We start from the raw sequence: 72089 nt of genomic DNA, 5'->3' as shown, positions 1-72089 counted from the left end.
CACCTTTCTTTCTTCTGCTGTGCAGAGGCCAATATCTCTGCCCCTTAACAACCTACAGCCACTCAGCTCCTCACTCCATTGCTTTATCTCAGATTTTGCCACTGAAGGATCCCCAACTTGGGGCTGATAATATGGTGTGCATATTATCTAAGGAGGTATTATTAAGCACATACCAAGGTCTGTGACACTTCTTCTGTGCATTTGCTCTCCAGAGACAGACTGTGAGGCAGTGAATATGCTTAGAGATTATTGATGTTAATGGTGTGATGTGTATGCATGAACCAGCAACCCCAACGTATACACTTCCTGCAATGAAGGCAATATGTTCCAGAATGCTTCATTACATAGTCAAGGTGTCTTGCTCCAAGTCTAGCACTCCCAGTGCTGCTCTGCCGCAAACACTTGCCACTTGAAGTTCTTGGTTAGGTTGGATGGGTATCATTCCTGATGTTGCCATAATACTGCATCCTGGGCTTGGGTTTTACTTGGACCTGCTCCACCTTCAACAATGCCTTCAGGGGGTGGTTCTTCCAAATAGTTCAGATTTCCTTCATCCTTGTCACACAGCATAGAACCACAATCTATTCCCCCATGAAGTATTTCAGATGCACGGGGTCAAATCCCAGGTTATTTTTCTAACATAATTGCTTTCCGAAGAAACCAGAACAAACATTTATGTACACTTATCAGTGGACACCAAGTGCATTTTGATGTCAGAAAGAGTGTCATGTGAACAATCTATGTTAAATTGATTGGGTATTTAGGGATTGTTTGCCACTGCATTCCAAGTGGGTTGTTCTACCATTCCCGCATGTCCTGCTTTCCCCAACACATGCTCCCTTACAGATCTATCCCAGAAGAATCACATCTGAGTGGGTGAGGGGCGAACATACCCACCTTCCTCAGGTGGAATATTTTGTCAGGGGTCCATGAGCATCCCACTGAACCCGATGATCTGTGGTATCAGCACAGAAAGACTGAGCATCCATTCAGTGAAGGTCATGCCCTCCTTGCAAAGGTTATGGGCTACAGCAGTAGCACGTAGTGTTGGTGGCACAGACACCCCTGCCCTCCCCCCCCATTTAGCAGCACCAGGACCTGGGGGAGCAGATGCAGAGTAAAGCCGTATATTGTTGTCACCAGGGTGGGGTAAAGCATTTATAGTGAGATGCCTTCACGGGGCATGTCCTGAGTGCAGGAAATGTCATCTGCCGCATCATATGCTGCACTCATTACCATTATAAGTATAACAATAGGTTCTCCTTGGCCTGAGGTGAACACCACACTTTCTCAAATAACAAAGTGGCTGAACATAACAATAGCATGCATCCTACAATATTGCAAGTTTCTTCAGTCTAAGACCTGTCCTGAACTTTCCCACTCTTCACTAATGTACTCAGCATTCTTCTTTATACATTACATTACACACATCAGATACCACTGAGATAAAAATGATTGCTACTTTGCAGGAGAGCAGGGATGAGCAGTGTCTTAACCACCAACTCAGCCCAACACACACTGATCTCATTCATAAAGGTGAACCAGGCACATCCCAAAACGTATAACTCCTTTGAATTGTGTGGTAGTGCAGGCTGAGGTCATGTTGAATTTTTTTGAGGAGGGGTGTGAGCTGATAACAGCAACAAACCAAACACCTCAAGTGCAATGCCTACACAATGTCCTGTCATGGTTCTATACAAATGTAGACTTTTAATCAAACATTACAATACAATCCGTTTGAGAAGATTGGAAATACTCATCCTTGTAAAGAAAGATAGATAATGCAGACGTTCTAAAGGGGATTCTCGTTAGAACAGCAGGGGTCTTCAGGTAATCAGGTAATTAGATCAGGCAACAATGACAATGCTCAAAGTTAGGTTTTTGCAGAAAACGGTACAGGAGGGGTGCTTAAATGTGACCATGGTCGCAGAAGTGCACCAGAGGAACAGGACCTCTTCCCAGTACCTGTATACTTTTCCTTGGTGCTTCTAGGCACGTTTGCTGTGGTCCAGCCAGTGTCAAGATTCATGAATCGATGCAATCCCATTGTTGGTTAGTGTCGAGTTTGCTCAACGCTGACTGGCCCCTACAGGGGATCCTTCACCTCCAGGGTACAGCATCCTCATTTCAGTGCCGCCACCAGAGAGGCTTTGGTCATCAGTAGTTCACCCCGCTGTTCCCTGAGGTTTGTCACGTGTTAGAGAGCTCCTCTTCCTCGGATGCCCTCTCTCTTAACCTCACTGGTGGAGGTCTGTGGAATGGACTTCCCTCCCGAAAGAAGACCAATGAATTCTTCCCGTCTTTCAAATTGCCAAAATGCTTGAATTGCTGCTCTAAAAGACCACGTTACATAGATGCATTCTGTACACTCAGAATTTCCGTGTATCTTTTTGTTCTGATGGATTTGTTGATAATGCTCTCTGTAAGACTGAAAGGCTAAAGATGGACCATTAAAACCAATGTCATATTCTATAGCTGTTTTCCTGTTATGTTTTTGCACTTTTTAAAAACAATTGAAAAATGTTCATTGCCAGACCACTGTCTGATCATCAAATTAATCTTCTTACCTATCCATGTTTTGCAACACTTCGTGTTAAATATTTCATTGAAATATTCCGGCAAGTTTTTTTTTTCTTTTCTTTTTTTTTTTTAATGAAAACATATTCTAATTGACTTTATTAATCTTCAGAGGAAAGAGCACAACGCACATTGGTCTCGATTTCAAGCGCGCTGAAAGCGTCCTTAAAGCCAGACCTTCCTCTGCTTAATGTACGCTAATTATTCCAAACTGTCACTTTAAAACCCAAGCTTTTAAAAGGCATACAATGCCCGACACCAAAATATGGGCACACATCACATTTTAGAATCCCGTTACAGCAAGTTCTAGCTTGTTAAAAACATTTATGCGTCTACAAAAACAATTTACAATGAAAAATTAGATGGTGAGCTGGAGCGATTAAGGCGGAACTGTATAATTTTCTCCACATTGCCAATCAATGCTTACACTTCAGCCTATTTGCGCTGGCTGCTGAGTGCTATAAAATATGACAGACTCGTTAGAAGAATGGCGCTTAAAACGGTGTTGCCTGAGGTAAACATTGTTATATATTTCGGTGGAGCACTATAAAATGTCATGCTTCGTATATTCGACGTGTCACCTTTGAGGGCCGTCGAGCAGCACCTATGTGGAGATAACTGTCTGGTAAGCACGCCTCTGTTTTTCTTTTTCTTTGTAAATAACTTTAACTGTATTTGTACCCGTGTTAATAAGCTATACGTATTGACGAGCTGTTTGTTAATGCTCTATGTCCTCCCCATATCTGTTTGCCTGTTTTCAGTGAACTCAAAATGAGATTCTACCTCTGCTAACGACTGCATGTTTATGAGGTCACGTGTGTCAGCACAATCGTGTTCTCCCTTCCCTTGTGCAATTTTATGACGGTATTTTCGGTGTACCAAGGGGCGTCGCTCCTACCCCTTGGGTCTCTGCTTGATACTCCGGGGACACTGCTTAGCAATGTATGGTGCCCAGCTGGGCTGTTGCTACGTCTAAAATGATCCGGGGCTATGCTAATGTCGTGACTATGGGGACTCGAGGCTAGCTAGCCTTTTGGTTGTAGCCCCTGAGTTTCTATCCGGGGCTGTAACCAAAATGCCCTGGGCTATAGCCCCCCTCAGTCCGCAGCTAGCGACGCCTCTGCGTGAATGCCCAGTCATTGCGAGGCAGTACAGCGAGCAAACACAAATAATCTTTCGTTTATATGATGAGAACACATTAGGCAAAGCACACTAATGCTGCCTTCACGTGCCACTTTTATGTAATTTATGTGAACCCAATTCATCAAAGTTGTACATTTCATCACACAACACACTCATGTGTCCTTCCCTTAAATGTTCGATGTGTTTTTTACAGCGTGGGTAAACACTGTACACTGTTTCCTTTACATCCTTTCATTGCCTTGAAAATGTGACCTGTTCAGAGTAAAATGGGCAAAGAAAGCTCTTCAGTAAAACAAAAAAAAATCATACACTATCTCTAGATGCTGAAAGTGTTAAGCCTAATATTTGGCTGTTGAATGAGATGCCGTTGGGTGTTTCCGGTGTCAATGTGTCACACATCTCTATTGGATGTACTTGATGAGGTCTGCAGGACCAACTAGCCACACGTGTGACACTAGTTCACATTTTACATCTGGACTTTTATGTTAGAACATGGCAAGCACGTTCCAAGTTCGATAATAAAAATCCAAAGAGACAAAACATAATGCAGAAGATGTGAGAAAAACAACACAGACTAGGCATGGGAATGTTCAAACAGACATTCAACATGGTGAAAGAAAATGGCTGCTTTTATAGTACACAAACAGTGGTAAAATGACAACAAATGTTACAGGTTATTCACATTTTCCCAGCCTCTGATTGGGCACTGATCATTTGCACTATAGGTGAATCCATACAACACCTAGCTCTATTGGCGTATTCTACCCTTGTGACCAAAGTAAGATGTTAGTTGATTATTTAATTAGCATTGAGATCATCTCCGTTTCCATGGAGCCTGAATGGACGCTACTCTTTTTATTTTGTATCGGCTGGGCTCGGCACTTGATTGGCTGTACCAGGAGGAAGAGTATGTGTGGAGTGAGTGGAGTATGTGTGGAGTGAGTGACTTGATATGTTTCAACCAACCATTGTATGAGATGTGACAGTGTGAGAAACAAAATGATAACTTTTACATCCTCTTCCTAAAATACCTCATTGGTTGGCACTGTTTTACCATTCCCATAACTGTGTATTGTTCATCGGCAGTTCAACTTTGCAATTCATCCTTGGAAACATTACTTGCTTCTCCCTTTCTTTCTCATGGTTCAATCTGCCCTGCTGCTGACCTTATGAGGGCTTAGATGCTTGCAAACTGTGATATGGGTATATATATTTTCAATGAAAAATCGTTGTTAAAGGGACGTTATGGTTAAGTTGCACTAATAAAAACCTATACAATTCAATGAAAAAAACTTTGTTAAAGGGACGTTATGGTCACAGGTAAAATCGGAAAACCTCAGAAATGTGCCAGTTATGGTAAGCTATGCAACCATAACTCAAGCCGTTACCGTGCACTGCTAAGACTAAAACCCAGGATATCAAAGATGACATCACAAATGTCATTGATGACATCAATGATGACATCACATGTGAAATTAATTTTGATCAAAAGTCCCTACAAAGGTTGTGTTTACAATGTTGTTAACAAGATATCAGGGGTGATTATCTAATGTTAAACATTTAATAACTAGATAACAATTCAAGACTTACTACACACTTGTGCTAGTCAAAACAATACATGTGAAGACCCCCAATTCATACGAATCAGAGACACATACAGAGAAACTAAAGTAAGGAAGAAAGAAACAGCATCAGAAAATGTTATTAGCATTGAAGTTTATCTTCATGTATACAAATGAATGGTGTACACCATGAGCTGAGACCAAACCCTAAGGGAAGTACTTTAAGGACATATGACAATGTTAACATCTAGATACACAGCACCTTTTTATTTTTGTATTTTTTATTAAAATGATATAGTTATTTTTACAAAGCTTTTCATTTGTCTACAAGCTTATAAGAGTGTTTATTCTCATACAATCTATCCATCTTTCACCGAAATTACATTGTTGTGCTGTAAACTATCAGAGTTTACCTCATCCCTGTTTTATATGGTTCTATGATGTTGTTCCAAAACCAGATGTTTGTAATTACAAGGTTTTTGTTTGATCCTAAGAGAATTTGTGGCAATCTTTCTTTTGGCACAAGCAGCATCTTTGCAGAAGTTAGCATTTCTCTAAACAAGTTGCGCTTTTCCGTTAGACCAGGACATTCCATCATAATATGGTACAAGGATTATATTATGTCCACCTTTGCACAGAACCTACAAAGATTTAGGGGCCGATTCATGGAACAAACGTGCGCCGAAAATCTACGCGCAAGCAGGCGCAAACAGGCGCAAGCGGAAAAAAACAGGTGCGATTCATGGAAGTCCCTGCGCGTGTACACCCCGGGATGTGCGCCAAACCCGTGCATGGCGCACAAGTCACTGCAACATCCCGAAAGGCGTGCGCGACGCGCACAGTGAAAGCGCACAACCTCGGCGCATACACCAGAAAGTGGGCGGGACACGGGGCGTAACGCGCGGAATGGGGAACAACGGGGAACAACGCGCGAAAATAAGGGCGTAACTGGGGATGTACTGCAGGGAAGCAGACGGAATGCCCACACGCACTCGAACCACACGTATTCATGGAATCGAATAGGGCAAAGCCACGCACAGCCAAAGACACGTACAAGCCGAAACACGTCCGCCACACGAAGGCTACGTGTATTTCAGGGGTTCGCGTGAACTTTCTCACGCGATCGGGCCTGGGGGAGCGGGCTACGTGTATTTCAGGGGTTCGCGTGAAGTTTCTCACGCGATCGGGCCTGGGGTAGCGGGCTACATGTATTTCAGGGGTTTGCGTGAACTTTTTCACGCGATCGCCCTGGGGGAGCGGGCTACGTGTACGTCAGGGGTTTGCGTGAAGTTTCTAACGCGATCGGGCCTGGGGGAGCGGGCTACGTGTATTTCAGGGGTTCGCGTGACGTTTCTCACGCGATCGGGCCTGGGGGAGCGGGCTACGTGTATATCAGGGGTTTGCGTGAAGTTTTTCACGCGATCGGGCCTGGGGGAGCGGGCTACGTGTATTTCAGGGGTTCGCGTGACGTTTCTCACGCGATCGGGCCTGGGGGAGCGGGCTACGTGTATTTCAGGCCTGGGGGAGCGGGGTACCACTCACCGTCTGCCTTGCGTGTAGATGAACGCGTAGCCAACACCCGCTGTGAAGTAATAGCGTGTGAACCCCAACGGATGGAAAACACACGCACCGCACGAAAAGCACGTACAGAACAGTGTAAAGGCACGCGGGATCTCCAAGCCCTGCCAGGGCAACGCCCATGCGCAAAACGTCACAGACGCGCTTACGCTGTAAGGGCCTTTGGTCCAATGAAATCGCGTACGCGTGCTGACGCGCTTACGCGCTAAGGGCCTTTCCTCGATTTTCACGCTGACGTGCAGGATTTTCACGTGCCAAATCACTCCGTATCAAGCTGGCCACGCGAAAACACACGGAAGACCACGCTCCTGCCCAGAAGGCCGAATTACTGCCCCCCAGTGCCCCGAGCAGCCTCCCACGTGCCATCTGCTGCTGCCTGCCTGCCTGCTGCCACTGTGCCCTGCCATTTGGTGCCTGCACATCAGCCATCTGCAGGGGTCCAGTTGCTGTGTCCACCCCTGCTGGGACAGAAGACTCCCGACTCAGATAACATCGCTCCACAGCCCAGCCCCAGGACCCAGTTGCCCACCCACTCCTGCCCCTGGGGTTGCCATGTCGGGCACACCCACATCTGGCACCAGTGGCAACCCCCGGCCAGAGGGGCAGAGGGGCACCAGCTTCACTGCCACGGAAGTTGGTGTCCTGGTGGAGCAAGTCCTGGGGCAGTATGATGCCCTCTTCAGATCGTCCCGCGCCAACAAGGAAGGACGGGAGAGGATCTGGGCCGACTGTGTGGTTGCAATCAACGCGGAGGGGGTGGCAACCCGCACCATCCAGAAGGTCAAGAAGCGCTGGGAAGACATGAGGTCCAGGACCCTCATGAAGGCCCGGCGCCTCGTGGAGGGGGTCCAGGGCCGCATGAGTTCCATCCAGATGGGTGTCCTGGAACGCATACACCCAGCGCTCCACGCTCAGGTCCTTGAGAGGGAGACCTGTCTGGAGTTGAGCTGTAAGTGGCCAAGCATTGCTGTGTGAGACAGGGCATGTTGCAGTGTGCTGGTTGTCTGATACTTGCCTGTATGTGTGACATAGGCCATGTACGCATGTATGTGTGCAGGGACATCATGGTAATGCATGTGCAACCAGTAATGTGTGAACCGCACGGTTGTTGCATGTGTTTAAATGCAACATGGGGAGCCCTATGCAGATTGTACACATGAGAGCATGGCAGTCTCTGTTCCTGGACATGGGTGGGGGTGAGGGATGGGTGCTGATGCCAGGTACATATATGGTGTCCATGTCTGTGTGCCTGACCTGCGTGTCTATGACTTGTGGATGCCATGGATGCATGACACATGTCTGTGACAATGTACAGATTCACTGATGCAGCCTAGTCATCCTTGTATCCACTGTGATTGGGGTGTACGGGGCCAGATGGATGTGACTGAGGTGAAGTGTGTGCATGTGATAGGCACGACCCATGATGCATGTGAGTTCCATTACATTGTATGTTTTGAGAGTCCATTGGACATGTATGGAAATGTCCATGGCATGCACCATGACTGTCACTGTGTGTGTTTTGCCTGGACTGACACATGTGTTGTGGAGGGACATGATGGAAGTGTACTTTGACAGTGGCACTCATCTGCTATTGCTTCCTGTCTAGGGGACCATTGTACAGTACCCTGATCCTTGTGTTCTATGTCTCCCTCTACGCAGCGGCTAGTAAAGAAGAGGGCGGAGACGGCGCTGTGGAGCAAGGCGGCGGGGATGCCCCCACGGCTGCAGTGGAAGGGGTGGGTGAGCCCCCACAGGGGCCTGCTATGTCGGAAGACGGTGAGGAGCCATCCAGGTTGGTGGTTTCCACAGAGGAGGAGGAGGCAGCCACTGAGGCGCACATGGGGCCTGGTGGGGGCATCCCTGCTGGTGCAAGTGGTGCAGTCCAGGGGCAGGAGGCAGCACAGGTCACCGTGGAGGGGCCTGTGCATGTCGCTGTCCCTGACCCTGTGGGTGCACCACCATGCACCAGCAGGGATGCCCCGTCCCAGGCCCGTCCGCAGGTAGAGGGGATGTCCATGTCATCTGACTCCCCTCCACCTGCGGACGAGGGGACCCCTGGCCGTGTGGAGAAGGTCCTGATTGGGGTCGCGATGCGCACGGCTGTGATTCGTGATGCCGTGCGTGCTTCCCAGGAGGAGCACGCACGTCATCACGAAGAGCACCGTGCCGACGTGGCCCAATTGGGATCGGCCATGTTCGGGGGTTTCCTGCATGTGTCGGCCAATCTGGCGGCCTTCTCCTCCTCTGTGGAGACTATACGCCAGTCGTTCTCCTTGCCGTCTTCCGGCCCAGATGCCACCAGGCAGAGGCAGTGGCGTCGGAGGCAGCAGCGGAGTCAACGTGGGAGGCATCATGGCTCGGGGCCATCAACATCGGAGGGGCAGGCATCGGCCGGAGGGCAGGAGGACCCAGGACGGGAAGTGTCTTCCATGTGGCAGCGGTTGGGCCAGCATATAGGTGCGGAGCGGCGGCGGGCGGAAGAGGCGCGGCACACAATGGTCAGGGCAGAGAACTCCATGCGGAGGGCCCTGAGGTGGGCCGAGTGCCTCGAGGCAATCCGCAGGGGGTTGGAGGAGCAGATGGCGTCGTCCCTGCGGACCCTCGGGGCCATGGAACAGGACCGCCTCCGGGACATAGACGAGGAGTTCGATGATGCCCTGGCCCGAAACACCACGGAGTGAGCCGCTGGACTTTCCCGCCGCCTTTGTATATAGTTCTTTAGTTTTAGGTTTCATTTGTTTCTTCTTATGATTTGGAGTCGACGGACACAGCTCCACTTTTTGTATATAGTTGCATTTTAGTTACGGTTTTTTTGTAGGTTTCCTTTATTCAGTTGGGCTCATGGACCCTTGGATGTTTTGTACATAGTTCTTCATTGGATTGATTTTATTTTTAATGTGACTTTGAACAACTTTTTTTTGGATTTGGATTTGTAGTTTTGATTTTTTTGGACGGACATGCAGCTTATCTTTTTTTCATTGCCATTGTAGTTTGTTTCATTTCATTTGCATTCAATTTTTTTTTAATACAATTTTGTTTTCATACTTCACTGTGTGGTATCATCTCATTGGTTTCATGCATGTCATGTTGGGTGTTTTCCCATTCATTTGCAACCATTGTGTGTGACGGACATGGGTTCATTTGCTTTATGAACATTGGGGGTGTAACATGTTATTTCCATTTCCATGTGGGTGAATGGGTTACTTGGTAGGGCCTTTTGGCTGTGGAGGCTGACCATAACACACATGATTGGGGATTGTGAGGACCTGGGTGCAGGGGGACATGAGTGGGGGCCTGGCGGAGGCTGCCCCTGGTGACTGGGGGGGTGGGGGTGGTGGGAGACATGGGTGGGGGCCTGGTGGCAGGTGCCCCACAGTGCTTGGGGGTGGGGGGGAGGGTGGGGAACATGAGTTGGACATGGGTGGGGGCCTGCTGGCAGGTGCCCCACAGTGCTGGGGGGTGGGGGGGTGGAGAACATGAGTTGGACATGGGTGGGGGCCTGCTGGCAGGTGCCACACAGTGCTGGGGGGTGGGGGTGATGGGAGACATGGGTGGGGGCCTGGTGGAGGCTGCCCCTGGTGGCTGGGGGGGGGGTAATGGGAGACATGAGTGGGGGCCTGGCCTGGTGGAGGGTGCCCCACAGTGCTGGGGGGTCGGGGGGGTGGGAGACATGAGTGGGGGCCTGGTGGAGGGTGCCCCTCAGTGCTGGGGGGGTGGGGGGTGGGAGACATGAGTGGGGGCCTGGTGGAGGGTGCCCCTGCACTGCTGGGGGGTGGGGGTTCTGGGAGACATGGGTGGGGGCCTGGTGGAGCCTGCCCCTGGTGGCTGGGGGGTGGGGGTGCTGGGAGACATGGGTGGGGGGCCCGGTGGAGGCTGCCCCTGGTGGCTGGGGGTGGGGGTGGTGGGAGACATGGGTGGGGGCCTGGTGGTGGGTGCCCCTGCATTGCAGGGGGGTGGGGGTGCTGGGAGACATGGGTGGGGGCCTGTGGAGGGTGCCCCTGGTGGCTGGGGGTGCAGGGGGACATGCGTTGGTGGGCAGTAGTGCAAGTTGACATGTGGGTTGGCTGGGGGGCATGGCCATGGTGGATGGGGTGCCTGCAGTACATGTGCAGGGTAGGCCCCTGTGGTGTGAGCCACCTGCAGGGGCCGTGGAGGGTGTAGATGGAACACCTGGGAGGACCCACACGTGCAATTCACGTGTGGTGCTCCCCGCGCACCCCTGAAATACACGTACCCTGCGGAAATCTCGTGTGTAACTTCCCATGCACCCTGAAATACACGTACCCTGCTGATATCGCGTGTGGAACTTCACGCGCACCCCGAAATACACGTACCCTGATGGAATCGCGTGTGGAACTTCCCGCGCACCCCTGGTATACACGTACCCTGCTGATTTCGCGTGTGAGACTTCCCCCGCACCCTGTAATTCACGTACCCTGATGGTATCGCGTGTGGAACTTCCCACGCACCCCTGAGATATGCGTACCCTGCTCGCATGGGCCCAATCGCGTGTGGAAACTCCCGCGCACCCCTGAAATACACGTACCCTGATGGAATCGCGTGTGGAACTTCCCGCGCACCCCTGGAATACACGTACCCTGCTGTAATCGCGTGTGTAACTTCCCCTGCACCCTGAAATACACGTACCTTGCTGATATCGCGTGTGGAACTTCACGCGCACCCCTGAAATACACATACCCTGCGGAAATCGCGTGTGTAACTTCCCATGCACCCTGAAATACACATACCCTGCTGATATCGCGTGTGGAACTTCACGCGCACCACAAAATACACGTACCCTGATGGAATCACGTGAGGTACTTCCCGCGCACCCCAGTGATACACGTAGCCCGCTTGCTGTGCTGGTACAGGGTTAGCGCAGCCCTTTGCGCTGGATTGGGTATATTGATGGCTTTTCCCTGCGCGAGAGGTGTTCTTGGGGGCGTAACTGGCGCTGCTGCAGGGTCGCTGCGCCACTGTGCGCCACGGCTGGTTTTGGTGGCTGGAATCCATGAATACGCTGTGCGCGGAATTGGATTTTAGCGCACGCAGCTGGCGCAGGGATTCGCACGCACACACTGTGCGCCAGCCGCGTGCGCCACTTGTGCGCTGGATTCTATGAATTACCCCCTTAATTGTGTCCTATAACAGCACAGTTTGTTCAGTGTGCAATACTATTTTTTTTACACAGAAATGGCAAGCACCCTGGAGTGGCTTGAAGAGAATTTCTCTCGGGATGAAATGAATGAAGACAATGGGCCTCATTACAAGGTTGCCGGTCTTTTCCAGCTCTGCCTAGGCCGAAATGCCCCGGCAAGTCCCCATTGCCGGGTGCCAGTAAATTCATGACTTTACCGGCATGGCTACCGTCGGAGTCGTAATAAGGCCCAGTAACTCCATTGGTAAACAATACAGTTTGAAAAGTTAGACAATTAATACACATTGCTACACATGTACCTGACACATATTTCTTTCTTTAACAGTACATACAGGAAATGAAGAGAATGCCCCAGAAGCAGCAGATATATCACCAGATTAACAGTGTACAAAATCAACTAGTGATCCTGGAGTCAAAAATGGACCAATGAATGAACACTTTTTCTGACTTAAAATATTTTATATAGAGACATATAATGGACAATATTAAAAACCTCTGCCCCACCTGCACCTGTACCCCTTTCCCAGCCAATGATCCCCACAAATTCCCTGTTCCTAAAGACGTTATGATGAGACCTCAATCCCTTCCTCCCCTGACAACCAACTTGTGAAAAACACCAAGTCCCTTGTATATGTCTCCATTCATGCTACCCCTTCCCTTTCCTAATTCTGTATATTTACGTGTGTAAATAAAGTGCTATATGTATACTGTTGCTCTTTGTGTGTTTTATAAAAAAGAAAGCCGTGGAGTGCTGAACTGTCTGGGATGTCTGCAATTAATCAAGATGTAGGTGTCCTGCAGACACTGTGCCGGTCTGGAAAGTCTGCATTCAAAATGGAGCTGTCAGCAGGACAGCGCTCCTGTCCACATGTCTGCAAAGTTGTGATGTACCTATAATTATTTTGGGGCCCCCAACCCTGTCTGGTGGACACTTGGGGGCATGCGCATCTCTCCCCCTCTGAGTCCAACGAATATCCGGCCTGTCCGGCATGTCTGCAAAACAGTGATGTACTTTAATCAATTTGAGGATCCCAACCCTGTCTGGCGGACACCTGGGCGCATGCACATCTCATCCTCTGGGTTCTATGAACAGCGCGCCTGTTCAGAACTGTTTGCAGCACATGTGTCACACTTCTAATTTGTTCGGGGACCACAACCCTGCCCATAGTACAATATGCGCATAAGAACAACAGATCCTGTGCAATAGGTGTCTGGCAGACAGCATCCAATTCACGAACATCTGTAATGTTACCATGAGACTGCACCGATGCTGAGCCCTGGTCCTTATTTGCAAATAGGGTCCGGGCCCCCGAATATTAAAAAGCAATTCAAAGTGTTTTACTATGAAATGCCACCCCTGCAGAGGTCCCAGACTATACCTTATGCAATCTGGATATTTTTTGGAACTTTTTGAGGCCAGCTTGGGGTTCGAAGTGTCCGCGCAGTGCACGGCTGTCAGCGAAACGCTCCCCAGCACCCATATAAAAGGCCACATCCCAGTGCTGCTCTTCATTCTGTTTTTGGATATCCAGAACAGAGCACTTGCTAGCATTGGCATTTCATTGCTGCATTACTTGGCTTTGCTGTTGGGTGTGGCTGAACATGACTACTGATGAAGGTTGCTGTCCCACTATTTGCCACATTGCTGTGTTCCTGCTGTTCCTGGTCCCAGACTACTATTTGCTGAAAATGGCAACCATGGCTACCTCTCCTGCTGCCTCTGCCTCAGCAGCACCCCCACCACCACCATCAACAACTCCCCAAAAGCCTGTAGAGGGGAACAGGTGTGACGATGCAGAGGAGGAAGAAGAGGAAGAAGAAAATGAGGTAATGGAAGTCCCCACTACCTGCTGCCCATGTGAGTCTTGGGTGTGGAGGCTTTTTACCACTGTTGGAGATAAACCTTAGGCTTGTGCAACCAAGGTTCGCTGCAATGAGTGCATGTGGAATCATACACAGTCACGGCAAACCTGGGCTGTACAGTTAAGGGACAACCTCCATGTAGTGACACCTAAGATCCAGCCACAAAGTAGCAGTTTGGATGGTTGTCCCCTTCAAACAGTGTAGTGGGTTGAGTTCCAGTGCAGCATCCTCGACATCTGTTCCTGTCACCACAAGGGACACTCCTGTGTGACAGAGGATTCCTCAAGCAGTCTTGCAGGCCATACACACCACAGTGGATCCTTACCTTTCAAAGGTCACTGTTTTGTGTATGTACTGCGATGCAGTACTCTAAAGGGGTGAGCAGTTCAGGAGTGGTTTCGAGGCTGCAGTCCGGGACCACAAAGGAAAGTGCCCCCTACCTCCATGAGGAGCACCCAAGATCTTCCTCTCTCCATCTGCCCTTTCTTATCCCCGTGGTTGGTGCCCCTTCCCTACCCTCCATCCTTCCCTCCCTTGTGCATTGTGTGATAAAAATGCAAAGAAATACACAAAACTGAAAAAGCAACAAAAAAGGGCTCTTTTCAGAGCCACCTTTCAGAGTTTAAAAATTGAAGTACCAATGAAATGGTGCAGGGCCCTGGGCATCCTGATAAGTCCGCGGAGAGCGCAGTAGTTCCCGAACTTCGAAAGGCATGTAGGGGATGGCGCTATCATAAACATTGCATTCTTCTCCAGGAGAAAGTGGTGGCTCCGAAAAGCGCCTTTTGTGGTTTCTTTGTTGTTTGTGAAAGGTTTGAAGTGGACTACACCAACTGAAAAAATGCTTGCTACCATTGCTAAAAGGGCTGCAATGCCTTTTGGATAATTCACAAAAAGGCTGATTAACAGCATCAGTAAGATGGATTTCATCTCTGCAAAAAATGTTGCTGCTACGAAATTTAATATTTTCATTGTAGAAGGAGGAAATGACAACATCTCCCAAAAAGGCACAAACAGCCTTGCTGAACTTGCACCTCACTTTCTCAATTTGCAGACCAAATGAAGAAAAGTGCATCCACATCCGTTTCTGGGCAATGCAAGAGCAAATTACTCAGAAGTTCTGAAACATGTCCATGACTTTCCCAAGTGCCTCCTTCATTACCAACTGCAATACGATTCCTGTAACATGTCCTAAACTGTTCCCTCAACTATGAACAATAATAATGATTGGATGATGATGCGTCACCAAAGTGGCACAAAGAGGAAGCAAATCCAGCCACCTCATTCCACGCACTCCATACCATTGCACATCCACATGAGAGAATCTAAGATGTGCAGCCACTCCACTGTGCTCTGCATGCACCTCCAACCAGTGTATCCACAAGTCCCCAAAAATCCATAAACTCTGCCTCCTGAAAGACACATCCATAGCCATAGTCATCTGCACTTCTCCCAGAAAACTGTCCTTCTGCCACACTCTGTTCTTGCACACCACACCCAGGAAACCTTATTGACTAATCCCCTGGTCTCCACAGTCCCAATTCCATGCCTACCATCCTCAAAAGCCTCGGTTGGTACGTGTGATTTGCGAACTACTGTGGTGTCCGCAGACATATCGTGCAATGCACGGGGTGGGGAAATAAATTTCATCCAGGGTAGGAGATTTCCTCTTTAGTGGTTGCTCTGAAAAGAGCCTTTTTTTTAAAGGTGCCTGAAACCAAACACCTTTTATTTTGTAATATTGTTGGTGTTTTTTCTCTTTTTTTTCCATACAGCAACCTCTAACGTGCTCTCTGAGGGCCCTATAACACAGGGGCAGCCCTCCTTCGCTTTCTACTCCACACTTTGCAGCACTCTCTCATTGGCTACTGGTAAGCAGTCCCAATCACATCCAAGATCTCTACATCTAACTCTAGCAACTCTGTACAACACTGCAGATGTACTGTTCAACACTCAGAGCCAAAATATCCTATTATTCTCAAAAACCTGCATCCCAAAGTAATGTAACACTCTCCAAGATTTCTACTTGCAGATTCATCCACATCTACATCCATCAACACAAACAACAGGTATGCATATGTTTTGTAATGCACATAAACATTCAAAACTGCATGCATGTTACCAAAACATAGCATAACAAGTGCATATATTGCATGCATATGAACAGGGTGCCTGCCACTTGCCCTACATAACCTCCCAAATATTCATACTGTCATTTGTACCATCTCCTTACATCAACTAACAGCTATTTACAATACTGTTTGCTTTCACAGTTTTCTTGTACTGCCCACTAGCATAACAGCTGCAAACCACAGTTTTCACTGTCAGCACTACTACCTGTGATTTAAAAAAAAAAAAAATACCACATTGGGAACATTTGAACAGCACATGCAAGTGCCAGATCCTATGTCAAATGGCCAGAATGGACACAAAAAAGGGAAACTACATATAAATTACAAAAGCATACCAAGCACATGCACTACAATTGACAACATTCACCATTGGGATGAAAGCAAAGAAATGCATGTGTTTTTTTAAAAAAAGAAAAACATTATTATTTAAAATGGTATAGTTTAAACATAAACATTTTATTTGAATTCATAAAAATATGTCTCTCGATCAAATAAACATTTTTGTCTATTATTTTCTCGTACAAGGAGAGTTCATCAATCATACAAAGGAGAGTTCTTTAAATTGCAGAAAAGAATGGGGAGAAGGAAGGGGGAACAAGAAAAAAAGGAGGGGAATTTTCCTCAAGTTATAGTCTGTGGGTTTAGTTCTGAGTTTCTTGTCTTGTCTTGTATCACAGAAGTTCATTGAGTGTACGAATGTCCGTTGGGCATTGCAAATTCATGCTGTATCTGGCTTTTGCTTCTGATGTTTTGGTCCAATCATTTTGCTGCATCTTTATCTTGGCACGTTGGGGGCGATTGATAAGCATTTCTATGGAAATGTCTTCAATTGTCATTTGTTTTTCATGCCTTTAACAAGCTGTTGTTCATGGCATGCGTGGTCTCTCGCAAGATTTGGGTTATCAGTGTTGCATCTTCATTTATCAACTTTCGCAAGAGATCCATCTGCTTACACAGTACGATTGAATTGAGAGATCACAAAGCCACTTCAAACTGTATTCTGGTCATAGGGTAACTGTTTGGAAGATTCAAAATCTTCTGCCAAAAGGAGGCTTTGATGGATTGCCAGTTTATCTGAGTTGCAATAACCATTGCGTCTCTCCCATAGATAATAATGGGGATGACCTTTTGGCGATAGGATGCAATGATAGTTTCTAGGGAGAATTTGCCATATCGTCTATTCAGCATCACTCCTTGTCTGGCTATCTTGCCTTCTAGGAAAGTCACCCATGCTGTATCAGATTTCTGCGGGTTCATTAGTACACAGAGATATTTAAAGGTGGTAACTACCTCCAACGGTTTGTTGTCCAAAAGAAAATCTGGGAGCCTGTGTCGCTTGTTTGTGTTTGGATATTTAGTTAGTGTCATTATTTTTGTTTTTTTGACATTGATCTGGAGTTGATTCTCACTCATGTATTTATCTGTCATACGTAGATTGTCTTGAAGTCCTGAGGGGCTTTTATCCAGTAATACAATGTCGTCTGCATACATGAGGTTTGCAGGCGGGTGAGAGTTGATTTTTGGCAGGTTAAGTGAATCGGTTTTGATGTGGGTAGGTTAGTCAGCGGTGTATAAGTTATACAAAGTTGCAGCAAGGGACAGCCTTCTTTTGGTCTGCTCCATGTTCTTATTTCATCTGTCTTGGTCCCTTCTTTTGTAAGTCTGATGGTGACCGAAGTGTTGGAATAGAGAAGCTTTATGTGTTCGCTAATTTCCAGAGGGCTTTTCCATATTGCAAGTTTATGCCAAAGTTTGTTCCTGTTGATGGCATCAAAGGCCATATGCAGGTCTATGAAGGCAACATGCACTTGGAATTTATTTCTTAAGGCTTCATGCTTTATTAGGTTTAGAATCAAGAGATTCACATTCGTGCCCACATTGGGGGTGAAGCCTGTTTGCCGGGTATCGAATCGCTTTGTTTCTTTAGCCTAAGCAGTACGTTTTTGAAGGAGGTATGTGGTAAACAGTTTTCCCAAGGGGTCTAGGAGAGCAATGGGTCTAAAGTTAGGTGGAAGGTCTCTGTCTCCTTGTTTGTAGATTGGAATCAGCACTGCTCTGTTCCACGTGGCAGGTATCTGTTTAAGTTTTTTAATTAATGTCAGGAGGAGATCCATTAGATTCGCCCATGTCTCCGGTGCTTGTTTCAGGATGGTGTTTGATAGACCGTCAGGTCCAGGAGCTTGGGAGGCATTAAGATTGATCTTCTCTGAGAAGTAATGTTTATCCCAAGTGATGGTCCATTAGTTTGAAACTGGTGATTCCAAGCGGTTTTCGTCTGGAATCCAAGCTCTGTAGAGGTTAGAAAAGTGCAAGATCCATTTCTGTGCATGAACATTGGAGACCGTTAGTTGTTGCTGATCAGCGTTGTTGTTTTGCAGGTTCCATACATTTCTTAAATTCTTGCTTTTGAGAGTTAGTATCATGGTTTCAGCATCTATTTCTTGGAGGGTCAGCACATGCGTTTCTTTCCAGTTGCGGTAGGCTTGTTTTGCTTTTTTCATATTTTCCAGATTTTCTGGAGTAAGGTTTTTTCTCCATTTTCAACAGTCTTGATGTAAGGCTTTCTTTTTATTTGCCAGCTCATGATTGTAATGATGTATATGTGCAGGCTTTTCGGCTGTTGAGCTCTTTATTTGGAAGGGTATCAATATCCAGTCATAATTTAGTTTTGCTTCGTCTGACATAATTGTTTGATGGAAAGTCTGAGGCAGGGAGGCTAGATGTTTTAGGCTGATTCTTAGTCTAGTATTTGATCCTGTAAGTTCCAGAAGTGGAACAGGGGCTGTTGAGATCTGTTCGCATAAGCCAGCACCGTAAATCATGAGTAAGTGGTGGTCGCTCTTGTTAGAGGGAAGTATTTTGAATTCTCGTAGCAAGTTGTTTAATGCTGGAGATAGATAGATATAGTCGATGATTGCGGTGGTCATTCTGCAAGACGAGGTGGGGATCAGCAGGTTGTGTTTGTCGCACAACTGGCTTGTTAGAATCAGGATTCTCATAGATATCTCTTTGGTCCAGCAACAAGCTCTTATCGACAAATCATTGGGCGATCTTTGGATGCCATTCGGAGTATAGAGATGGATATTGAGGTCTCTGCAGATAATAAAGTCGATGTTCGGGAATTTCGCACTGAGTCAGTCAATGGACAAGAATACGCCATCCAGAAAGTTATTGTCGTTGATGGCTGTGGGATTCCAATATAGTGTTTATGATTGCAATCATTCTAGACTTGGAATTGTTCTGTTGGTTTGAATGTAGTGGATTAGCAGGATTGGAGATTTTGGTGGTCGACAGTTGTATCCATGGGTTGATATTTTCTGTGCATATAAGACTCCATGTTGGAATGATTTTGATCAGTGTCAATAAGCCTGAAGAGGCCCGGCCCCAGTTGATTTGTAAGGCGGGGTTGAGCAGCATAATGAACCCATCGCAAGTAGGTGCATGAGCGAGCCAGGTCTCTTGGAGACATGTAATGTGGCAGGATTCAAGTTCGGGATCTCGCGAATCATACAAATGGGAGTAGCCTCTCCTATTCCATGAGCACAATGTCCTCCTACAATCTAAAACAATGTGTTCTCCTACTGCTATTACTATGCCATTAACCCAAATACCCACTAACTTCCTTCTTTTGCAATTGTAGTGAAACACTGCCTGCTAAAGCCAGTGACCTCTCTGCTAGAAGATAAAACCGAGAAGAAACATACTCTTCCCATCCAAAAAAGTAAGTGCATTACTTTTGTAGTGTTCTCCCTGTTACTCTGACAGTGCAGTGTTGTTGTATTGCAGCCTAGACAATGTCATCCAAGGCAATGCAATGCTCCTCAAAAGGAAATTATTTATATTAGTTTTAAACAGAATGAAACCACTAACAAAATTAATTAGTAAACTACAAAAAGTACTTCACGCAATATCAGCATAGATACCTTTACAAACGTCTGTGCAGGTGAGTGGATTCACACCACCATCACAGAGTCATATTTCAATGAAGAGGCATACAAACAAGAGAAAGCAAACCCAATTGCCATACATAGCAGTGGGCAATGAAAAGGTAGACAATACCATTATGGAAGAAGAAACACTGATTGCATGAATATCCCCAGCAAACTTACAATAAACTCTCCATTCCACCGAACCAATACGTCCTGTCTACAAATGGCCATGCACATCAATGTGTAATGTGCAAAAACAATCTTTCAAATCTTTGCAGCAGTTCCTCAATCAGTATGTGAAAGCATCTGTCCATGCACCCAAGACCGTAGTAACTTGCCACAATTACCTCCCACTGCATAGAGTATCATACACCCAAGTATCTCGGTACAGTCCAACAAGCCACCTGACACACATCCTGTCCACTTTTGTACAACTACTATCACACTACTTTCAGCCAGTAGGCAGACTCTTGGGTGCATGCACCCAAGAGTCTAGTAGCTGGTTAAAATCACCACAGCACAATACAGCCATGCACCCAACAATCTGTACACTGGCCCTGTCCACTTTTGTTCACATAGTATTCCAGTACATGCAACCTGTCATCACACTCTTGGGTGCAGTAAGGCAGCCACCTGAGGCCCTGTTCACTTCTCTACCCATACTATTACAGTATTTAAACCAGTGGGCAGACTCTTGGACTATTGGGTTCATGGCCTCTGGCCATGCACCCAAAGACTGTAGTAGATGGCCACAATTACTTCCCACTGCATACTCTATCATACCCCCAATAATCTCAAGCAGTCCAACAAGCCACCTACCGCACACCTTGTCCAGTTCTGTACACATAATATTACACTACTTGCAGACAGTTGCAGACTCTTGTGTGCATGGTTTCTGTCCATGCACCCAAGACTCCACTAGCTCACCATAATTACTACAGCATAAAACAGCCATGCACCCAACAATCTCTACACTGGCCACAACCCACACACATAACCCAGCCACATGATGCCATATCCACTTCTGTACACATACTATTGCAGCAGTGCAACCAGTCAGCAGACTATTGGGTGCAATCCACATTCCACTGTCGCATTCTTGCATGCATGACCGAATTATGCTGCAGTAGTTGTGGACAGGCCCTAGACTATTGGGTGTTTGGCCTACGGTCTACGGCATCCGGCCATGCACTCAAGAGTCTAGTAGTTGGCCACAACCACTGCAACATAATACAGACATGCACAACCCACACACACATAAGGCAGCCACCTGAGGCCCTATCCACTTCAGTTCACATACAACTATATTACTTGCACCCACTGCACAGACTCTCATACACCCAAGAATCTCAGGGCAGTCCAAAAACCCAGCTGCCACACACCCTATGTACTTCTCTACACATACTATTACAGTACTTCAACCAGTGGGCAGACTCTTGAGTGCATGGCCATGCACCCAAGAGTCTAGTAGCTGGCCATAAACACCACAACATACTACAGACTATACAAACATCCTCATAACCTCTAGATTCCACTCCCCCAGCCATATAGAGCCTGCCTGTAGTCACCACATAACCTGCTCACTTGGGGATCTACCCAAGAACCTTTGCGGTGTCCGCGGACACCGCAAACACAACACAATCTTCTTCCACCTAAACAGATACATAATATGAACCATCTTTCACTCCCCTAGTCTTTGCAGCCCCTCTACCCAACACCAGATGCACGTAATCATGTTTTCCAGCCATTTTCATCACTGCGCTATCCGCGGATATCTGTGAATACAATATGGCGGGCGTTTCCGAAAAATGTGCCGCACATCACACTTCCCTCCAGCCAATCAGCGGGCGCATTGGTTGTCTGCGGATATGACGCGTCCTCTGGGCCAATCAGAGTCTGGTCCGTGGAGTGAACAGGGAAATGGGTCCACAGAGCTGTGCCAGATGTCACTCATGTTTTTGGACCTATATTTTGCCAGTTTTAAAAAAAAAAGTACCGGATGGATTTTCACCAAATTTACAAAAGCACACATTTGGGGCCATGCCGCCCTACTGCTGCAAATTTGGTGAAAATCCATCAAGCGGTTTGAGCTGTAGGTGGGAGCAATTTATTTTTCCATTCATTCTATGGAAGAAAAAAAAATTGGGACCCCCCCTATAACTTTGCCCCCCTTACTTACCAAACAAATTCAGAGTGGGCCATATACTTATTTTGCATAGTTTGGTAAGGATTTGTCCAGTGGGAGCGAAGTTATAAGCCGCCCAAAAAGTGCTCTTCCTATAAGATGAGCAACTTAACCATAACTACACTGCTGCAACCACAGGCCCTCTAATATATATATATATAAATATATATATATATATAAATATATATATAGTGAAAAAACTTTGTTAAAGGGACGTTATGGTTAAGTTGCGCTACTAAAAACCTATGAAATTCAGTGATAAAACTTTGTTAAAGGGACGTTATGGTTCCAAGTAAAACCGAAAACCCCCTGAAATTCGCCAGTTATGGTAAGCTAAGCAACCATAACTCTTTGCAGGAAAACACATTATTGTTTTCGGAGATCTTCTTCAATTGACACCAGTAAAAGGTGAGCCTATTTTTAAAACATTAGGACACAAACTCTGCCCTAAAACTGTTGGCATCATTGGAAATGTCAACCTTTGGCAACATTTCCAATACAGAGAATTAACAGAAAACATGCGGCAATCTGCAGATCTCACTTATGCCAACATCTTAAAAAGTATCAGAGTTGGTATACTTTCCAAAGAAGCAGAAGCAATATTGAAAACCTGGCACAGTCATGCACTTTATGGTGATAATGCATGTGCTACAGATGTTATCTAACAATTAGCCCGCAAAAATGTCAATTGTAAAACAGATAAATGAATACCACTAAATTATATAAAAAAATAGACAGTTCAAATGCGCCAACTGGTATCTACCTGCTCCAAAATTTTACAATATCCAAACAGATAGATCAATATCACTTCATTATAATAAAAAATAGCCTGTTAGAATATTTCAACAGGTATCTAACTGCTCCAAGATTCTACAACTAAACAGATAAATGAATATCACTAAATTATATCAAACAATAAACAGTTAGAATACGCCAAAACTGGTATCTAACTACCCCAAGATTTTCAATAACCAAACAGATAAATCAATACCACTACATTATAACAATAAATAGACAGTAGAATACGCCAACTGGTATCTAGCTGCCCGAGAATTCTACAATATCCAAACAGATAAATCAATACCACTTCATTATAACAAAAAATAGACTGTTAGAATATGTCAACAGGTAGCTAACTGCTCCAAAAATGTGTAACAAGCCAATATATAGAGCATTAGCCAGAAACATCAAGTGAACACTGAAAATAAACAAACAAATAGACTGTAGCATAGCAAAAAATGTTTTTTTTTAATCCAACATGGATTTTATTTTTCTCCCACAGACCCAATGATTTTAGCAACAAACACAGAAACTGGGCAAATTGCACAGTACACTGGTTTGCAATCTACTAAATTTGAGGGTAAAAAAAAAATGTTGATTATTCAATGTTATAAGTCGTTACAAAATACCAATACTAACATGATCTTTTCTTTTATCACAGAAATTTACAAGAAATACATGTACTCCAGTTAATAAACCAAACAGTAAGTATATTATAATAAGTACAACCACCACAACATATCACACCCATAGTGTCTTATAACTTAATTGCTTATAAATTTGTTCTTGGATCCCAAAGTTATAAGCCACTATGGGTGTGATATGCTGCAGTGGTTGTAGCCAGGGCATAGAGTCTTGGGTGCATGGCCATATGCCATACTCCCAAGACTCTATGCCCTGGCCACAACCACCGCAGCATATCACACCCATAGACTCAAACATTTTAACTATGCCATATGGGCACTTTTAATGTCCGCGGACATGATGAGTGTTCTTAGAACAGTTTCAACTTGCCTACGAACAGTACGGACAGGCAATGCGTGCTCAGGACACCCCCATTTTGTTTATTTACGAACATCCCAGGACACATGATGTGTTCTTAAAACACTTTAATCTATAAGCCACTATGGGTGTGATATGTTGCGGTGGTTGTGGCCAGGGCATATAGTCTTGGGTGCATGGCCATATGGCCATGCTTCCAAGACTCTATGCCCTGGCCACAACCACCACAGCATATCACACCCACAGAGTCAAACATTTTAACTATGCCATATGGGCACTTTTAATGTCCGCGGACATGATGAGTGTTCTTAGAACAGTTTCAACTTGCCTACGAACAGTACGGACAGGCATAGCGTCCTCAGAACACCCCCATTTTGTTTATTTACTAACATCCCAGGAAACATGATGTGTTGTTAAAACACTTTCATCTATAAGTCACTATGGGTGTGATATGCTGCAGTTGTTGTGGCCAGGGCATAGAGTCATGGGTGCATGGCCATATGGCCATGCTCCCAAGACTCTATGCCCTGGCCACAACCACAGCAGCATATCACACCCATAGAGTCAAACATTTTAACTATGCCATATGGGCACTTTTAATGTCCGCGGACATGATGAGTGTTCTTAGAACAGTTTCAACTTGCCTACGAACAGTACGGACAGGCATAGCATCCTCAGAACACCCCCATTTTGTTTATTTACGAACATCCCAGGACACATGATGTGTTCTTAAAAAACATTCATCTTGCCAGCGAACAATACGGACAGCGTCCTCAGGACACCCCCATTTCATCCATTTACGAACATTTCAGGACACTACATGTGTTAGAACAGTTTCAACTTGCCTGTGAACAAAATGGACAGGCATTCCGTCCTCAGGACACACCCATTTCCTTTATTTTCGAACATTTCAGGACACCACATGTGTTCTTAGGAAACAGTACGGACAGGTATAGCATACTCACGACACCCCCATTTTAACTATTTACGAACATCCCAGGACACATGATGTGTTATTAGAACAATTTCAACTTGACAGCAAACAATACAGACAGCATCCTCAGGACACACCCATTTCATTTATTTTCGAACATTTCAGGACACCGCGAGTGTTCTTAGAATAGTTTCAGCTTGCTTGCGAACAATACGGACAGGCATACCATCCTCAGGACACCACCATTTTGTTTATTGACGAACATCCACCATTCTCAGGACACCCCCATTTTGTTTATTGACGAACATCCCAGGACACATGATGTGTCATTAGAACAATTTCAACTTGACAGCAAACAATACAGACAGCATCCTCAGGACACCCCCATTTCATTTATTTACAAACATCCCAGGACACTTCATGTGTTCTTAGAACAATTTGAACTTGCTTGCGAACAGTACGGACAGGCATACCATCCTCAGGACACCACCATTTTGTTTATTGACGAACATCCACCATTCTCAGGACACCCCCATTTTGTTTATTGACGAACATCCCAGGACACATGATGTGTTCTTAGAACAGATTCAACTTGCCTGCGAACAAAATGAACAGGCTTACCGTCCTCAGAACACACCCATTTATTTTATTTTTGCACATTTCACAACACTGCGAGTGTTCTTAGAACAGTTTCAGCTTGCTTGCGAACAATCCGTACAGGCATAGTGTCCTCAGAACACCCCCATTTCGTTTATTTACAAACATCCCAGGACACTTCAAGTGTTCTTAGAACAATTTCTACTTGCTTGCGAACAGTACGGACAGGCATACCGTCCTCAAGACACCCCCATTTTGTTTATTGACGAACATCCACCGTCCTGAGGACACCTCCATTTTGTTTATTGATGAACATCCCAGGACACATGATGTGTTCTCAGAACAGATTCAACTTCCCTGCGAACAAAAAAAAAGGACAGGCTCACCGTCCTCAGGACACACCATTTTGTTTATTTTTGAACATTTCAGGACACTGCGTATGTTCTTAGAACAGTTTCAGCTTGCTTGCGAACAATAAGTACAGGCGTAGTGTCCTCAGAACACCCCCATTTCATTCATTTACAAACAGCCCAGGACACTTCATGTGTTCTTAGAACATATTGAACTTGCTTGCGAACAGTACGGACAGGCATACCATCATCAGGACACCACCATTTTGTTTATTGACGAACATCCACCGTTCTCAGGACACCACCATTTTGTTTATTGACGAACATCCACCATTCTCAGGACACCCCCATTTTGTTTATTGACGAACATCCCAGGACACATGATGTGTCATTAGAACAATTTCAACTTGACAGCAAACAATACAGACAGCATCCTCAGGACACCCCCATTTCATTTATTTACAAACATCCCAGGACACTTCATGTGTTCTTAGAACAATTTGAACTTGCTTGCGAACAGTACGGACAGGCATACCATCCTCAGGACACCACCATTTTGTTTATTGACGAACATCCACCATTCTCAGGACACCCCCATTTTGTTTATTGACGAACATCCCAGGACACATGATGTGTTCTTAGAACAGATTCAACTTGCCTGCGAACAAAATGAACAGGCTTACCGTCCTCAGAACACACCCATTTATTTTATTTTTGCACATTTCACAACACTGCGAGTGTTCTTAGAACAGTTTCAGCTTGCTTGCGAACAATCCGTACAGGCATAGTGTCCTCAGAACACCCCCATTTCGTTTATTTACAAACATCCCAGGACACTTCAAGTGTTCTTAGAACAATTTCTACTTGCTTGCGAACAGTACGGACAGGCATACCGTCCTCAGGACACCCCCATTTTGTTTATTGACGAACATCCACCGTCCTGAGGACACCTCCATTTTGTTTATTGATGAACATCCCAGGACACATGATGTGTTCTCAGAACAGATTCAACTTCCCTGCGAACAAAAAAAAAGGACAGGCTCACCGTCCTCAGGACACACCATTTTGTTTATTTTTGAACATTTCAGGACACTGCGTATGTTCTTAGAACAGTTTCAGCTTGCTTGCGAACAATAAGTACAGGCGTAGTGTCCTCAGAACACCCCCATTTCATTCATTTACAAACAGCCCAGGACACTTCATGTGTTCTTAGAACATATTGAACTTGCTTGCGAACAGTACGGACAGGCATACCATCATCAGGACACCACCATTTTGTTTATTGACGAACATCCACCGTTCTCAGGACACCCCCATTTTGTTTATTGACGAACATCCCAGGACACATGATGTGTTCTTAGAACAGATTAAACTTGCCTGCGAACAAAATGAACAGGCTTACCGTCCTCAGAACACACCCATTTATTTTATTTTTGCACATTTCACAACACTGCGAGTGTTCTTAGAACAGTTTCAGCTTGCTTGCGAACAATCCGTACAGGCGTAGTGTCCTCAGAACACCCCCATTTAGTTTATTTACAAACATCCCAGGACACTTCAAGTGTTCTTAGAACAATTTCAACTTGCTTGCGAACAGTACGGACAGGCATACTGTCCTCAGGACACCCCCATTTTGTTTATTGACGAACATCCACCGTCCTCAGGACACCTCCATTTTGTTTATTGATGAACATCCCAGGACACATGATGTGTTCTCAGAACAGATTCAACTTGCCTGCGAACAAAACGGACAGGCTCACCGTCCTCAGGACACACCATTTTGTTTATTTTCGAACATTTCAGGACACCGCGTATGTTCTTAGAACAGTTTCAGCTTGCTTGCGAACAATAAGTACAGGCGTAGTGTCCTCAGAACACCCCCATTTCATTCATTTACAAACAGCCCAGGACACTTCATGTGTTCTTAGAACATATTGAACTTGCTTGCGAACAGTACGGACAGGCATACCGTCCTCAGGACACCCCCAATTTGTTTATTGATGAACATCCCAGGACATATGATGTGTTCTTAAAACAGATTCAACTTGCCTGCGAACAAAACGGACAGGTTTACCGTCCTCAGGACACACCCATTTTGTTTATTTTCGAACATTTCAAGACACTGTGTGTGTTCTTAGAACAGTTTCAACTTGCCTACGAAACATATGTACAGGCGTAGTGTCCTCAGGACACCCCCATTTTGTTTATTTAGAACATTTGAGGACATCTGCATTGTCCGCGGAGAAAGCAAACACAACAGGGGGGTTAACCACCTAAATAAATACAACATTTAACCCATCTCTTACTCCCCACCCTCCCCAAACAGTTTTACACACCAACACACTCTACTAAATAGTATGTTTCACCAAGTTTCACCATGCTGTCCGCGGACATCCACAAATCCAAGATGGCAGGTGTTCCCGAAAACCTGACGTGCTTCACGCTCTTCACCGTCCAATCAGCAAACATGTTGCATGTCCGCGGACATGGCGCAAGCCGGTTGGCCAATCAGGACACTGTCTGCGGAGCGAACAGGGTAGTGTGTCTGCAGACCGAACATGTTGTTGTCTGCACAATTTCAGATTTTACCCAAAATCAGATTTCTGCGTTGCAAAATGGAAACAACACCAGACAGCTGTTTTGATTGAATGAGGTCAGTCTGCATCCTCCCTTTCTCCTCCCATCTTGGTTCTGGCACCCTTTCTCTGGCCTGCAGTGCCGATCATCATCACATATCATCAGAAAAGACCTTGGGCTCTTGTCGCTTTTAATCTGTAAAAGATTTACGGGGTAATTCATGGAATAAATGTGCGCCGAAAAGGGGAGCACAAGCGTGAAAATCACAGCGCACGCGTGCCAAAGCCGCGCACGCAGCCGTTGCTCTATTCATGGAATGCGCTGCGCTAGTTAAAGCTGGTATGATGCCAAATCCGTGGGTGGCGCATGCGGGCACACACGTCACTAAATGGCGTGCACTACTTGCATTCTTTAGGAAATTAAGTTTGTTTGTGGGCTGCATTTGTAGAAATAACAGAGCCACATTCTTTTGAGCATTGAAGGCAGTTCCAGCCTGAACATAGATTGTTTTACTTAAAAGGAAAGTAGAGCACTATTTTGTTTGATAACTCTGAGCTAAAAAAACTAAAAAACAAAATAAATGTTTACAAATTTAATTTAATTTAGGCCTAAGCATGTGCACATCATATCATTAGTTATTTTAAGTAAGACACTAAATATTTCAGAACATGTACATACATTGTTTTGCTATGCGTAGTGAGAGATGTATGGCTGTTTCAAGAGATAACATTCCCTTGGGCTGCTAGCACACTTCAAACAAGAAGGGTTAATGAGCTTTTTCATGGAAGGACCAGAAAAGCTGCATTCCTTAAAAGAAAGAGACAATCAGGGGCTGAACCTGGGATAGATCAGCTAGTATGGTGATGAGTGTTGTGTTACCCACATTGAAGAAACATGAGACATTGATTTGTTGACACATTTTAGGTTTTAAAGGTCAGAGGAAGGAAGAGGAGCTGGATATTATTTGCACAATGTCGTTTAAGTTAAGAATTGGAGTTTAAGTTTGGGGCAGTTATTTAGGAGCCGTTGATCATGGATGCTAGTAGGACTGGGGAAGCTACAGTCGAAGGGCTGGGTGGTTTGGAGAAAGGAATGTTTTTAGCGTTTAAATAATCAGCAGGAGTATTTGATGAGACATGACACATGTTGACACAAAAGAAGAAGCTGTTTCAAAATATAGGTCATGTAAAGTACCTTGGATTTAAGGAGTTACGTCAGTACACAAGTGTATATATATGCGCTATGTGCACAGGGAAAGCGCACATAGGGCCTCATTACGACCCTGGCGGTAAGGGGTTAACGCCAGCGTTAGCTGCGCCGACCCCTTACCGCCAATTACGAGGTCCCCTAGCGCCATGGTGCTTTTAACACCTGCTTTTAGCAGGTGTTAAAATCCATGGCGCTAAGGGACCATGGAGTTAATTACGCCACCGTAATTTACGGTGGCGTAATTAACGCCTTCCCCACTCCCATTATGCCCTATGGGGCAAAAATGGGAATGGGGAAGGGTAAATGGGGATTGGGGACTTACCGCCCCGCCTAGGTCGGAATGGGGCGGTAAGTCCGCCAACCACCATGGCGTAAACGTAGTTTACGCCATGGTGGTTAAGTCACGGCCCAGGCGGTAACTTACCGCCTGGGTCGTAATGAGGCCCATAGTGTAGCGCACACAAGAAAAGTGGGCAGAACACGGGGTGTAACACAGAATGGGGAACAACGCGGGAAAATGTGGACGTTACGGGGAAAGTACAGGAGATAAATACTCGCAACACCCACATGAGCGCTAACAACACGTATTCATGGAATCGAACAGGGGAAAGGTGTGCCAAAAAAGACGCGCTAATCCAGAAACACTTACGCCAGCAGGAGGCAGGCGTAAGCGGCCCCTTACAGCATAAAAGTGCACGCAAACAACAAACAAGATCAGACGCTACAAGAAATATACCGCTCCTCGCAGCAGTGGTCGTGGGACACCGCAGGAGGAGGAAGATAGGCAGGCCCCGCATTATTTTACTCAGGACCAGCCTTTTTGGGATGTCTGATGACCAGGTGTATGGGAGGTACAGGTTTCCACCACAAATAATCCTAGACCTGGTGAGGGAGTGGGAGGAAAAGATGCTCAATGTACTGCACTTCTTGGCTACTAGCTCATTTCAGCGGACAAGTGCCATAGTGGGGGGTGTGTCACAGGTCACACAGTCACGCTGCCTACACCAGGTGTTGGCCATCATGACTGCATGCCCCTCAGTCCGCAGTCACATATACATGCCCAGAACACCTGCAGAAAGGCAGGCTGTTGTCCGGCAATTTTACGGGGTGGCACACTTCTCCAAAGTCCTAAGTGCCATTAATTGCACCCATGTGGCTCGATGTCCACCCAGGGCCACTGAGCATATCACTGGCATTCCATCAACGTGCAGGTTGTATGTCATGCCAAGGGAATCATCACCTCAGTATATGCCAAGTATCCAGGGTCCAGCCATGATAGTTTCATATTCAGAATGTCACCCCTAAACCGGGACCTGGAGGCTGGCCGGCATGGCGACACATGGCTAATTGGTGAGCATAAATGCCTCTGCACATGCATGCATGTCACAAACTGAGAAATGGGAAAACCCCACTAATGACAACCATTATCACCTCCCCATGGACAGTGCCTACCCTCTGAGCACCTACATGATGATGCCAATTCGGAACCCCACCACACCACCCGAGGTAAGATACAACACAGCCCATATTGCAACCCGGGGCATAGTGGAACGCACATTCGGAGTGCTCAAGTCATGCTTTCGCTCCCTTGAACGCTCTGGTGGGCAGGTGCTATATGCGCCCCCAGTAGTGTGCAGGATCATAGTGGCAGCATGTGTCCTGCACAACGTTGCTGCGCATGGGAGGTGAAAGGGCACGTGGTGAGGCAGCCCGAACCAAGCTTGTGGCAAATTACTTCACCTAAAATCCCACCCCTGCGGAGTGCACACAGGCCTGGCACATACCAGCTCAAAATCAATGATGATGACAAAAGGGACAGTCAACTGTCACAACCATACCAGCCTGAGATTGTTCACCTGGAAGTGCTACATTCTGTGCATCCCTAGCTACTCAAAGAAACCCACTGCTGTGTCACAAAAGGGCACAAATTTATGCAGCATGAAGGACTACCCCCTTGCAAAATACCACATCAAAATAGTGGCATGTCACCCAACACCTCCCCAACACACCATGGCATGGCATGCAATGTGAAAGCAACCAAATGAATGCACAACACATGACACAAGTGTCACAAAGTGCACTGTCCTAAATGGAAATAGGACACAGATAGTTTTCTCTCAATAATGAATACAAAAAGAACACACATGAACAAATACTTACCAGCAAGAGAAAACATCAGTACATGGTCAAACAGTGCCAACATATTACAATAAAAAATAAAAGTAGTGCAAATGTCACGACCTGACTAAGGCAGCACATCGACCCCTTCCAACTGCAGATTGTTGCTGGAAGACAAATGTATAAGTGATCTGCATACAACATGAACTGCATCTGCAAAGTAGATGGGTTTGTTAAGACATGAAGAAGGTACATCTGTATAAGCAAAAAGTCAGGGATGTAGAACCATACAAAAATCCACCATGCAGTGGAGATTTCTACAACAATACCCACTAGGGCTGTATACACAGTATTGACTACAGACTGCCCACACAATGTATGGGAGCCCAATGTCACTGTGTAAGTTACTGTCACTTGGTCACACCCTTTGCAAGCCCATGGAAAGGGGAAGCAGGAGAGGTGTGTGTGTCAGGAACCCAAGCATCTAACCCAAAGACAGGACAACCCTGCATGTGCCCAGCTGGAATACACAGTGGATGCATAAGGGAGCCACACAAAGCACCACACTCTTAAACAAATAATTTAAAAAAATGGCCATGTGCGCACCAGGACGAGGCCAGCAGATCAAAGGAGGAGTACACAGTGGATGCATAAGGGAGCCACACAAAGCACCACACTCTTAAACAAACAATTTTAAAAAATGGCCATGTGCGTACCAGGACGAGGAGGCCACCCAGGAGGGACAAGGTACAAGGTGCACCCAAACACCCACATGCGTGGATTTTGAGAAAAAACAAAAATACCTCCATGGGCTCATGGCCTGCACGGCTATGCTACAGTGGGAGAACTGCTGTCGCTGTCATCACCCTGTGGTGGTACATCAGAAGGTGGCCGTGATATGGGAGGCAGACCGCGCAAAGCCCTGGCATGCTCCTCCATGGCAGCAAGCATGCGGGTGTGAAAGGTTTGATTCTGCAGGATGATGGTATGGAGATCCCCATGCAGCACATCACAGGAAGCACGGATTTCTGCCTGCATGGCCTCGCATGATGCCTGGATCTCCTGACGGGTCGCCTGGAGCTCAGCTGAGAGTGTACGTGTCAGCTGCTCCAGCTGCTGTTCTGCCCCTCTACTCCAGGACACCTCAAGTTCACCCAGAGTATCTCTGAGGGACCTGTGTTCTAACCTAAGAGCTTCCCTGTGGGCCTGTGACTCTACAGATATAGCTGTGCGCAGAGTCTCCAGTCCAGCCCGTCAGTCCCTGTCGGACGCCAACATGTCCTCCCTGTGTGAGTGGCAAATGGAGTCTGTTGCCTGCTGCTGGAGCTCCATCTGCCTTTCAGGGGGGAGAATGGAAGTGGCCACCCTATCCATTGCCTGAGCCATCATTTCACACAATGCCCCCTGTTGTGCTGCTATAATGTACATGGAGTTCTCCCACACAGTTGTGCCCAGTGACGCACGGCCACAGCGTTGGCGGGCACCACACCTGTTTGGGGCAAGGTGATGTGCACCTTGCTTTGCTGGCACTGCCTGAGACTGCAGGACTGCATTCCTCCTTTGATCTGCTGGCCCAGGAACAGGAGCAAATATTGCGGAGTGTGACCCTGCATCCGTAACCGCCAGAGGCAGACTTTCCAACACTGAAATCGTCATAGAGGGGTCTACCCCCGGTGCAGGTGGGTTGGACAGAACAGCATCCGTGCCAGAAACACTCACCTGTGACGGCACATATTTCTCAATGTCCGATTCAGCACCTGATTCATAGAGGTCTCCGGAGATGTGCCCAGAGACACCCGTGGACAGTATGGTTTGTAGGAGTAATGGATGTTCACCCACCACCACACCACATCCTCCACTGGTGCCCGGTTGTGGCTGTGAGTCCACCTGGGTCTGCGCCATCTCTTCCTCTTCAACAGCATCAAGTGCCTCATCATCTGCAAAAACATGAAAGATAACAAATGGAAACAGGCATGAGCACCATAGCACACACACATAGGCATGACGAGGCAGAGATCCAGTACATAAATGACACATGTCCCACATGACAATAACTCTGGCATGCATGCACTGTCAAAGAGTTGGAAGGGGAGGCAAAAAGCACACACTGATGAATGCAAGATGGAAAACCAACACATGTGCTTCATGCTGGATAGCACTGGCATCAAACATTAGCCTGTGAGTGGCATGGACAATCCACATATATGACACATGCCAGCACACATGTCCTTGGGCACTATGTGATGAATGTTCCAGTGACAGATTCATGTTCAGTGAGTTGTTCCTCCTCTGGTGGAGACCCACCGCCAGTCACCAGAGTAGAGGAATGATTTGAAGCCAGCTTGTTCTTTGCTCTGCGTTTCAGGTCATTCCAGCACTTAGAGCAATCATCAGCCGTGCGCTTCACAAATCCAAGGGAACTAATGTGGTCCGCAAAGGTCTGCCAGTGGGCACTACGTTGAGCAGTCATAGTCTTGCACCCTGCAATCACCACCATTTTGCGGCCATGGGCCGACACATACGCCACAAGTGCATCTAGTTCTGCATCATTGAAACTAGGCTTCTTTGACGTGCCGGAGTGGGTAGCCGTGTCTGGGGTCCCAGCCTGTACTGCAAGAGCACACTTCTTCCTCTTGGGAGGTGGTGCGGGCCCTGAGTGGCTTACGCTGCTCTGGTTGTAGGGGCTGAAGCACAGGTGGACTGGGCACTGGAAGTTGCCAAAGGCACGATGACCAAAGGTCGCACTGCAGGCATTGGCTGCTGGGTGATGTTGGCAGGACCAACCTCGGTGTGATGGACTTGGACCGACACTGTCCCGGCTGGGAGACTCTGAGCTGGGGTGGATTGAGCTGCAGATGCCCTTGCAGCCTCCTCCCCCTGGCTACTTGGGGCAGCAGATGACATTGCTGCCCAGATCCACATGGTCTGGTGACAGCAACTTTCGTGGCTTATACTTGGTGACACAGAAGTCAGCCTGGGAGTCATCCTGTGCCGGTTCTGTTGACAATATGGATCGGTTTAACAAGGGCTGAGCTGGGATGGTTTCAGCTACATCTTCCCGAACCATTGGGGGGGCATAGGTGTCCCTGATTGGTCCTCCACACACTGGCCTCTTGGGCCACCCTGCACATCCTGGTCACGTCCCCTACCGCGCCCACCTCTTTGAGCTCGGCCACCTTTGCCTCCCTTACTGCTTGGTTGCCTCCCAACCATGGCACTGATGTTGTTGTGCATATGGGAGTTGCAGTAAACAATTGTCCTGGGCAATTGGGGTGAAAGGGGTAGGGTAGAAGATGGAATTTGTACCCTAGTCCTCAAGCAAGGCTGTCTGTGACCCCTGGGGGAAGATGACGGGTCACACAACGCACAGGCACCCCTGAAAACAATATTTAACGTGCATGCAACCCCTGGTAGACCACATGCGTGTAAAAATGAATCCACACTATGCTGTGGCACCCAGAAACACAAAAATAAGCGTACGTGTCATACACGCAGCCTACTATGACCTCTGAATGGGTACGTGACACATTGGGGCAACCACAGTTGGAAAATATGTGCGGGACTCAATGTCTGCCTGGAAAAAGAATGTGAAAAAGACACGCGTGTACGCGTTGGCAACACCCACGCCAAAAGAAGAATTGAACGCTGTCTGAGTAAACAGGGAGTACGAACTGAACCGTTGTGAAGTTATCGCGTGTGAACCCACAAGAAGTACAAGAATCACCCGCTCGTTCTCCACAAAAAGCCCATACAAGAAAATGGAATCCTACATGTACCTTTTAAGCCAGCCCACACATGCAATGTCACTTACACGCATACGTGCTAAGGCCCTTTCCTCCAATAGCACGCAGTGACACCCGGACGTGCATTTTTTGTTTGGTGCACCTTTACTGCAGGCTGTGATCACAGCTGCAGTAAAGGCACCTAAGGGTGCTCATTTTTACCGAAATGGCCCATGTCTTCTTTTTTTGCCATTTTACAGGGTAATTCATAGATTTCAGCTTAGAGGCAGCGCACAGCCATGTGCGCTAAACAAAAATCTGGCGCAAACGCGTATTCATGGAATATCAAAGCCATTTTGAGCGCTGGCGCAGATAACATCCTGCAGTGCCAGTTATGCCCCCAAGAATGCCCCTTGTGCAAGGATAAGGCATTGAAATCCCCAATGCAGCGCAAAGGGCCGCTCTAACCCTGCCCCAGTTCACAGGGCAGGGACAGTGCATTTGGGGGGTGCGCGGGAAGTTTCAGACGCAATAGGCCTTGTATGAGTGGGGTACGTATATTCTGAGGGGTGCGCAGGGAGTATCACACGCGATAGGCCTTGTGTGAGCGGGGTACGTGTATTCTGAGGGGTGCGCAGGGAGCATCACAAACGATAGTCCTTGTGGGAGTGGGGTAGTGTATTTTGGGGGTGTGTGGGGAGTATTACACGCGATTTCGCTGGGTGAGCGGGGTACGTGTATTCTGAGGGGTGTGCGTGCAGTTTCACACGCGATTTAGCTGGGCGAGCAGGGTACGTGTATTCTGAGGGGTGTGCAGGGAGAATAACACGTGATAGGCCTTGGGCAAGCGGGGTACGTGTATCTTGGGGGTGCGCAAGGAGTATAACATGTGATAAGCAGGGCTGGGACAGTGCATTTGGGGGGGGCGCGGGAAGTTTCAGACGTGATAGGCCTTGTACGAGTGGGGTATGTGTATTGCGAGTGGTGCACGGGGAGTATCACACGCAATAGGCCTTGTGTGAGCGGGGTACGTGTATTTTGGGGGGGCACTGGGAGTATTACACGCAATTTCACTGGGCGAGCGGGGTACGTGTTTTCTGAGGGGTGCGCGTGCAGTTTCACACGTGATTTAGCTGGGCGAGTGGGTATGTGTATTCTAAGGGGTGCGTGTGGAGAATCACACGTGATAGGCCTTGGCCGAGCACGGTATGTGTATCTTGGAGGTGCGCAGGGAGCATCACACGCGATAGGCCTTGTGCGAGCGGGGTATGTGTATTCTGAGGGGTGCGTGGGGAATATCACACGCGATAGGCCTGGTGCGAGCGGTGTATGTGTATTTTGGGGGTGCGCAGGGAGTATTGCACATGATTTCGCTGGGCGACCGGGGTACGTGTATCTTGGGGGTGCGGGGAGTATCACACGCGATAGGCCTTGTACGAACGGGGTACGTGTATCTTGGGGGTGTACGGGGAGTATCACACATGGTAGGCCTTGTGCCAGCGGGGTACGTGTATCTTGGGTTGTGCGGGGAGTATCACATGCGATAGGCCTTGTGCGAGCGGGGTACGTGTATTCTGAGGGGTGGGCGGGGAGTATCACACGCAATAGGCCTTGGGCAAGCGTGGTACGTGTATCTTGGGGTGCGCAGGAAGTATCACACGCAAATTGGCAGTGTGGGTCCTCCCAGGTGTGCCCTCTCCCGCCTCCCCAGGCCCTGCAGGCAGCCCACACCACAGGGGACTACCCTGCATCCCAGGCCATGCCCCACAGGCAGCCCATCCACCTTGGGCATGCCCCGCTGGTAGCCCATCCACCCTGGGCATGCCCCCCAGCCAGCCCACATGTCACCATGCACCAGTGAGCACCGACTCATGTCCCCCTGCACCCCCACCCACCCAGCAGTGAGGGCCCCCTGCCAGCAGGCCCCCACTCATGTCCCCCTGCACCCCCACCCACCCGGCAGTAAGGGGCACCTGCCAGCAGGCCCTGACTCATGTCCCCCTGCACCCCCACCCACCCGGCAGTGACAGGCACCTGCCAGCAAGCCCTGACTCATGTCCCCCTGCTCCCCCACCCACCCGGCAGTGACAGGCACCTGCCAGCAGGCCCTGACTCATGTCCCCCTGCAGCTCCACCCACCCAGCAGTGACAGGCACCTCCAGCAGACCCAACTCATGTCCCCCTGCACCCCCACCCACCCAGAACTAAGGGGCATCTACCAGCAGGCCCCGACTCATGTCCCCCTCCACCCCCACCCACGCAGCAGTGACAGGCACCTGCCAGCAGGCCCCGACTCATGTCCCTCTGCACCCCCACCCAGCAGTGACAGACACCTGCCAGCAGGCCCCGACTCATGTCCCCCTCCACCCCCACCCACGCAGCAGTGACAGGCACCTGCCAGCAGGCCCCGACTCATGTCCCCCTGCACCCCCACCCACCCAGCATTGACAGGCACCTGCCAGCAGGCCCCAACCCCTGCCCCCCACAACCTGTCATCATGATCCACAATCATGGCCCTCATGGCCACCCAAATCCCACTGCACGCCACCCCTGCCCAAATAACCAACCAAGTATTACATCCACCCCAGATTGAAATTCCCATTACAAGAACCAACCCAAATGGCATGTATGTACATCAACACATGTCCGTCACACACACACAATGGGTGCCAGTGAATGTGAAAAACCACATTGGGACATGCATGAAACCAATGAGAGGATACGAAACATTGAAGTATGAAACAAAAATGTATTCAACACAAAATGAAGTGAATCAAATGAAAACACACAATAATGGAAATAATAAATAAAATGCAGCATGTTCCAAAATTCTCCGTCCAACAAGCAAATCCAAAGGGAAAGAAATAAGTAAAATCCATTGCTCCATGGTGAAAAAAAAATTAAATGACGATAAATCCACTGTTCAACTATATAAAAATAACAAATCCAGGGTCCATGAGCCCAACCATTGAAATGAAACCTACAAAAATAACTACCTAACAAAGAACTATCTACAAAAAGCCCCAAATGAAAGAAAAACATAAATGAAACCTAACACTAACTACCTATATACAATGGCGGTGGGAAAGTCCTACGACTCACTTGCCGATTTCCCGGGCCAGGGCATCATCGAACTCCTGTTCTATGTCCTGGAGGCGGGCCTATTCCATGGCCCAGAGGTTTCACAGGGATAACGCCATATACAACTCCAGCTCCCTGCGGTTTGCCTCGAGGCACTCGGCCCGCCTCAGCGTCTTGCGCATGGATTTCTCCTCCCTGACCATATTGAGCCGTGCCTCTTCCGCCCGCCGCCTCTCCGCATCTATGTGCTGGCCCAACCGCTGCCACACAGAAGACACTCCCAAGCCAGGGTCCTCCTGCCCTCCAGCCGATGCCTGCCCCTCTGATGTTGATGGCCCGAGCCATCATCGCTCCCACCTGAGCCTGCTGCTGCTGTGCTTGTGCCCTGGCTTTTGTTGCCTGTACATCCTCCTCCTGCTGGGGTGCAGTTGTTGGTGTGGCCACCCCAGCTGGACCACCAACTCCCGACTGTGGCAGGGATGTGTCCTCCACCAGCCCGGCCGCTGTGTCAGAGACAGCTCCAAAGGGTGCCCAGGTGATACATGGGCCGGAAGATGGCACAGAGTATGACTGGCGCATAGGGGGTTCAGGTGAGGAGAGAGTCGGAAGAAGGTCCAGCATACGGAGGAATCCAGTCCTGGTGACCCATCCCAGTAGGTCGACGCAGTCAAAGAGGCATCCGAGATGACATGCAGTGTCTCCACGAAAACACTGCAGGTCATCTCACATGCCCCGTTGACGCAACGCCATCCCAGCCAGGATAGGCTCAACCCGGTCCCAGATTGCCATGTCTGCAGGGAGAGGAAGGCCAGTTGTTGTGTGCTCATCCACTCCCTGAAAACGGATCTGGACGTAGACATCCCTGCTGGTGCGGGATGATGCAGTCACAGGATCAGTGACAGGATTACACACAAGCACCTCCGCGACGGCCTGTGCTGCCTCCTGTCCCTGCCCCTTGACTGCACCACTAGCACCAGTGAGTGGAATTCCCCCTCAAGATCCCGTGTGTGTCCCTTCCACGGCCTCCTCCTCAACCAAACCCCCCCACCAACCTGGATGACTCCATGCCATCTTCCTCCATCGGACCCTGTGGGGTCTCAGCTGCCCTTCTGCTGCAGAGAAGTCCACCTCCGACCTCCGCCTCTTGGACCTACCCTCGGTAGCTGCGGCCACGGACACAGCACCAGACTCCTAACTCCCCGACGAGATGGTAACATGGGAGGGGAGCTGGGCCTTGCGAATCCAGCTGGCAGTGCGATCCCTGCCGCTTTGCTCCACAGCACCGTCTCCGCCCTCTTAATCAGTTGACGCTGCAGACAGGGAGAGATAGAACACAGGCATCAGGGCACTGTACAATGGTCTGATACACATATGACAGTTGTACATGAGGGGCAGTGTCAAACTTCAAACATGGCATCACACTCCCAACACACATGTCATTTCAACTCACACACATGAGCACATCAACAGGAATGTTGCACCAGGCAGTACCATTCATACACAAACAACAGCATGAGCAGTCGAAGGTGAGTCTGACGTCACATGCAATATCGGCAGTGCAGAACACATGCACACACGCCACCAGACATACATGCATCTGTACATCTCCACCACCTGTCACTGTGATAACATCCCGATCCATGTCACATCTGCAATCAGCCTCCTACATGTCAGTGTCACATGCATCCATGGTGTATCACAGTTGCACACTTGTCAAATACACACACATGCAAATGTACATAGTGCAGATACATGCAGGTGGAAGCAGCATCCATGTGTGACACTACAACCATGCCACAGCACATACACAGAAATTCAAAAATGTTTGCATCCACACCTGCATTTGCAAGCATGCTTACCAACACATACACAATAGATGTGTCTCACACATGAGAGGACTCACATGCGGCAGGCTCTTTTCCCTGTACATACACATGCATACATGGCACTATACAGACATATGTACAACATGCACACTCCTGCCACACCTCAACATGCGCAGCGTCCAATCAGTACACATGTACACTTACCGCTCGACTCCAGACAGGTCTGCCTCTCAAGGACCTGGAGGTGGAGCGCTAGGCGCCTACGTTCCAGGACCCTCATTTGGTTGTTGGTTAGGCAGACCTGGTACCCCTTGGCATCCGCTGCCTTCAAGAAGCGCTGTGCCTTGTTGAGGGTCCTGGATCTGAAGTCCTCCTAGCGCTTCCAGACGTGTTGAATGTCGCAGATTGCCACCTCCTTCTCGTTGACGGCAGTCATGATGTCCATCCAGATCCTCTTCCGTCCTTCATTGTCGGCGCGCAAACTTCCAAAGATGGCATCATACTGCCCAAGGACTTGCTCCACCAGGATACCAACTTCACTGGCACTGAAGCTGGTAGCCCTCTGCCTCTCTGGCTGGGGGTTGCCAGTGGTGCCAGATGGTGTTGTCTCCGACATGGCAACCCCAGAGGAAAGTGTGGGTGGGTAACTGGGTCCTGGGGCTGGGCTGTGGAGCGATGGTATCCCAGTCGGGAGTCTTCTGTTCCAGCAGGGATAGTCAAAGCAACTGCTCCCCTGCATATGGCTGACGTGCAGGCACCAAACAGCAAGGCACGTGGCGGCAGGCAGCAGCAGATGGCAGGTGGGAGCATGCCCAGGGCTCTGGGGGGCAGGAAAATGGCCTTCTGGGCAGGAGTGTGGTCTTCCGTGTGTTGTTGCGTGGCCAGAATTATACAGAGTGATTTGGCAGTCGAAAAAATTGCACGTCTGCGTGTAATTCGAGGAAAGGCCCTTAACACATAAGCGCGTCTGTGACGTGACGCGCAAGGGCGTTTCCCTAAACACGATTGCATGTTGATTGTGCACATTCTTTTTCCAGGCAGACGGTGAGTTGTGCACATATTTTCCAACTATGGTTACCCCCGTGTGTTGCGTACCCATTCAGAGTTCATAGGAGGCTGCGTGTATCATGCGCACGCTTATTTTTGTGTTTCTGGGTGGCACAGCGTAGTGCAGGTTCATTTTTCCACGCAAGGGGTTGCATGCATGTTAAATATTGTTTTCGGGGTGCCTGTGCATTGCATGACCTGTCATCTTCCCCCAGGGGTCACAGACAGCCTTGCTAGAGCACTAGGGTACAAATTCCATCTAGTACCTAGTACTGCAACTCCCATACGCACAACAACATCAGTGCCATGGTTGGGAGGAGATCAAGCAGTAAGGGAGGCAAAGGTGGCCGAGCTCAAAGAGATGGGCGCGGTAGGGGACGTGGCCAGGATGTGCAGGGTGGCCCAAGAGGCCAGTGTGTGGAGGACCAATCAGGGACACCTATGCCCCCCCAATGGTTCGGGGAGATGTAGCTGACACCATTCCAGCTCAGCCCTTGTTAAACCGGCCCATATTGTCAACAGAACCGGCACAGGATGACTCCCAGACTGACATCCGTGTCAACAAGTCTAAGCCACGTGTGGTGGTGAAAGTTGCTGTCACCAGGCCACGTGGATCTTGGGCAGCAATGTCATCTGCTGCCCCAAGTAGCCAGGTTGAGGAGGCTGCAGGGGCACCTGCAGCTCAATCCTCCCCAGCTCCGAGTCTCCCAGCCGGGACCATGTAGGTCCAAGTCCATCACTCCGAGGTTGGTCCTGCCAACATCACCCAGCAGCCAATGCCTGCACTGAGACCTTTGGTCATCGTGCCTTTGGCAACTTCCAGTGCCCAGTCCACCTGCGCTTCAGCCCCTACCAAACAGAGCAGCGTAAGCCACACAGGGTCCGCACCACCTCCCAAGAGGAAGAAGGGTGCTCTTGCAGTACAGGCTGGGACCCCAGACACGGCTACCCACTCCGGCACGTCAAGGAAGCCTAATTTCAATGATGCAGAACTAGATGCACTTGTGGGGTATGTGTCAGCCCATGGTTGCGAAATGGTGGTGACTGCAGGGTGCAAGACTACGACTGCTCAACGTAGGGCCCACTGGCAGACCATCGCAGACCACATTAGTTCCCTTGGATTTGTGAAGCGCACAGCTGATGATTGCTCTAAGCGCTGGAATGGCCTGAAACGCAGAGAAAAGAACAAGCTGGCTTCAAATCATTCCTCTACTCTGGTGACTGGCGGTGGGTCTCCACCAGAGGAGGAGCAATTCACTGAACATGAGTCTGTCGCTGGAACATTCATCACAGAGGATCAGATCCAAGGCATGGGAGACCGACCAGATCTTGAAGCAATGTTCGGTGAGTGACCATGCATGTGTGTGCAATCCATGTGTATGTTGCTTGGGTATTGTGTTCTGATTGAGTGCCAGGTCAGGCTGTCTAGTCATGACTGCTATGGGTCACCCATGTGGTCCCACAAAACCATTCCCCGGCCTTGTGTTTCCGTTTCACAGTTCACTTTTTGCACATGATTAATCCACTTGGCCTTCAGCTGTCCTCTTGCCACAATATTGTTCATACCGTTTTCCTTTTCATTCAGCCTGATTGATGAAAGATTAGCATATTTACGAGACATTTTTGTGGCCTACTGTCCCAAATGTGACTTACTTCTGTCATGGATTACTCCACACAGTGGCCCACATTTTTTTAACTTATTAGGGGAAAGATTTGTACAATCAGGCTGATTGTGTAATGTGCACATACACATGGCCTGCACACTATCATTTTGGGGCCCTGTTTGAATGTTGAACATGACAATTGTATCCTCTCATGTCGAAGGGACCAGCCATTGATGTATCCATGTGCCTGCCATCACTGCATCAGTGAACACTGGCTTTGTTGCAGCGTGTGGCACATGCGTGTTTTCTCACTCTTTTTTACATGTTTTATTTCATGATGTCCATCTCACATGGATGGGTGAAAGTACTGGTTTGCTACCATCTGGGTGTCCTTGTCAAATCTGCCATGGCTATGGTACATGTCGTCTGTGTGCTGGCATGTGTCATGTATGTGGATTGTCCATGCCACTCACAGGCTAATGTTTGATGCCAGTGCTATCCAGCATGCAGCACATGTGTTGGTTTTCCATGTTGCAGTCATCAGTGTGTGCTTTTTGCCTCCCCTTCCAACTCTTTGACAGTGCATGCATGCCAGAGTTATTGTCATGTGGGACATGTGTCATTTATGTACTGAATCTCTGCCTCGTCGTGCCTATGTGTGTGTGCTATGGTGCTCATGCCTGTTTCCATTTGTTATCTTTCATGTTTTTGCATATGATGAGGCACTTGATGCTGTTGAGGAGGAGGAGATGGCGCAGACCCAGGTGGACTCACAGCCACAACTGGGCACCAGTGGAGCACATGGGGTGGTGGTGGGTGAACACCCATTACTCCTACAGACCATACTGTCCACGGCTGTCTCTGGGTACACCTCCGGAGACCTCTATGAATCAGGTGCTGAATCAGACATTGAGACATATGTACCGTTGCAGGTGAGTGTTTCTTGCAGGGATGCTGTTCTGTCCAACCCACCTGCACCGGGGGTAGACCCCTTTATGGGGATTTCAGTGTTGGAAAATCCGCCAGTGGCAGTTACGGATGCAGGGTCACACTCCACAATATTTGCTCCTGTTTCTCGGCCAGCAGATCAAAGGAGGAGTGCAGTCCTGCAGCCTCCGGCAGTGCCAGCAAAGCAAGGTGCACATCACCTTGCCCCAAACAGGTGTGGGGCCCGCCAACGTGGTGGCCGTGCGCCACCAGGCAATACTGTGTGGGAAAACTCCATGTTCAGTATAGCAGCACAACAGGGGGCATCGTGTGAAATGATGGCTCAGGCAATGGATAGGATGGCCACATTCTCCCCGCTGAAAGACAGATGGAGCTCCAGCAGCAGGCAACAGACTCCATTTGCCACTCACACAGGGAGGACATGTTGGCGTCCGACAGGCACCGACGGGCTGGACTGGAGACTCTGCGCACAGCCATATCTGTAGAGTCACAGGCCCACAGGAAAGCCCTCAGGTTAGAACATAGGTCCCTCAGAGATACTCTGGGTGAACTTGAGGTGTCCCGGATTACAAGGGCAGAACAGCAGCTGGAGCAGCTGACACGTACACTCTCAGCTGAGCTCCAGGCAACCCGTCAGGGGATCCGGGCATCACGCGAGGCCATACAGGCAGAAATGCGTGCTACCCGTGAGGTGCTGCATGGGGCTCTCCGTACCATCATCCTGCATAACCAAACCTTTCACATCTGCATGCTTGCTGCCATGGTGGAGCATGCCAGGCCTTTGCATGGTCTGCCTCCCATATCATGGCCACCTTCTGATGTATCACCATAGGGTGATGACAACAACGGCAGTTCTCCCACTGTAGCGTAGCCGTGCAGGCCATGAGCCCATGGAGGTATTTTTGTTTTTTCTCAACATCCTGCATGTGGGTGTTGGGGGGCACCCTGTACCTCGTCCCTCCTGCGTGACCACCCCCCAATCCCCCTGGTCCACACATGGCCATTTTTGTTTTTTTGTTGACAGTGTGGTGCTTTGTGTGGCTCCCGTATGCATCCACTGTGTATTCCAGCTGGGCACATGCAGGCGTGTCCTGTCTTTGGGTTAGATGCTCGGGTTCCTGACACACACACCCCTCCTGCTTCCCCTTTCCATGGGCTTGCAAAGGGTGTGACCAAGTGACAGTAACTTACACAGTGACATTGGGCTCCCATAATTTGTGTGGACAGTCTGTAGTCAAAACTGTGTATACATCCCTAGTGGGTATTGTTGTAGAAATCTCCACTGCATGGTGGATTTATGTATGGTTCTACATCCCTGACATTTTACTTACATACATGTACCTTCTTCATGTCTTAACAAGCCCATCTACTTTGCAGATGCAGTTCATGTTGTATGCAGTTCACTGATGCATTTGCCTTCCAGCAACAATCTGCAGTTGGAAGGGGTCGATGTGCTGCCTTAGTCAGGTTGTGACACTTGCACTACTTTTATTTTTTATTGTAATATATTGGCACTGTTTGACCATGTACAGATGCTTTCTCTTGCTGGTAAGTATTTGTTAATGTGTGTTCTTTTTGTATTCATTATTGAGAGCAAATTGTCTGTGGCCTGTTTCCATTTAGGACAGTGCATTTTGTGACACTTGTGTCATGTGTTGTGCATTAATTTGGGTGCTTTCACATTGCATGCCATGCCATGGTGTGTTGGGGAGGTGTTGGGTGACATGCCACTATTTTGATGTGGTATTTTGCAAGGGGGTAGTCCTTCATGCTGCATGAATTTGTGCCTTTTTGTGACACAGCATTGGGTGTCTTTGAGTAGCCAGGGATGCACACAATGTAGCACTTCCAGGTGAACAATCTCAGGCTGGTATGGTTGTGACATTTGACTGTCCCTTTGGTCATCCTCATTGATTGTGAGCTGGTATGTGCCAGGCCTGTGTGCACTCCCAGGAGTGGGATTTTAGGTGGAGTAATTTGCCACAAGCTGGGTCCGGGCTGCCTCATTATGTGCCCTTTCACCTCCCATGCGCAGCGGCAGTGCGTGTGGTTGGGGATGTGGGGGCACCACCATGTCCACTGGCACGCCCCGCCAGGTTGCAACGTTGTGTAGGACACATGCTGCCACTATGATCCTGCACACTACTGGGGGCGCATATAGCAGCTGCCCACCAGAGTGGTCAAGGGAACGAAAGAGTGACTTGAGCACTCCGAATGTGCGCTCCACTATACCCCCGGTTGCAATATGGGCTGTGTTGTATCTTACCTCGGGTGGTGTGGTGGGGTTCCGAATTGGCGTCATCATGTAGGTGCTCAGAGGTTAACAAAACAGAAAGGTGATGGCTGGACGGTTTTGAATTAATCATAACCACGGGCAAAGCTCTGGGCAACCCTCCAGACCATCGTTTTTCAGCCTGCCAAGCCATTACAGAAGGGGAAAAACCATATGCAAATCAGTCTTGGTCCTACCCCAAAAGGGGCAGTCCAGCCCGAACTGCTAGGTCACATCCCTTCTGCACGAGACCACAAGCATCCCCAGACATGTTTCAGCCTTGTTGGGCGTCATCAGTGAGGAGTAGCTTGGGTCTCTAGGCCCGGCAGACTCGGGACCCACGTCTGGGCATACCCGTCCCACTCGGGGTGACTTTAACAAAACAGAAAGGTGATGGCTGGAAGGTTTTGAATTAATCATAACCACGGGCAAAGCTCTGGGCAACCCTCCAGACCATCGTTTTTCAGCCTGCCAAGCCATTACAGAAGGGGAAAAACCATATGCAAATCAGTCTTGGTCCTACCCCAAAAGGGGCAGTCCAGCCCGAACTGCTAGGTCACATCCCTTCTGCACGAGACCACAAGCATCCCCAGACATGTTTCAGCCTTGTTGGGCGTCATCAGTGAGGAGTAGCTTGGGTCTCTAGGCCCGGCAGACTCGGGACCCACGTCTGGGCATACCCGTCCCACTCGGGGTGACTTTAACAAAACAGAAAGGTGATGGCTGGAAGGTTTTGAATTAATCATAACCACGGGCAAAGCTCTGGGCAACCCTCCAGACCATCGTTTTTCAGCCTGCCAAGCCATTACAGAAGGGGAAAAACCATATGCAAATCAGTCTTGGTCCTACCCCAAAAGGGGCAGTCCAGCCCGAACTGCTAGGTCACATCCCTTCTGCACGAGACCACAAGCATCCCCAGACATGTTTCAGCCTTGTTGGGCGTCATCAGTGAGGAGTAGCTTGGGTCTCTAGGCCCGGCAGACTCGGGACCCACGTCTGGGCATACCCGTCCCACTCGGGGTGACTTTAACAAAACAGAAAGGTGATGGCTGGAAGGTTTTGAATTAATCATAACCACGGGAAAAGCTCTGGGCAACCCTCCAGACCATCGTTTTTCAGCCTGCCAAGCCATTACAGAAGGGGAAAAACCATATGCAAATCAGTCTTGGTCCTACCCCAAAAGGGGCAGTCCAGCCCGAACTGCTAGGTCACATCCCTTCTGCACGAGACCACAAGCATCCCCAGACATGTTTCAGCCTTGTTGGGCGTCATCAGTGAGGAGTAGCTTGGGTCTCTAGGCCCGGCAGACTCGGGACCCACGTCTGGGCATACCCGTCCCACTCGGGGTGACTTTAACAAAACAGAAAGGTGATGGCTGGAAGGTTTTGAATTAATCATAACCACGGGAAAAGCTCTGGGCAACCCTCCAGACCATCGTTTTTCAGCCTGCCAAGCCATTACAGAAGGGGAAAAACCATATGCAAATCAGTCTTGGTCCTTGTGGTCTCGTGCAGAAGGGATGTGGCCTAGCAGTTCGGGCTGGACTGCCCCTTTTGGGGTGGAGCCAAGCCTGATTTGCATATGGTCTTTCCCTTCTGTAATGGCTTGGCAGGCGAAGAACGGTGGTCTGGAGGGTTGCCCAGAGCATTGCCAGTGGTTAAGATTAAGTCTAAACCTTCCAGCCATCACCTCTTTGTTTTTGCTATGTCACCCCGAGTGGGACGGGTATGCCCAGACGTGGGTCCCGTGCCTGCTGGGCCTAGAGACCCAAGCTACTCCTCACTGATGAGCCCCAACAAGGGCGAAACATGTTTGGGGATGCTTGTGGTCTCGTGCAGAAGGGATGTGGCCTAGCAGTTCGGGCTGGACTGCCCCTTTTGGGGTGGAGCCAAGCCTGATTTGCATATGGTCTTTCCCTTCTGTAATGGCTTGGCAGGCGAAGAACGGTGGTCTGGAGGGTTGCCCAGAGCATTGCCAGTGGTTAAGATTAAGTCTAAACCTTCCAGCCATCACCTCTTTGTTTTTGCTATGTCACCCCGAGTGGGACGGGTATGCCCAGACGTGGGTCCCGTGCCTGCTGGGCCTAGAGACCCAAGCTACTCCTCACTGATGAGCCCCAACAAGGGCGAAACATGTTTGGGGATGCTTGTGGTCTCGTGCAGAAGGGATGTGGCCTAGCAGTTCGGGCTGGACTGCCCCTTTTGGGGTGGAGCCAAGCCTGATTTGCATATGGTCTTTCCCTTCTGTAATGGCTTGGCAGGCGAAGAACGGTGGTCTGGAGGGTTGCCCAGAGCATTGCCAGTGGTTAAGATTAAGTCTAAACCTTCCAGCCATCACCTCTTTGTTTTTGCTATGTCACCCTGAGTGGGACGGGTATGCCCAGACGTGGGTCCCGTGCCTGCTGGGCCTAGAGACCCAAGCTATTCCTCACTGATGAGCCCCAACAAGGGCGAAACATGTTTGGGGATGCTTGTGGTCTCGTGCAGAAGGGATGTGGCCTAGCAGTTCGGGCTGGACTGCCCCTTTTGGGGTGGAGCCAAGCCTGATTTGCATATGGTCTTTCCCTTCTGTAATGGCTTGGCAGGCGAAGAACGGTGGTCTGGAGGGTTGCCCAGAGCATTGCCAGTGGTTAAGATTAAGTCTAAACCTTCCAGCCATCACCTCTTTGTTTTTGCTATGTCACCCCGAGTGGGACGGGTATGCCCAGACGTGGGTCCCGTGCCTGCTGGGCCTAGAGACCCAAGCTACTCCTCACTGATGAGCCCCAACAAGGGCGAAACATGTTTGGGGAGGCTTGTGGTCTCGTGCAGAAGGGATGTGGCCTAGCAGTTCGGGCTGGACTGCCCCTTTTGGGGTGGAGCCAAGCCTGATTTGCATATCGTCTTTCCCTTCTGTAATGGCTTGGCAGGCGAAGAACGGTGGTCTGGATGGTTGCCCAGAGCATTGCCAGTGGTTAAGATTAAGTCTAAACCTTCCAGCCATCACCTCTTTGTTTTTGGTGCTCAGAGGTTAGACACTGTCCCCTGGGGTGGTGATAATGGTTGTCAATAGAGGGGTTTTCCCATTTCTCAGTTTGTGACATGCATGCATGTGCAGAGGCATTTATACTCACCAATTAGCAATGTGTTGCCATGCCGGCCAGCTTCCAGGTCCCGGTTTAGGGGTGACATTCTGAATGAAACTGTCATGGCTGGACCCTGGATACTTGGCATATATTGAGGTGATGATTCCCTTGGCATCACATAAACCCTGCACGTTGATGGAATGCCAGTGCTTGCGGTTCCGATAGATATGCTCAGTGGCCCGGGGTGGACGTAGAGCCACATGGGTGCAATCAATGGCACCTAGGACTTTTGGGAAGTGCGCCACCCCGTAAAATTGCTGGACAACAGCCTGCCATTCTGCAGGTGTTCTGGGCATGTATATGTGCCTGCGGACTGAGGGGCGTGCAGTCATGATGGCCAACACCTGGTTTAGGCAGCATGACTGCATGGCATGTGACACACACCCCACTATGGCACTTGTCGGCTGAAATTAACCAGTAGCCAAGCAGTGCAGTACATTGAGCACCTTTTCCAAGGGGCTCAGAACTTGCGAGCACAGGGTGGGTGATGTGAGCTCATCCTCCCACTCCCTCACCAGGTCTAGGATTATGTGTGGTGGAAACCTGTACCTCTCATACACCTGGTCATCAGGCATACCAAAAAGACTGGTCCCACGACCACTGCTGCGAGGAACGGTATATTCATCGTAGCGTCTAAGCTTGTTTGTTGTTTGTGCACACTTTTATGCTGCGTGGGGCTGCTTACGCCTGCTTCCTACTGGCGTACATGTTTCCGGATAACTGCGTCTTTTTTGGCGCATGCCTTTCCCCTGTTCGATTCCATGAATACGTGTTGTTAGCACGCGTGTTGGTGTTGCGAGAATTTACCTGCTGTACTTCCCCCGTAACGCCCACATTTTCATGCGTTGTTCCCCATTCCGCGTGTTCCGCCATGTGTTCTGGCCAATTTTCTTGTGTGTGCTACGTGATGTGTGCTTTCCCTGTGCATGTAGCGCACGCCGTTTAGTGACGTGTGTGCCCGCGTGCGCCACCGACAGATTTGGCGCACATCCCAGCTTTTACTAGCGCAGCGCATGCCATGAATGGATAAACAGCTGCGTGCACCGCTTTGGCACGTGTGCGCTGCGATTTTCACGAGTGCGCTCCCTTTTTCGGTGCACATTTATTCCATGAATTACCCTGTTAGTATTTCTTGTTGTTTCTTTTTCTTCCCCTGACATCCAGGGTGGGAAATTCCTTTGTGTGATTTTTGTCTTCGGGAGGAGTCCCCTGGGCTCCCCGTCCAGGCTCCACTCTGTTTGTAAGAGCAGGAAGTGAGGGAGGAGTCCAAAACTCCACAGTCCTTTGTCTTACGTCTGCTTGAATGGGGACAAATCCCAGTGGGGGACTGGCTGTCCTGATTGGACAACCAGACTGCCCTTCATGTAAAATAAAGGGAGAAAATGCAGAGGTTGTGCTGTACTTCCTGATAAATGCTGAGAACCTGGACGCTGAAGATATGTCGACCACTGGAACTTAAACAGAAGAGGATGACAAAGGAAAAGCCTTCTTTGTAACCGGAGCCTGCTGCAGCTCTTCCTTTCAATCAATCTGGGGACTCAGAAAACAATGAGCCTGACCCAGACTCTGATGAGACCCACTAGACTCAAGAAGACCTGCATTTTGAGCCATCCCACGTGTTTTTGCAACTTTGTGTTGTTGCAATACCCCAATAGCCTGAGACCTCAAGCCATCGTGCGGTGCACGATCTTCCAAATTCCAAATCTCACTGAATCTTCGTGGGCATCCTGGTGAATATCCAGAGACACAAAGTGAGTCTTAAAAGTCCCCTCTCCAGAGAGCTGGACCTTTAAAACGACAAGAATTCAACCTTGATTTTCTGTCTTCTTCTGTGCTCCTTGAAAAGGCATCAGAACCACATTCAGCCACAAGGGAAACCTTGCCTAGAGCCTTCTTCATTGATCTCTTCTGCAAAGTCCCTTCTGAGGTCTTGTTTTCAGTCTCCATGACAAGGAATCCATTGACCAGGTATTTGGCAGCAGACCCTGAAGCCTCCTGCTGCAAAATCTTCTTCAATTCTGAGGTACTTTGTTGGCTTGGGTATGTACTTACCTTAAGCCTTTTAGGATTTCTTTGTAGCTATGTGGTCTTTTCTGTGATATTGAGGTTTCTTGTCCAGTACACGCAGTCTCACTTAGAATCCTGATAGGGTTTCTTCTGCGAAACCCCTGGACCCTTATCTAACTCTAAAGTGAAATACTTACCTGTTTGCCCAGTGTTCCTGAGGAACTCTGACTTTTGCTACTAAAGAACCTATTCTTACACTGCTTGTCAGTCACTAGTCCTAGTGACTCCCGTTCTGCCACTGAGAACACTCATGCTCAAAGAATAAGTGAAAGACTGTCAAGGGATCGGGACTCCTTTCTAGAAAAGAAAATAAGTGTTTTAAAAATTGCTAAAGAGTCGGTTGGTTACTGTAATTCTAAGAGTGAACAGTTACAAAAGTTCTTACTGATCTTGAATGTGTGATGCACTATTCTTAAAAGTATGATTAACATCTTTTCTTCCTTAGCCACTGTTTTTCCAGTCTAATAGAAAGTAAAAGGTATTTTACTCTCCTGTGATTAAGTTGTGCCTCTTCCTAAAAGTAAAGTGTTTGTATGACTAGATTAGTCCTTTGAGGATAGTTGTATGAGTGTCTCCCAACTGGGTCTTGCTTCCCCTGACATGCTGCTAGCTTGTCCTTAATAGGTCTGCATTAGGTTGTTGCCTACCTAGAATAACTAGTGAGTAAAGTGTAACATTGGGTTTTACTTCCCCCCTCCATTGTGAGGTTAAACAAAGTATGTAGGTTTTACTTACCTTGTGTTAGCTGTGTGCCATCCAACATAAATTACAAGAGTTACTGCTTACCTCAATCTGGGGTTCCCTGATTCCAAAAGCACATGTAATTGTATATTACATCCTTAGGTTTTACTCACCTAGTATAACTGTGTGTTATGGCAAAAGTAGTTATTGGTTTTTGCTACACCTAGAATAAGTGTTTCAATATTCACCAAAAGTATATTGTCCAGTTGACTAACTATGTGATTTGTACTAAAAATCATTATACAACTGGAAGGGTCTACTGCCCTTGCATTACTGAACGTAATTGTAAAAAGTAACCATTGGTTTTCACTCCCCAAGAATAGGCTTGACCGATACTGAATGTGTATGAAAAGGTTTTGACTCCCCTAGAACTACTGTTAGGTATTTCAAATAAGGTCTATACGTGGGTCTGTGTACTTTCAAGTATAGTGTTGTGTTTTTATACTGTGGTTTTGTATATTGTGTTAGTACTTAGCCCTGGATTTATCTGGCCCTGCCTGTATTTAAATAAATCCTTTATTTTTACAATAGATAGTGGTTCAGTGTTAATTTGGAGAATTTGTATGACAATTTCACTTGTACTGATTCTACAGCCCTCTCCCCCTCCTAAGATAAGCCTGGCTGTTCTGTCTACACTACCATATACTCAGGTGGTACGGCCTTATACTAAGAGTGGAGTCGTGCACTTCCTCAGTTGAATGGTTTTACTAAGCCCTTTGTTGGACTTCAGAAAAACTGTCCTAACAAAGACCCCAGACTCTCTGTGAGGTTGGAGGTGTCCCAGTCATGCCTCATGGGGTGCAGCACCCATCTGCAGTGATCAATCCCCCATGCATAACTTGAAGAGGTTCGCAGGCGCTGTGTTGCAAGAAGGCCTACCTGCTTCTTGGAGCAAGGTGCTGCTCCCAGTTGGGCATTGATTGTGCTATTGATTGGACCCCATATCAGAGGCACTCAGGAGAACACATAGATGCAAGTGCACCTTTGCAGTAGAAAACAACAAGAGAACACTGCATGGGAAGTGAGGTGATTGTGAGTATGTGGATTTAAAGGGTGGCCAGAGGGATCTCCTCTGCCGAGAGGAAAGGTGATGTCACACTAATACAGTGTGAAGAAAAGAGAGGAGAGAGGAAATAGGATCTCCTCCATTGTGGATAAAAAGGCAGCACTGCAAGTAAAATGAAGGTCCAGTATATGAAGGACCTAGGAACGCTCCACCTGACAAAAAGGTATGTGATGGGGGGAAATTCCCTCATCCTGAGGCAAGGGTACAGAGGATGGGTATAAACCATTGTTTAAATAAATGTGATTTTGTTGTGCAGGTCCATTATATGGTGAGACTTTGATCTCTTTTCCCCGTCATAAGGGGTCGTAAGAAGATACATTCCCTCATCTTGAAGAGGAGGCTGAGGGAGGGTCTAAACCATTTTGCATATAATTGTGTTTTATGGATTTGTGGTTTAAGGACCTGGAATGCTCTCCCTCTCACATTATGTAAGACTGTGGACCACTTTGCTTTTTGACATCTTTTGGAAACATTTGTGTTTTAGCTTCTGATGATAATCTATTCTGGTCACGTTTCAGCGCTATGGTGCCTTTGGGCATTCACATGCTTTACAAGTTCGCATAACATAACATAACAAAATATAATGGGAGGACATTTAAAAACGGGAGGGGCATTCTTGAGTATTGGAGAATGGTTGAGGATTTGCAAAATGTCCCTGAGCACCCAAAAATGGGAGAAATTGTAAAACCAGCACCCTGTAACCCCGACCATGTTTAACTGTTCCATCCTGTGATACACCTACAGCCCCCAAAACCCTACCACTCCCACAGAGGGTTTGTACCATGCAAGCAGCCACAGGTTATACTAATCCTGAGTATGTACCCCATGCAGTCCCATGACAGAGAGCACCTGCCACCTATGAAAACGTTCCACAGCCCTCAGCAGTGAATGATGGAAACAGAGAACAGGGCACAGAGAGACTTACAAACAGTGCTTTGAAGGACAGAGGCAGAGCTTGCATGAGTAATGTTGGAACAGGGAGAAGGGTGAAGAGCGCCAATAGGTAGAGATGAATGGAGAGCAGATGATATTTTATTTCAAATTCACAGAACCACGATTAGGGCCATGCATGTTGAACTAAAGGATGATGGCTGTAAAGAAGAGTGGCATTGAAAGGCACTTCAACGTGCAGACATCTTAGATTATGAATCAATCAGATCATATGAAGAGGCAGGAGTAGCAAAGGTGGAGGAATGGAGAACAGATGAGTAACATGGAGAAGAGATGCCACCCAAGGTGATACCAAGATTAGAGAGTTTGTGGGGTCCAAGACTCAGAGCATGACCAGGCCACATGGTGGTGGTGAAGGGGAAGCAAGGGGGCAGAGAGTTACCTGGTAAGTCAGTGGGAACACAGTTTCCATTGTTACATAAAGGAGCCGGACAGGTACAGTATGTGTGCCCCGGCCACACATGGGTCAAAAGAATTTGATGAAGGCACTGCCATCGCTCACAGCAGGAGCAGCCAAGTGGATATATGCACTTGAAAAAGAGACCACAGATATTATATTAGCAGTAGGGGATATGAAAGCTTGTTCGCTGCATTATTAGGAGATTAAACAGATGATATTTGTAAAAGGCGTGTTACCCAGGAGAACGGAGGGGTGAGGATAATGGGCTGTCTTAAGGGCAGCCTATCCCGACTCACTGGATACACATTCAATTATGATGTGCACTATGAAAGAAGACAAAGAACCAGCACAATATATAATTAAAATTCAGGAAGGCTGAGACAGGGGAAAAATGGGACAAGAACATAGCAATATTTATGTTAAAGAACAGATTCCCAAAGGAGGTACTGAAAGATTTGGATAAAGTGGTGGGGATTGAGACTAAGGGGTGGCCAGCCCCAATTGTATGTCAACAGCAGTATGGGGAAGAAGCCCCAGTTTCTATATCAGGTGTCAGTAGCATAACAGATGCAACCCGCAGAACCCAATTACACACCAGTGTATGCGCAGCACCAGACACAACAGTCATCACCACACTTGGGGGACAAAAACGCTTTGCAGCACAGCACGGTGATGCAGTATACAGGGACGAGTGTTGTAGGTGGTAACCCCTTCATATTCCCAAGTCAAACACATATCCAGAATAAAACAGCCCACAGAGAGGCCTGACATGCCCAGTCCTGTCAATCACTGCTAATCCGGCAGAGGAACCCTTGGTAGATGTAGAGATAGGTAACCAATAATGTGTTTTTTTGGTTGGCAAAGGTGCAACATAATCATGCATAAAGGAAGGGTGATTTCACTTATCAAGAAGGTTACTGGACATGCTGGGTTCTTTGGGGCAATAAAATCATTTCCATTTACAGAAGAATTATCCTTCAAATTACGGCACTTAAGAGGGTTTATCTCTGCTACTATTTTTAACTGCAACACCGGTAAACTTGTTAGGCAGAGATCTGCTAAGCAAGCGAAATATGACTATTTCATTCATGGAAGAAGTGGTAGTGTGTTCTACACCAGGAATTTTTTATGCTATGGTCATAGCAACAACACAAGCATTGTACAGTGACAGTGCTACTAGAGCAATACCTGTACACCCAAACTTGTTCACGTATGGAACAACTGTGTTGTTGAGTTGGGTGCTGGGCATTAGAAAGAAAGCATGGATAGTGCCATCTGAAATTTTGTTCAGGCCAACAGTTCCACAAGACCATGCCCCGAGGACCATTATTCCGCTAGACTTGGCGAGGGGGGTGTGGATTACTGACTACAAGGTAGTGCTAATAGGGGCTGGTGAAGAGGGAGATCCATGGCTTACAATTTTGTGTATCAGCCTGGCACAAACACTGAGTGGGGTGTCAGATGGACAGCTGTTTAAAGATGCAGATAATGATTATGAGATGATACTTGAGGTTTGTATCCTATGCCAGATAATGTTCTAGCATAACAATAATGTAACTTATCTTATACTTATTACCGAATCCATGCCTGCATATTTACAGGAGGACTTTGTAAGGGTACTTAGCACCTTATGCACTGACAATCCCCATGATGTTGGGCTCTTGAAGAGCATAGAAGCAGCACACATTAAGATGAAGCAAGGTGCAGTGTTATCCTGAGTGTGACAGGATCCATTGTCGAGAGAAGCAGATGAAGGAATAGACAAGACAACAGCAATATATCCTGTTAAAAAAGTGAGAGGGTCAAGATGGAGGATGATACATGACTTACCAATAATATTGTAGAAGCTGAGATCTCGGTAGTACCAAATACTGCCATGATCCTTTGAAATATACCTACTGAGGCCACACATTTCACTCTCATTGATTTGAAAAATGCAGTATTCTCCATTACATTGCTCTCTGATTCTCAATATCTCACTGCATTTACCTATCGCAGGTAAAGGTTTTCAACACACCAGATTCCCTCAGGGGTAACGTGAGTCCCCTAGGATTTTCAACACAGTACTTTGCATGGATTTGGACAACTTACATGTACAGAGTACGGTCATTCTGTATGTCAATGACTTCCTGTTCCTGTCTTTTTTTGGTGTGCCACACAACAGAAGACCTATGTAGAGCATATTCAGTAACACTGCTGACACTGCTAGTGGACAACGGATACAAAGTGGACAAGGAAACAATGCAATATTGTCAGAAGAATGTGGTGTATTTGGGACAGATAATATCATCTGAAGGGAAAAGATTAACCTCAGAAAGAGCAGCTATAGTACTTAACACACCAAAGCCAACTATGATTATAGAAATGCAGCAGTTTTTTGGATTTGTGTAACTATTGTATAGTATGGATTTACGACTATTCTAGTTAAACAAAGCCTTTACTGCAGGGACTCAATAAAACACAGAAAGGCAAAAGAACGTTCACATGGACAGGTTAAATTATAACATGTTTACTGGAACTGAACAATGCCATAAGTAATGCACCAGTACCAACTACCCCTGATTACATGATGGATGGCCAGGGCATAACCACAGTGTTGATTTAGCAAATATCCATGGGATACAAACCCCTTACATATTATGTTGACATATTAGATTCAGTGATGCTGGTTCAATTTTTTTGTGAACAGGCACTGGCCGCTGTGGCTTTCATCATTGAACGTTCCTCAACAATTACTATGGGTTGCTCAGTGACATTACATGTAGAACACACAGGGTTTGGAGTTCTTGAGCAATCTAAATGCACTCTAACCACACAGAGCCTCTGCGTATGATGTAATTCTGTCAAGCTGTCCACTCATGTTGTGATGTGCCATACAGTGAACCTTGCCAAGTTGATTGCAATGCCAGTCCAACAAGGTGAGGAAGTGCATGACTGTGTTTGATATGAAGGTCCTGAAGATGATTTAATATAAGCAAGGGAGAATGATGTTACCAACACACACTTTGGCAGATGCACCTACATTGATTGCATTGATTGAAGCATTAGAAGCATCTCAAGGATACTTAATGGCCATATACTCTGACTATGTGTACATGACCACCACTGTACATTCAGGGTTGTCCAGGTGGAAAATGAGAGGATTTTGGAGGTGAGATGGTACACCTGTGCAACATGCTGCTCTGTTGGAGAGATTAATATATACCTTAATAAACGCCTTGGCCCGCCCAACACTAGGGGCAGTGGTTTAACATGCTACCCACACCCAGAATATAGACCCTTTTTCACTTGTCAATGATGCAGCAGATAAGGCCACCCAAGAAGCAACATATCTGCAGGCAGCATTGCCACTGCATATCCTGAGGTGGCACATCAACAGTTGCAGCTAGCAATCCCATACACTGAAGTGCTGCTTACACAAACTATTAAGTTACAAGGTCAGGTGCACCAGGAAGAGAAAGAGCTGTGGGTTAAATGGGGGTGCTCACTGTCACCGACTGATTTGATATGGAGACAAAGCATTACAGGTAAAGCAGTATTGCCACAGGAATTGCTCATGGTTGCTCTTGAGCAACTGCATTACCCTGCGCATATGTCAAAACATTGCATTGCAGCCAACATTCAGGGGGACTGGTTTGTCCTTAACTTGAAAGAGTATGTTAACAAATTTGGGGCAAAGTGTACAATATGTCATCTTTACAGTACTGGACACATTCTCTGAACGTTGTGCAGCATATTGCCCCCATCCAACTGGACCCTTCTGGGAACTCCAAATTGATCATGTGGACATCTAAACATGTGCCGTAATTACTGTTACCTTATTGTTGTAGTATGTCCATTTGCCCATTGGCTTGAGGCTGTCCCTTGCACACAACCAGATGCTAAATCAGTTGCTAAATTCCTGGTATGCAAGGTTTTTCCTCACTGGGAGGTATGTGAGGTCCTAAAGTCTGATAATGGAACTCACTTTTTTAATGAATTGTTCAAAGAAATTGCATCCAAATGATGGATCTCGTATAAACTGTGCTCAATCTACCACCCTTAGGCCAACATATTTGTTGAAAAAATTAATGGACTGCTGCCAGCTAAATTGTTCAATATGTGTACTTTGTGAGGGAGGAATTGGCTGTATTGTCTTCCTCTGCTTTGTTTAGCCTGAGAATACAGCCAAGCAGAAATTGCCACTTGTCCGCGAACAAGACATTGACAGGGAGAATAATGCATACACTTCTCACACATACACACAAAGCATAAGATGCTCACAGGGCAGCAGTAGTATTGGTGATGAGTATTTGAGGAAGCTAACCAAAAGTATAAAGATCTTTTCTCAGCAGATTGCTCCAAGAAGAGAAGACATAACTAAAGCATCGTCAGTGGGCCAACTGAACTTACCAAGGCTGCAACTCTATCCTTGGGATCGGGTATTCATCAGGAATTTTGTCCAGCACTGGAACAATCAGGATTTTCAGGACATGTTCACGGTGGTCTTTGCCACCCCTTTTGTGGTTCATTTGAAGGAGTTGCGGTACTGGGTCTACTTATCTGATGTTTGGAAAGCACCCGGCACCGGGCTACCTTCTCAAGAAAATGAGTCAGTTACTGAGTAATATTAAAGTACACTTTGCAGCACATTTTCTCATGATGTTACAATTGATCAATCCCTATACTATGATAACAAGTTTCAATAGGTCTGCATGTTTTTCTGTTTTTGTGATCCGTCGGCACGGTCAGCATCACAAGCATTGTGTAATATATATGTTATGTTGCAATGGTTACATTCTTTTTGGAGTATCTACATTGTTTTTTGTGGTTATTTTATATGGTTGGGGCATAAAGGGGGTTATGGAATTGCAACAGATGTATCTTTGGGGATGACACAAACCAGGAGGGAAACTGAGGCAGAGATAGAATATAATCAGTACTCCATGGTATATGTGCAGAACCCTGAGATGGACACCATGTGGTGTAATCACGTGTGCAAAGTTGGGATGGAGAGGTCCAACGAGAGCTGCTATGTATGCTCTTTGATACCTCATGCAACAGGTGCACCCATGTTGTTTATACCTTAATAAATGCTGCCTCTTATAGTCCAATGTTTAATACACATGGCCCTGTGCAGAGTATGAAGTCTTTTTCAAGGGCACACAGTCCAAGCATTAATAATGGACAGAGATGATTGAGAATGTGCCAAGAAGAAGGAACCAAGGAGTAGTGAGTTGTGTAGCTGGGGGCTTACTGGGGTTCTCGGAGGATGTAGTTGCACAAGTCAGCCAGAACTTTGGCAGGACATGGGGAAATAATGTGCCAAAACTGACATGGAATGAGTTAAGTGAGACGCCAGCAAAAGTAAAGAGGTCAGTGGAGTATTGCTTTTGCTTCCCAGGAAATACTACTATACCTGCAGTAACAAACATAAGTTGTAATAAAATGCTCTTTATCCCTGACCTGACTGAAGGCACAGCAGCATTAATGGATGTCTATTGGTTGTGTGGACAAAACGCATGCCTAGACTTCCGGCAATGATGGAGCGGCATATCTTCACTAACCACCTTGCACTCAGCATTTTCTGATGCCAGTTAAACAACTAAGCCCCCATCCAAAAAGCCTGCCATCTGCTCACTAAGGCTCATTACCAGAAAAAGATCCAATTACTTGTTTTTTCTTATAAATGAAAGGTGATGCAAGACCAGTTCAAATTGTTCACAAAAACTAAAATCTTTTCTATCTCCCTTCTGGTGCCCGGTATCCAGACTGTAGCAAATCCAAAGTGGCACATCACTAGGAGTGAGATGCTTCAGTTGGCATACCAGACAGAGCAGGATCTTAATTCCATACACTCTGAGTTTCGGGCAATCAGGCGTAGGACTCTGCAGAATAGATATGTTCTGGATTTGGTCACAGCTAAGGAGCGGGGTCTGTGCAAGAAAATTGGTTTATCTTGTTGCACGTAGATCACTCCAAATGATGCATAAAATGGGTCCTTAAACAATGCAATTGTTTTTTTCATAATTGGAGTATTCCCATGGAGAAAGAGTAAATACAGATGACTGGTTCAATTCAATGTTTTTGTGGGCCCCGTCGAAGTTAGAAATAGTCATAAAGTTGCTGGTTCCAAAAGTGCCTTTTCTGCTTTTGCTTTTTTGTTCAAATTATGAGTCAAAGAGTAAGATAAATAGTTATTTATTTATTTACAGTTCCGCATAACAACAACGATAACAAGAGATGTGTCTCTCCATAGAACAATGTGTCTTTTAAAACATGAAAGCACAGGTAACCTACTCTACAACACTAGCTGATGTATTGGTCTTTCTCAAAAGTTATACGAAAGGGTCATTCCTCCCTTTTTAGTGCACCAAATTCGTTTCCATTGCATTACTGAGATACACATGAGGAACACTCCCAATTTTTGGAACTGAAAAATGTCACAGCTGTGGGCTGAAAAACATGGACTGCTTATTTCACCTTAATCCTATATTTATGTAAGCATGAATTGCTTTCTCTTGCTGTATATATTGTTTAATGCAAAAAGAGGTCTGGGAGTTCCTCTACCGCACAAACACAGCCCATTGACCTGTTGTTGGGTGGATGGCCCCTGGAGATTCTTAACCATGCTTTAGCTTACTGTGCTGTTCACAGAGGAGAAATGTCAATATGGATATTAGTCTTTGTCCCACTCAAAGGCAATCCACCACCAAAATGCTAGGCAAATCTCCTCTGAACAAGAGCCCCAACAGAAACCCCAGACACATGTTTCGGCCTAGTCGAGTCTCATCAGTAAGGTGGAGATGTGCCTCTCTGAGCACAGTGAGCAAGAGGTCCACGTCTGGATTACCCTGGTAACGTATGGTGAGACCCCACCCTCGTTTCTCAAAATATGGAAAAAGAGATCTGGGAGTGCCTCTACCAACATAGACACATCCCATTGACCTGTTCTTCAGTGGTTGACTCCCGGGAGAGTCTCAACCACGCTTAAGTCACTGTGCTTTTCACAGAGGAGAAATTGCCATATGCCTATCAGTCTTTGTCCCATCAAAGGCAGTCCATCAACAAAATGCTATGCAAATCTCCTCTGAACGAGAGGAAAACAGGAACCCTAGACACGTAGTTTGGCCTAGTCAAGCCTCATCAGTGAGGTGGAGCGGTGGTTCTCTAATTGCCTAGCATTTCAGTGCTCGACTGCCCCAGGGCAGGACAATGAGTGAAATGCATGGATATTTCTCCTTGGTGAAAGGGACAGTGAGCTAAAGACTTGGTGGGACTCGCCTGGGAGCCATCAACCCAAGAAAATGTCAGTGGGCCACGTTCGTGCAGGTAGAGGAAATCCCAGAACCCTCCATGTTTTGTATATTAAGTAACTTTGATTCTCACCCTAAGTTACCAAGGGAATCCAGAAGTAGACCCCTTGTCTACTGTTCTTAGAGAGGCTCAGCTCCACCTCACTGATGAGGCCCAACTAGGTTGAAGTATGTGTCTGATGTGCTGTTGGTACTCTTGTTCAGAGGAGAATGGCCTAGCATTTTGGTGCTGGACTGCCCGTGGGCAAGACAAAGACTAATATGCAGGGTTATGTCTCCTCTGTGAAAGGGATAGTGAGCTAAAGACATTTTTGAGACTCTCCCGGGGGGCCATCCACCCAAGAAAAGGTCAATGGGCCTTGTCTGTGCTGGAAGAGGGACTCCCAGATCCCCCCTTGTTTTGCATATTAAGTAACATTTGGTCTCACCCTAAGTTACCAGGAGAATCCAGATGTGGGCCCCTTGCTCACTGTTCTTAGAGAGGCACAGCTCCACCTCACTGATGAGGCTCGACTAGGCCAAAACACATTTCTGGGGTTTCTTTTGGTACTGGGGTTTCTGTTGGTACTCTTGTTCAGCTGGGATATTTCTCCTCTGTGAAAGGGACATGGTCTCCCTGGGGCCATCCACCCAAGAACAGGTCAAATGATAGTGTTCGCGCTGGGAGAGGGACTCCCAGAGCCCCCTTCTTTTGTATATTGTTTAATGGTTATGGTTTCTATTGAATGAAGATTGTTCTGTGTTCCCTGTGTGATTTCGGATATATGACGTATGCATTGCTCATCGTTCATGAACATTCATCATCTCCCCTTAGAGAAATTTATATTGCAAAGTGATGCATGCACTGACACATATTTACACAGTTTTAATAACTTACCTTATGAACATACTGATGAATATGTGTACAACTTGATCACGTGAGGTTTTCTGTGCATCAGGAATTCTCATGCTTTGTGAGAGTCTTTATTGGCCCTTGTGTGCATACAAGGATGCAGATGCGCTCAAATACAAACTTTACTGGAATTCCTTCTCTGTGGTGCTCTCTGTCTATCCTATCTTTTCTAATTGTTTCTCTATCGACTCTCCTGCTCTCCTGCTCTACTCTAAATCTGGTAGGAAGAAGCTTAAAAAGGACATCTTGGTCTCCAACCCAGGCCTCCCTATCGCTGACACCTATGCCAGTGCCTCCTCCAGGCAAACTGTCACCGACATCCTCTTTGTTGTTCCCTCGCCAGACCTATGGACTCTACATATGGTCTCTATGCTCTCTGCCTTCTCTTCCTCTCCCATTAATGGTGGCACTCGCTGGGAGGCCCTCTTCGCCTTCTTCCACTCCTCTAAGGTCATCATTAATGGTTATTTGAATGATACCATCTTGATTCAAGGCCATCAGGCCAATCTTCTCCTCTTTGATAGATGCTTCCCGTGCCTCATCAGCTTCCTCTTCTCTTCTGCTGTCCCTTTTCTTCCCTCCAGGGCCTCCCCTGCTGTCTCCTCCTTGGCTACCTTGCCCTCCCCTCCTTCCCTTTCTGCCCCTCCTCGGGCTTCTTCTATACCTCCATAGGGCATACATCTGATTCATACCCCTCCCTGGAAGTCTTTCAAGGCAGGCAACCTTCTCCATGTTGCCACTCTTAACTCTCACTCAGCTTTCAAACACTCCTCTGACATCTGCCACCTTCCGGAGGAACTTGACCTCGACGTCCTCTGTCTCACTGAGACATGGTTCACGGCCAGCTATGTCACAAGCTTTGACACTCTCCTCCCTGACGGCTACAAGTTCCTCTCTGCACCTAGGCCCAACCGTTCCGGAGGGAGTGCAGCACTGATCTTTCCTGAGTGGATTCCTGCCTCTGACATTGCTACACAGGCCTACTCCTCCTTTGAATGCCTCGTCTGCAGGCTCTCTCTCTCTCCTAGCCATTCCCATACTGTGGCTACTATCTATTGGCCATCTGGTCAGATCTCCTCCTCCTCTCTGATTGGACAGACCTCTCTTCTTCCCTCAACTCCTCCTTCTTGGAGACTTCAACCTCCACCTGGATGCTTCCTGCCCTTCCTCTGGACTCTTTCAAGACCATTGCGTCTCTCTCTCTCACTCTCCATTCTCCCCTCGGGCCCGAGTCACTCTGCAAGGCATACACTGGATGTTCTGATTTCCTCAGACCTTCCCCTTTCTATCCCTCTCACCACTCCTCTCTCCCGGTGAACACTTTCTCCTTTCCTCCCAGTTAACCCTCTCTACCCCTCAGGCCAAGCCTACCCAATCATTGCCACCCACCTTCTGGGTCATCAGACCCATGAAGCGCATGTCAGTATCGCTTTCGCCGCCACCTTCTCTCCCCCTCGTCCCCCTTGTGCTAACTCACACCCTGACACAGCCCTTTCCATGCTCCACTCTGCTATATCAGACACTCTCGATGTTCTTGCCCCTGTCATGAGTATCCGCCTGAAGCCGAAAGCCAAGTGCAACTCCTGGTATGACTCAGACCTCGTCACCCTTAAATGCAAGTGCAGGGTGGCTGAGAGGAAATGGCTTGCTTCACGTACATCCTCTAACAAACTGGTCTGCCACCTGTTCCAAAGGCAATAGCGGCTCTCTTTTCACACTAAGAAGAGAGCTCACATCCAAGCCTGCTTCTCAGTGGCATCCAACAACTCGGCTGAACTCTTTCAAATCTGCAAGGTACTGGCCAATCCTGCCGCAGTCTCTACCTATCCTGTCCCTTCCCAGGCCCTCTGCACAGCACTGGCTTCTCACTTCATCTCTAAAACTCTCTCTCTCCCTCTCCCCCTTCTCCATCTACTCCCTGCACTTCCTCTGGCCCTTCTGTGGCCACCTCTCCTCCCTCCTTCTCTGCCTTTCCCCTGTTATCCCCACATGAGGTTTCTAGACAAGTCCCATCTATGAAAGTCTCATCAAAACAGGTTCAGCCCTGTTTCTCCAAAACTATCAAGGACCACATTGACTCCCTGGCTACTGGCCTTGCTGATTTCTGCAACCACTAATTCACCACTGGATTCTTCACCTCCCCCCTGAAACACTCCATTGTGCACCCTCTTCTTAAGAAACCCTCTGCCGACCCTTCCTCTCCGGCTAACTATCACCCAATCTCCATCACTCCTTTCCTGGGCAAACTCCTGGAAAATGTGGCCACCTCCCAGCTTAATCTTCACACTGAATATGTTGGTTGTATCCACGACCATCAGTCTGGCTTCAGAGATGACAGAAGCACAGAAACTGCTCTTCTAGACATCTGCAAAGACCTCCTCTCTAACCTTCATTCCAACACCCCCTGTGTCCTCATCTTACTTGATCTCTATTCTGCCTTCGACATGGTCAACCATGCCATCCTGCTCAACTGACTCTGTGATAACCTGGGCTTTACGGGTCAGGCCCTGGCGTGGCTGACTTCTTTTCTCTCCGATCGACTCTCCCAAGTCCAACTCGGGTCCTTCCTCTCCTCCATCTCTATCTCTACCGGTGGTGTTCCCCAGGGGTCTAACCTGTCTCCCTGGCTGTTCAACCAATACCTAGCACTTCTTGCCCACCGCTTTGCCGCGCTCTGCACCAACTTCCAGTGCTATGTGGATGACACTCAGCTAATTTTCAGGCTACCCTCAGCCACCTCTTCTCCCTCTATCATCTCTGACTGTCTGTCAGGATTGGAGTGCCGACAATGATCTCTGCCTGAATGCCAGCAAGACTGAGATTATCCTCATCGGCACACCCACACCCTCCTTTCCTGTCAGTCTCTAGCCGGCCTCTCTTGGCCCTCTCCCTGCTCCCACCTGTGAGGCTAAAAACCTCAGTGTCATCTCCGACTCCACACTCTACTTCTCTCCTCACATCTCTGATGTCTCTAAGAAGCCACACTACCAGCTGCACCTCCTCAGAGGTATTTTTCCTTTCCTCTCCTTCCCCCAGAAGCTCACAGTCTTCAGAACTCTGGTTCTCTCTAGGCTGGACTATTGCAACAACCTCTTTCTAAATCTGCCTGCTTCTACTCTCTGCCCTCTGAATCCAGAACTGGACTGCAAGCCCAGGGATCGTATCTCTCCAGGGCTGATATCTCTGCACTGGCTACCAGTTGCTGCGAGGATTAACTTCAAAACCCTCTGCATCGTCCACAAGGTCTTCTGGGGCCAGGGGCCTCAATACCTCCAACTCTCTCGTCCTAAATAGCTTCCTTCTCTAGCTCTTCGCTCATCCACCTCCAACTCCCTCAAGGTCAGTCACTTCTCCAAGCAACGAGTTGGTGGTATATCACTTTCTTCGGCCGGGGCCTCCCTCTGGAACAGCCTCCCTGCCCCCCTGAAACTTGAGGAGAACCATCTCCGGTTCCGGAAGCACCTCAAAACCTTTCTCTTTGCTTCTGCTTTTTCTTCTCCTCTCCACTGTTGATTTCCTGGCTTATACTGAAACTGCACTGGATCACCTGTCCACCCACTGATCTCGGGCCCGGGTCCTCCTCTCTGCCAGTCGGACACCTGCACTGCCTCCAGAATACCCCCACACTTGGGGACTGTTCTTTGTATCCCTACAGTCCTACCACAAGCACTTGACATCTGATGCCTGCACTTAGCCTTTTCCCTTGCACTTGCCACCTGCTGACCGTACTTTATTCTTGTTATTTATTCTATTATCCCATGTATTGCACTGTTCCCCCTCCACTTCCCCCCCTGCACTTTTCCCTTCCCCCTTCCATGCACTTTCGCGATCTGAATGACACCTGGCTGTCTTCCCTCTGTTCCCCTTCCCTTGCCTCGTCGCGCCGTGAAACACTTTTGTATAGGCACGTTATAAATGCCATATCATATCACATCATATCATATCTTTCACTTTATATTCTTGTACAAATTTAAAAAAGAAAAACAAAATGCTCACTATATCTCGCAATCAAAATAGTTGCATAGTTCAGACTTAGATTTACTTAAAATACACCTTCTTGCTTACAGATTGATGGAAAGTTAAGTACGGGTTAAGATCTGTTGGCATTGATATTAATCCTAGTTTCATATTCGATCAGCAGTGCGACTAATAGGCTGGCGGTCTAACCTGTTTGTTTTTATCTTGACAGATAACCTTTGCCATTGTTTGTTATTGATAGTGCCCTTTAGAGCAAACACCATCACAGCTGCTGACTTGCAGTAGCACAGAAGAGATCTTTTTTATCTATGTGTTCTGCTTTCTCCTCAGGGCATTCCCTGTCTCCCTCCACTGCTAAGTGGATTTCACCGTGGGCTGAATTCTCTTCTGCAGTTGGCATATCTTTAGATAACACTCATATGCTTTGATATACTTTTCAATTATCCTATTACAAAAAGGCGAACTTAAAAGTATGGGAGGACAATCAAATTAGACTTGCTGTCGTTGGGATCATTTTCTAATGCATCAAAACATGACACAGGGCTATTTCCTTGAAGCGGTTTTGTGACTGCAATGCGCTGTGGTCTTTTCATGTGTTCCTCGATTCACTATGTGATTTATCAGAATAGCAATTGACGTCAATGTCCATAATACATTTTGTGAGAAGTACCTGTCTACGTTCTAAGCCAATGAAATATTTCATGCATCCTTTTTAGTTTGCACGTATACTGCAGTAGTTCCATGGAAATACCAGCAAAGTCGATTACTGATTCTGCCACTCTGTCTGGGTGGATTATTATATGTGGAACCATGGTGGTCTTACATCCCATTTTTGGATTCCAAAGGACTCCTTTGGGGATGTGTCAGATGTATCATTGGTGGTAATTCTGCCCTTTGTCACTATGCCTCTGTTTCAAGGTAAAGTGGATATCATATGCTGGAAGTTAATCCTCCACTTTATCGTCAAAGTGAGATTCTGGCAGTGCACAAAACTGGCAGTAAAGTGGTGGTAAATCTCGTTCCGCCATTTTACTGCAATTTTTGAGCATTGCAGGAGTCAATGAGGCAAGCAGTAACATTGTTTTGCCCTACATATTTCATCAGTGACCATTGCATTATTTTGGCTTCTTCAAAATAAATGGCATGCATGTTGACAGCAAAAAGTATCAAAGCATGTGGTGTACACGCATCGAAAGCTCGTGGTGAGAACATTTACTTCAAGACAATGTTTAAGGAACACGGCATAGCATAGGACAGCACTAATGGCATTGTTGATGACATGACACATAACATCAATAATGGGGTCACCCATGTATTCAATAATGTCATGGGTCATGGGTCATGGGTCATGGGTCTGGATCATGTGCACAGTCGATCTTGTTCACTTTACCAAATGGCAACTTTGCCGAATTCTGTTGTGCTGTCTATTTTCCTTTTGCTGATTTTTTCAGAGAGGGAGCAGACAGGATGAGATGCCAGGCGAGCACTCATACCCAGGGTCAGGGCCACCCCCTGGACCTACACAGACAACTCGTTGTAAACCATGTACTGTCTGACCGGTACACCATAGGTGAGCTGCTCACTCTGACAAAGGTGGACTTAGAGAGCAGAATTAACATCCGAACATCCGAACATCGGTGCCCACGCTGCGGAGCTGGTGGCCCACATTATCCTTCATGCTTGGACAGGTACTAGATGCCCTCCTGTGCCATGTGTCCCGGTACATCTCCCTGTACACCCCCCACCCCCGCAACCAGCAAATTATATATTCAATTTTATTTTTCTGGTGTATGCTAAAAAGCAAGGACAACAATGGTCCAATATAACAACAATGAATCAAACACTGTATTCAAAAGCATATGAATATATCTGTTAGCGATTGTCAAAATTCAATAAAGCCCATTGCTAATTTCAAGTGATGTTAGTAAAACAAGGTGACTTCCAATCATAAGTATTTATCAATAATTTTGCAGAGAAGTCCCTATGGAGAATGTGTCGACAGAATTGACTCTGTTTCCAGCCTTAGATATGTAAAACCACAAGGTAATACTTGTCGACTGTTGTAACCTGGACACCTGGTAGTCCGACTAAGGCTTTCGTCAGGACACACAGAGGACACCTGGTGTTAGATGTCGTGTTTTCAAGGGGGATGCTTTTTATTAACCAGTGAATCTAAACAAAAACACAGAGAAATCAAACTGTTAAAAACCGGCTCCATCACGGATTGTAATTATACTGTTGCCTCATTTTTCCTAATATTTCCAAACCTTTAACAAATTAGTAAATGTGCATCAGAGATATATCAATATTCAGTACTTAATATACCACTTCATAATATTTGGATGCAATTTGTTCATCCTTCAGTGTTTTTCTTATTTAACTTAGCCTGAAAAACCCTCATATGTGCTCCAAAGTGAAGGGTATAGAGAGGTTAATCGGATCAGTGAGAAAACAGCAGACAGTAGATTCTAAATGTGCCTATTTATTAGTAGCCTCTATCTACAATGGTACCTTAATACTTTCTTTAGGCAAATGCTCCAAGAGGTTTAAGCGATGTCTGTTTTCAGTGCGTAGAATGTGCCCATATTGGCAGGTTGATGCATCATGGTCCGACTGGAATGTTTAGGACCATGTCGAACTGCATTGGAAACAACATATACAGGGGATAATGACCATTTCACACTTTCTTCTAGGCCCATGTGGCTATATTTCCCGGAAGTATTTTTTAGCAGGTAGAAGATGCTTCCTATCGCGGGGCGAGTTTGACAGACTCCGTATACTCCCTTACTGCATGCTCCTATTGTTCGAACGTTCTATATTAATTAATTAAAGAAAGAGCCGTGTGTCAGAATGATAGGTATTATCCTACACGTATCTAACTACAAATGCATACAGTAGTGATTCCATGGGGAGGGCGCACTTACTTATTTTCCAGCGCGGTTATGGCCTTTCAAAATCCATGTGTAAATGCGGATGGTTCCTGTTTGGTCAAGTGATCTGCCTAATGTAACTAACGGCTAGCGTGTTGACATCATTGAGTAGTAATATACGCAGCGGCCACTGTGAAATAACGTGGCGGCCATTTTAGAGTGTCTAGAAAGACTCGTTTGCACATATGGTATTTTGGTATATTCATGGGTAAATGTCAAAAGAAAGTGGCATAGGTTTCATATGCCACTTTGACAAAGTTGATCTAAACAGCCTTTACAACGTATTCAGGAATCCAAGTAATATGGTATATTGATATGTGCGAGTCATATAACTAAATGATCTGCATGTCATGTACCACTGTGACATGATTGGTATGAATGAATGTGTCTCCATCTGTATTCAGTATAGAGCAACACCGACGGTGGAAACATCAATTTCGTTTATTGGATAGAGGAAAAGTATCTGAATGGTTTCATACTTATAGTTGTGACAACACAAATCATATGAGCCTGTACAAGCCATATGTCTAATGTGGATGGCTTGCTGACACGACTATTGTGTGAGTCTCAGAATGAGACTGTATGAGGTGATAGAGATGCTATGACTCACCCGACTTACTGATGCCCTAAGTGTATAATGGAAGAGGCTCATTTGTGGACAAAGAGATTCCACTCAATGTACAGGTTTAGACCGTTCTTGGCAGAGTCTAATTTATGGATCCATTTCTAATCAAACTTTCACAATTTCAGGTCCCTATCTCACCCACGGGGGTGTGCATCCACAGTTTGTAACACACACCATGATATATCATTATGGGAATGTTTCATTTTTTGGTAGTGTTCAACTAGTGCTTTGTCTTTGATAACATTTTTTAAACAGGAACGATGTTCTCCTATTCTGGTCCGGATTTTTCTTTTGGTTTTGCCAATGTAAACAAGTCCACATGGGCAGGTTATACAATAAATGGCCCATTTAGTTGCACAGTTGGTGAAAGATTTAAGTTTCCAAACAACAGTTTTCAAGTCGATGGTTTTGATATTTTTGGTGAAGTTACACATGAGACATGTTCTGCATTTATAATGCCCTACAACTAGAGGAAGACTCCAGAGTGTCAATTGTGTCGGTAGGGTAGTGAGCTGTCTGGGGTATGTATGTACCAATTTGTCCACAAGATTTTGTAAAGGCAAAACGGGGAGAAAGAATAGAAAAGGACTCAGTATTGATCATCTTCCAGTTATTGAGAATGGTCTTTCTCAGATCATTACTGACAGGGGTAAAGGATGTCACACAAGTTATGTTATCCAGTTTGGTACTGTCTTGTTTGGCAAGGCAATCAATCCTTTGGATATTGGCTGCCCTTTTATAGGATCTTCTGATGGTGTGTGGGGGATATCCTCTTGCTTTTAAATTGCTTTTCAATAGCTCACTATGGGCTACAAAATCTTGTTTCCAGAGCAGTTCCGTCTGATACGTAAGAATGGGCCAAAAGGTACATTTTCTTTTAGTGATTGCGAATGAAAGATACCAAAGTGGAGCAAGGTATTTTGTGTTGTTTTTTTGTATGGACTAGTACCAATTAGGCTATTTGGCATTCGATATATAAGTAAATCCAGGAAAGATATTTTTGTGTTATTAGCTTCCCAAGTGAAGTTCAAAGACTCCTCACATTGATTAAGCCAAATGTTAAAGGTCTTGAGTTCTTCCATTGTGCCCCGCCAGATCATAAAAATATTACCAATATATCGATACCAAGCTTGGATGTTATTCACAAAGGGATTGGTGTCGATATATAAGTAGTTTTTCTCAAAATGATCCATCTATAGGTTAGCCAGGTCTGGGGCAAATGTAGCCCCCATACTGATACCGTTCAGTTGTTGAAAGAAAGAACTGTCATGGATAAAGACATTTTTTTTGTCCCTCTGGAACAGCCTTCCTGCCTCTCTGAAACTTGAGGCGAACCATCTCTGGTTCCAGAAACACCTCAAAACCTTTCTCTTTGCTTCTGCTTTCTCTGCCTCTCTCCCCTGCTGAAATTCCTGGCTGGAACAGCACTGGTTACCTGGCAACCCTTTCTGATCTTGGGTCCAGACCAGGTCCCGTTTTTGCACACCTGCCCTTCCCCCCTGGCAACCCATCGCACCTGGGGACTGTTTTCTGTATTCTTACAGTCCCCTACCAGCACTTATTCTGCTCTTACCCTGCACTTGCCACCATCTGGCCGCTTTTATTTATCTTATTTATTCTTCTATCCCTTGCACTGCACTTTCCCCCTCTCTCTTCCCCCATGCACTTGCCCTTTCCCCCTACCCATGCACTTGCGCGATCTGAATGACACCTGGCCTAGTAGGCTTGTTGTCTGTTTCCCACTGTTTCCCCTCCCTTGCCTCGTCGCGTATGAACCACTTGTGTATGGGCGCATTATAAATGTCATATCATATCATATCATAGTA

This window comes from Ambystoma mexicanum, chromosome 8 (assembly GCF_040938575.1).
Source record: "Ambystoma mexicanum isolate Mex_15411 chromosome 8, UKY_AmexF1_1, whole genome shotgun sequence".
NCBI classification, from domain to species: Eukaryota; Metazoa; Chordata; class Amphibia; order Caudata; family Ambystomatidae; genus Ambystoma; species Ambystoma mexicanum.
Note: the sequence above shows the minus strand (reverse complement) of the source record.